The 72089-nt window shown below is 41.0% G+C and overlaps 1 pseudogene; it reads right to left on the bottom strand.

Annotated features, from left to right (window-relative positions):
* Window positions 1-56965: 56965 nt before the first annotated feature.
* LOC116097686 lies at window positions 56966-57720 on the bottom strand (annotated as a pseudogene).
* Between the last annotated feature and the right edge of the window lie 14369 nt (window positions 57721-72089).

Below are 72089 nucleotides of genomic sequence, written 5' to 3'. Positions count from 1 at the left end.
CATGCAATCTGAGTTTTTCTATTGTTAGCATTCTGCTTAAAATGGAATTGCAGAATGTGTAATTTAATGATCATGTGGGTAGTTGACAACAACAACAAAATGAGTGTAGTAGGTCAGCCACAAAATACCAACAGGAAAAAGAACTCCAGCTGTCAACTGACTGGAAGCCTTTGCTCTGTGATCACTTTAGAATATCATTTGGAAACTACCTCGGAGTCCTGGAAGTCCAGTTTGCTCATCTTGGCATATGGTGTTTAGGGATCTGGGGTGGGTATGGAGACAGCTACTCATGGGATGTGGCTGTGTTACTAAACTTCTCTTACATTATCTCTCCATTGAATTTTGTTTCCATCACCCCATTGCAGTCCAAAATTATTGTGTCCAAGGCACTGTGGTAGTTCCTGCAATGCATGAGCTCAGAGATTGCATTCAGTCTGAAAAGTAGGTTCTTTGTTTTCCAGTTTTCCATGTGGGAATCAGGCCCCATGGAGCCAGGAGCTGACCACACATGTGCAGATTCAAAGGGCAATGGGATTCATGCTTCTTCAATCCACGTTCCATGCTGGTGGCTGAAGTCTGTGTTGTTCACTTTGTGTGCAACATTTACCCTTATGAAAGGCCTTTTGAAATTCTCTCAGCTCCTGTTTGCGATGATGAAAATCTACAGATTCTTATGCAACAACAGTAGCAATAATCACAGGCCTTAAAATAATGTACATATGGTTCATTTTACCCTCACAAAATCTTATAACATGGAACAGTTCAACTTTCAAAGCAATACACAAGACTTGGGCAACTAGCCCAAAATCCCCTGGATTACAGCTAATAAAGGGAAGCGTCTACATTTTAACCCAGCTGTACTGGTTACCTTTCTACCACTGTGATAAAAAACAAGACCAAAAGCAATTTGGAGATGGAAGGATCTATTTAGCTTACACATCCATGTCACACTCCACCACTGAGGGAAGTCAAAGCTAGAACTCAAGACAGGAATCTAGAGGCAGAAATTGAAGGAGAGACCATGCAAGAATATCACTCACTGACTTGTTTAGTTGACTTTCTTATAAAAGTATACCCAAGGCCATTTGCCCAGTGATGGCAGTGCCCTCAGTGAGCTGGGCCCTTCCACATCAATCGCCAATTAAGAAAATGCCCCATGGGCTTGCTTACAGGTCAATATAATGGGGGCATTTTCTCAGTTGAAGTTTCCTCTTCTCAAGTAACTTCAGCTTGTGTTAAGCTTATTAAAAACATTAATCAGAATACTAATTCTTCCAACATTGAAGCTGTTGGGTCCAAAGTGTGAGCTGGGCCAGCAGCATCTAAGAATTTGCCTATCATACAAATTCTCAGGGCTTAGCCCTGACCTACTACATCAAAGAGATTGGGGTAGGCTCAGCAAACTGCACCTATCCTCCTATAAATTATTATGCATGCCTAAGCTTGTCTAGGATAGAGCATGCAACTCTTCCCAATGCTGTGCACAGTTCATCTCCTCTCTATCCTTGCCGCCATGAGTCCAAAGAGCAAAAGAGGAACTGGTCTAACAGATTGTTCTGTAAATGATGTGAAATTTCTCTTGTAAGTTCTTAAGATTGTGTTTGAGATTCTTGGTATTGAGTGGGCAAAAACAGGTCTCAGTATGAAGGAAGTGAGGTTAGCCAATTGAACTTCATTTCTCTTGGACAGCAGTGTGAAAACAATGCCTGAAAGAACTCAAGGGTAAAATTCACACAAAGCTGAGATTGTATTTTCTCTACTTGTGATAAATTTTACATTATCTCCAGAGTAACATGTTTATGAAGTACACTACCATCACAATTATAGTTTTGTGGATTTTTTGTTTATATGATTTTTGTCAATAATTGTTAAATAAGAAAAATATTTTCCCAATGAACTGTTTGTTACAAATGAACAATGTCATCTAAATATTGAATCTTAACCCTTAAGTGCTCAGTGAAGACAATAGAACAGAAAATAGCAGACAAAAACTTGAAAACCAATGCAACTATGACTGAGTTAATTTCCACCAAAATCTGTAGGTTAAAAACATTCTTTACCAAAAAACAAAACAGAACAAAAACAAAAACAAAAAAACAACAAAAACATTCTTTACCATGCAGAAAGCATTGAAGAGAGCTTGTTGATTTGATTCAAATACTGTTTCAGTTTCTTTTATAGTAGTAGTAGTAAGTTTTTAAATAATTTCTATTTCATTCTCACATTTAAAGAAAATTGAATAGGTCAGTAACTGACATTCAGTTACCAAGAAACTACCACTTAATATATTTGAAAAATGGAGCTCAGGCCAGACATGGTGTCCACCAGACTAATCAGGAGGCTGAAACAAGTTAGCTTAGGCTGCATGGAGAGTGTTCTAGGCTATCCTGGATGATATTGAAGTACTACACTTCAAAACAACTGAACCCCATTCCAAAGTTATGCTAAGAGTTTAGTAGGTGAAATCTTAAATGAAAATAATTTCAAATACAATAATTAATACAGCCAGGGAGTAAAAAGCTTTAGAATTGTTTAATTGACTAATAAGTGCCCAAGATGTAGTAGATCAGATTCCAGTGGTATATTAATGAGTATAAACATGCTTTATCCTATTTCTATAACCAACCAAAGTCTTTCTGTTATGGTGTCTGGCTGGCTAGCTGTTTGTTTGAAATAAAATCTTACTACTGTTGGCCTCAAAATCACAATGCTCTAGCTTTCCAAATGCTGGAACTATAGAATTGTACCATTGCCGCTTGCTGTCGTATGTTTGGAATGGGTACTGAGAACACATTCAGAGTTTATGATGTAGCCTGGGCTAGTCACCAGTAGAACTTCTTCATTCTTATTTATCACATTAACAAATTTATAATGGTGTCAATTGTAAAATAAGATGTAGAAAAACCTGTGTGTTTTAGAATTAATGCAATACAGTATTTGCACTTCCATTACTGTTTAGAAATCAGAAAATGATATGTATGTGTTTGTGTATGAATATATGTGATGCATATGTATATGTGCATGAATGTGTGTGCATATATGTGCCAACCTATTTATTTATGTATATCTGCATGCGTATGCACATATAGATATATGTATGTGTGTGTACAGCTGTGTGTCTTAAGTGTATAGGGCAAGAACTGGCTCAAAAGGACATTTGAGAATAGATGAAGTCACAGGTCCTACATTTAGAGGACAGAACACTTCCAGAGCTGCTTGTAAGCCAAATCAAAATGACTACAGCCAGTCAGTTAAGCATCTATCTGTCTGTTTCTCATTTCTTGACATTAGGTAGAAGATGTGTGGCTAGTGGTAACATGGCATCAATTCTCTGCAGAGGCTTACATGCCAGTAAGAGCTGTACCCATGAATAAATACAGATTGATGTTTTATGCAGATCACGATATGATATGCTTAGTTTATAAGCAGTGTAAAGGAAATTATCTGTGGGGGTTGAGAGTGAGCAGCAAACATATAGTAGGAGTCTCATTCTGTTTACTCTAGACAACTTTGTCCTCTCACACAGCTGGGTGTGTAGAGTTCCCCCCTCAGCTGTCAAAAGAGAGAATTTGAAGAAATAAATTTGCAAGTATCCTCTTCACTATAACCTCATGCAAACAGAACACAATAGAAAACAGTTAAAGCCTGGCCCAGACTGAGTGCTTTTGACATTCATAGAGTTGGTAAACTCTTGCCTTCTACACAAAAACAATATTTAAAGAAAAGCTGAGATAGGACACTAGTTCCAATAAATAAACAAACAAATAAATAAATAAATAAATAAACAATTCACCAAAGCAAAAGGGGACACACGCCAATTTATCATGAAATCAGAAGACTAGTAAGATCAGTCTGAGAGAGAAGAGAGAGCAATCTTTGTCAAAGGAGAGGTTTTTGCCAAGGATGGCCTTTGGTACCTGACAAAGAATATATAAAATCCATTCTACTCTGTTCTCTCATTCAACCCTATCTCCTTTTTATCTCTAGTGCATGCTGATGGGGCAATAAAGCTTTTATTATGTAGAGGGACTATAAGCAACCTTGACTTTTCCAAGTTGGTATTTGTTTGTTTGTTTGTTTGCCTCCTGGCTTGTCATTGCCAAGATAAGGACATTTTTCACAAGGCACAGGTAGTTTGGGCCAGATTAGTACTGTCCCTTCTTTGTTTTATTTGCCATTCATCAAATCGTCTTCTTCCTACATCTGCTACCTATTACACACCCACAATAATAATATGAGCATCACACCAGACAGCAGCAGCTAACTCACAGGTTATGCACTAAGGCCACCAGATGCTGGATGATTTATGCTTGAACTTTCTGGAATTTCAGGGAGAAATTTGATGTAAATTCAGTTTCCTTGCGATATCAAATCCTGGATCAATTGCACAATTCCTTGGACAGTAGGACACAGACAAAGATGAGCATAGTGTCAATCAAAGAGATGTCACCCCACATATACATCATTGTCTGGCCATTGTGAACTGTCATTATTTATTTATCCATCCATCCATTAATTTACTTAAAGACAGGGTCTTATGTAGCCAAGGCTGAACTCTAACTTACTATGTAACCATGACCTTGAACCTCTGATCCTTCTTCCCTGTTCTGTTGAAGATTATAGTCATGTACCACCATGCCTCATCTGCATGGTGCTAGGTATTAAACCCAGAGCTTCCTGGGTTCTAGACAAACCCTCTACTCACTGTGCTAAATCTCGGCTCCATCCCAATTTCTTGAATGCTAAGCACATAGCACAATGCTTGTCCCCTGCCAAGTGAGCGGTTCAAGTCCCACACCAACTGAAAATGATTTGTATTCCTTGTTGTGGTGCTCCAGATCTGACTACCACACCCTCTATACTTTTCTTTGAGGAAAGAATCTCTCAGTCACTTTCTCTGATATCCCAAGCCAGTTCTTTCAGAGCAAGTCTGTTCTTCTCCGGCATGTCATTGCTGTTTGTATGTCTGGAACATGATCTCTGTAAAGTGGTACTTCTCTAACTAACAGCTTTTCCTTCTTTTCAAGCACTTCACTGTTATTCTTATCATGTATATACATTGAATTGTGATAAAACTGTCATTTAAAACTAATATAAATAATTACACATGGGTTTCTATTTGTTTACTTGAATAAACTTGTTCTGTTTGCTATGTAGTCCAGGCCAGTCTCAGATTACAGGCAAAATTCCTGCCTCAACCTCCCAAGTGCTTGGATTACATTGATACAACACTAATCAAAACAAGTTTTTATGAAGCCAGAAATCTTGGAAGATGGGCATTAACTCTCCTGTGATATGCTACTCAGGAATAAGTCTAGAACCAAGTAGAAGAGTTTTTCTGTAGGTATCTACAGGTGGAAGGAGTCTTGCTAGAGTGTACATGTACTTTACCATGTCAGGCCTAAACTGTTTTAGGAAACTTTTGACTAGTTTTCAGAAAATCCTGATAAGTTGAGGGATAAAGTCAGTCTTGACTTTTGCTGTAGGGTAGACAAAAAGACTAGGATAATTGGTAAGGCTAGGGAGGGGCCAGATGATTCATATAACTTGGGTCACCAAATTATAAACTAGGAAGCAAGTCCATCCCAGAAAAATACCTGGAAGGTATAACCCCAGTTATGAGGTCTATCAGGAACAAATGGAGTTATATTCTTACTTGCAGAGCCAAGGACAACCTAAGTGTGTTCTCTGGCTTGATGAAACTGTTCCTCTAATTTCTTTTAATCTACTTTCATAAAGTTGTTGCTTTTGTATAGTTGTGCCATTTTGTCTAATAGTCTTGTGTTTACCTTGTATCTATGACTTGATATTCTTGTTCTTTATATGTAATTATATGAGAAACCTTAAGACTGCAATGTAAAGAATTTTTCCCATCAGTCTAACTATTTTGGTTTCTGCCCTTCCTCCCTTTTATATTGTTGCTTCTAAGAAAACAGTCATTAAACATTGTTATCTCAAACCATTCCTAGCCATAGCATGTAAGAGTTGACTGTCTGTGTGGGCTGGATCTGAGGGATTGGTTCTCAATCTTCTTAATGCTGCAACCCTTTAATATTGTTTCCCATGTTGTTGTGGCCACCCCTTCATAAAGTTATATTTGTTGCTACTTCATACCTGTAATTTTGCCACTTTTATGAATCATAATGTACATCTCTGTGTTTTCCTGATGGTCTCAGGTGACCCCAAAGAAAGGGCCATTCAATCCCCAAAGGGGTCATGACCCACAGGTTGAGAAACATTGGTCTAAGGAAAACTGAATGTAAAAGAACATTCTAAAATCTTAGCAGCAGCAACACTTACATATATGCACACCAACCAGGAGTAGTGGTGTGTGCCTGTAATCCCAGATCTCATTAGGCTAGAACAGAAGAACTATTGTAAGTTCAAGGCCAGCCAAGTCTACATGCAGAATTCTGGGCACCCCAGGACTACATAGTGAGATACTGTTTCTAAATGTAGAAACAACCTGATAAACCAACCAAACACAATGACAACAAAGCTCAGAGAAATAATGAACTTAATGATTTTAACTGGATTTCAATTCTACTTTATCTTTTGTTGTTCAGCACTGGGGATTGAACCATGTACTTGCACACACTAGGGAAATTCACCAATGAAAAAAATAGAGTCCTATCACTCTGATAATTGACTCACCTCTGACTAGAGAGGCTGTGTAGACAGGGTTTGGACTGGTGTACATTCAATGTCCATTCAGCAATGTGAGGGATCTTTAAAGAGGGAAATATTCCTGGTGCTTTCAAGGGAAACCACATGATCCATGAGACTCTGATCTGTCCTAGCAGGTAGGACAACTGATACAAAACACAGGGAAGGAACCAGGAGTTTCCTGCTGAATTCTTAAAATTGGCTGGGCCCTAAGGAGATTTGAGTAACCATATCAGTAAAAAGGAGGAAAGCAGTCTTGGCTTAACTTAGTTTTATATACCCCACAGGAAGGTATGAATGAAGAGTAATTAACAATAGCAAAAAATGCAAAAGGAGACAAACTGGTACTAATAGGGAACTCTAAGTATTATGTCAGCTGTTCTATGATTAAAAAAAGAAGAAAGAAAAAAGCTCAGATTACCAGTCCCTTAGCTCTTTTATAATCCTTCTAAATCCCTAGCCCTTCCTCAAAGTACAATTATGCAATTTTAATGTATGGTCAATTCTTACAAAGCAGAGAGGGGTGTGTATTCTCCAATTTCTATATGGGCCAGTCTCTCAATATTAGGAAGAAGCAGAGTAGCTACACATATTTAACAAAAAAAGAATCTGTGCCAAATGCTGCCTAGTCTTGCTTGGCTTCTACAACATTGTAGGGGTCACTAATTACTATTATCTAATCTTAAGTTTTGGTCTATGCTTATTTAACATACTTATGAAATTTGTGCTTTCTAGATTCTTCAGGTATTGGCCTGGTGTCTGCCTATGGTTTTTAATTCACTTTAATATAGAGAAAACTTTACTCACTTAAAACATCTCAAGTCATCTGTGAAACAGTGTGGTGTTCTCTTAAGAGTAAGAGGGAAGAACTCTTTAAAAGGAGAATAAAACAATAGGGACATTCAAAGAGACAAAAGACATACACTCTCATAGCCCTAATCCATAGATGCTGTTACCCACCCAGCTTCTGTCCTCCTCTGCTAACAATGTATAGAATGTACCTACCCCTTACCTTACACAAGAAGCCGCCAAGAACAGGACAGCACTAAGATGTCTCCTGAAACAAATTACCTGGCTATGGATCTGAATCTTATGTGGAAAAATTCCCTTAGACATATGAGGAAAGCCCTTGCCATCCTACTGGTAAACATCTCAGACCCTCCAAATCTCCGACAAAACACCTGCTCTTTCAGTGTGCAACTGTGTTTCCTGAAAACAATACTTGTCTTAATTTAAATGTTTTTTTTTTAATCTGAGGAAACAGCACATACATAAATAAGCAGTATTTAGTTTTCAGAATCTTAAGAGTGTACCACCTTAATTCCACAAAATCTATATTCTAGAAAGGTCCAAAGCTCTGTAAGAAGAAGAATCTCATTTGTGGTCATTGGCTAATTCTCTTTCCTTCTTTTAAAACAAAATTTGCTAACATCTGTTGTGCTTCCATAAATTTAACAGTCGAGTTAGACCATAATAATGTTTTTGTGCATAGTTTATATGCTTTGTTAAGCAAAGGATATTGAATTTTTATTGTGAGCTCCTTGGAAGGCAATGCAAAGCTAGTAATTCCTTTAGCGAATGAAGGTCAACTTATTGTGATTGCTGAGGACGCAAAAGATAGGGAAGTAAGATTTCCATTTATGGCATATCCACAACTCATCTGTCTTCTCCAGGTGGAAGAGTAGACCAGAATGGCCTCAAAAGCACCCAACAGAGGAGGGTGGTCTTGAATTCCTGACCCTGCAGCCTTCACTTCTCAAGTACTGGGATAACAAGCATGCTATAGCACACCCAGCCTGAGCTTTTAGAAGTTAAAAATACTCCACATAACTGTGTGCTTTCCTCAACAACTCAAAGATTTGAAATAAATTATTTCTTAGAGATTAAAACTACCTTAAATATCACTTGGACTATTCTACTTGTTTCCTATAACAAAGATTAAGTCAAGGTCACTGTTTTAGTTCATTAAAAAACAAATAAACAAGTGGTGAGTTGAGGTGCACAGAGGAAGCTTCCAGTATCGCAGCAGTCTGCAGTCAACCCGTGGATCACTATGTTGAGTCAGAAATGTTTTACAGGAATTGTAGAATATCGGAGCCTAAGACGCTTATTCATTATAAATAGTTTGCCCATATTTTGCTTAGCTTTGAAAGCAGCAACCTCCTACATAAGGATTGTTTCTTCATTTTGTACTTTTGTGACTGCATAGTGTACAGTATTACTAACTCCGATATTGCCCTCATTTTAATAACAAGACCTACATTTGACTCATGCTGATGTCTCTTCCTTGGATTCAGACTCACATTGCCTCTGGCCATGCCTCTGTTGGACAGTGAATTCCCACTGCAGTTCTCTGGCTCACAAAAGGGTATCCTGACACCATTAATACTTTCCTGCTTCAAAAGAAACAAATACTTCTTTGAATTCCCCTTGATAGCTGTAAACTCAGTTATTCACCCATTCCTCCTGTGAAGAACTCTCTCTAAAGTCCAGACACTAAATGTTAGGAAAATATGAGAGGTTGGGACTACTATCACTAGACTTGGAGAACCCATATTAGTGAGGGAAAGGTTTATAAACCAAATATTGTGGACACAAACAGAAGTCATAAGGAAACATTCTGGAGAACAGAGAGTAAGGGGTGGTGCATGAGCATAAGAGAATCCAAGTCTAAATGTGTAAATCAGATAAGTTAAGATGCTAGGTCATGGAACTCTTCTGAGAACAGTATTGAAATGGGATAAATACAGTCTTGTGAGAACCAAATCTGGGCTACATGAACATATAGAGTCATGTCTAAGTTAGGGTTTTACTACTGTGAACAGACACTATAACGAAGGCAACTCTTATAAGGACAACATTTAATTGGGGCTGGTTTACAGGTTCAGAGGTTCAGTCCATTATCATCAAGGTGTGAACATGGCAGCATCCAGGCAAGCATGGTACATGATCAGCTGAGAATTCTACATCTTCATCTGAAGGCTGCTAGCAGAATACTGGTGTCTAGGCAGCTAGGATGAGGGTCTTAAAGCCCACAGTGACACACCTATTTCAACAGGGCCACACCTTTTAATAGTGCCACTCCCTGGGCCAAGCATATACAAACCATCACAAGTCATTTTCATATTACCAAACAAAACAGGAGAGTGGGTTCTGAGACCCCAAGATTAGTTAGGACAGAACTTGAGAGAGTGGGCAAGAGTATACCTATTGGAAGGCCTAGCTGGGCATCTGCAAACCTCTAGAGAAAAGATCTTAAGGGACAACTCTAAGCCAGGCAATGGTGGCATACACTTTAATGCCAGCTTTTAGGAGGCAGAGGCAGAGGCACATCTCTGAGTTCCAGGCTAGCCTAGTCTACAGAGTGAGGTCCAGGACAGCCTCAGTTACACTGAGAAACCCTAGGCACCTAGGGTAAAAGTTTAAGAACCATCAAATCAATGGGCCATTCTCCACTGCCAATGAGACTAAGTTCACCCGTAGACCTGCCTCTTTTCTCAGCATTTTAAGAAAACATTTTCTTAACCTCCAGGGAGGTAGCAGCAATTCTGTGACAGATTGTACTTGCTAATGCAAAGAAAAGAAACATGGGATTGTGAGACATGAACTCAATTTCCAGAGCTCCAGAAATGAAAATCTTTTATTAAAAATTTACCACAGTAAGATGGTGGTCATGGGATACAAAATTCCAGTGAGATAGAATAAGCTCTCTAGAACTGTTGAATGGCATTATGGCCACAGCTAATGACAGCATTTCATATTATAGAAAATCACCAGTCACCAATTCATTATTAATATGCACAAAAATTAAAAGTGTACAAAGAGAACATACACCAACTGGATTTAGACAATGACACACAATGCTCACACATTTCTAAATATGTTGAACCCAATAGATCTCAATACAGGTATGCAAATTTGATCAATTATAAATAAATTAATAAGTATGGTAGTTGAGTCCCAAAGACAATTGTACTTCAAGCACCCCTGCTCAATCTCAAATTATAAGCAGAATTTTTTTGGTTTCTTTTCCAGTTAGTGCTTCTTTTAAAAAGTACCTTTCATACCTCCCTAGTTGAAAATGCAATTCTTGACACCTGACTTTTCTCTTCATTGAAAATAGATTAAAAATACAGGCTCATAGGAACAAGTGTCATATGTGAGTATTTTCTAAAGTCTCCTGTGGCTTAAGACTTACTTGTAATACAGGAGTCCTGCTAGGGACTGCCAGCTCACATATCTAACCCCTATTTTATGATTCGTACATATCCATTACAATCAATGCCCCCTGGCTAGCTTTTCAGGGTGAAACTTTCAATTGGCAGTCATTTGTGTAAACAGAGCAATAACCACAAAATATTCAACAAATTAATCATAGGGTTCAACACTACATAATCCAGAGAGAATGCAAAGACAGTAGTCTCATAAGACATCTTATTTCTTTTTTGAGTGTCTAGTATGCTACAACATCATTGGTTTTATTTTTCCAAAAATAAGGATCAGAAATTTTGTGCCTGTGTTTTTCCTCTCATTAAGTACTCTCTCACTTGGCATCTTTACATCTTTACTCATATTTAAAAAGTTTTTTTAAGAAAGAGGTACAAAATTAGGGGACTCCTCTGGGCCTTAGGTTAGATCACAACACATTTAAGACCCAGGTAGATAGATAGGTAGGTAGGTAGAGAGATAGATAGATAGATAGATAGATAGATAGATAGATAGATAGATAGATAGAAAGAAAGATAAATAAATAGGTAGACAGACAGACAGATAGACAGGCAGACAGAGTTTAAAGGTAGGACAGGCATTTCCTTTACATGGTACCATTATTCTAAAAATATTATATAGTTACTTCCCAAAGGATAGGAAGAGAACTACACCAGTTCTAATTCTCTGGCCATAGGCTCCTGAATGCCAGAGGTGGATTGCTTCCCAGGAAAAACTCAGTTAACCCTTCCATTAACACATAGTGAGTCAGGCCATCTCAGAGGTTAACAGAGGCGTGAACAGCCCTATGAGAAGTCCCCTTGTACCAGGCTTCAAAACAGAGGTCATTTGGTCAGTGAGCTTGGACGTAGCTCACTGAATTCAGGAGTTCAATAAAAAGCCTCCAAGGACCCAGAAACCCAGGCCTTTCCCACAGTGATTCATCTCTGTCAGCACTCAGTGTTGCTTAAAGTCGGAGTGTCAATTGCTTCACTGACAGTAATTTTGATTTAAAACTATCGAAGTGTGAAGCCAGCTGGAGAACACGTTAGTTTGCTACTTGTTCATGTCTTGCTTGAGGATATCTGGTTAATAATGAAAAATGAGAGAGATTATAAAATATATAATTTCCAGCTGTAAGAAAAGCACTCTCATGTTTAAAGGAGTTTCTAATAACTAAAGGAATTTTTAGACTACTGAGACAGTTACAGACATGTCTCTTTAGTTTATTAATAATAACTATTAATATCTATATCTAAATAAAAGTGAGTAACTAACTCAAGCAGTAGTTGAAAACAGATAGCTTTTATAAATATTTCTGGAAACCTTGCAAAATCTTTCTCCTGTAAAAGCAGTTTGGCATTTTAATTCCTTTTAGCAGATGAGAAGCTGGGCCATGGAGGAGTCGAGGACAGTGGCTCCTGGGCAGATCACTTAGTAGCAGAGGTGGTATTGAAGCTGGAGATGCTCTCAATTCGAGTCTACACTCCTGTTAGTATGCTAGGCTGTCTAGTGCAGATGATGACCCCGTATGTTAAGACCATCACACTCAGCAGCATCACCTGCAGTAGACAAGAATATAAATGGCACCATGGTCTTCCTGTAAGGCAATAGGGTAGACCCAGCTGAGAAGCATGTTTCCACTTGAAATGATGGCTGTGTGAATATGGCCAACACTGGGGAATTCATTTGTCAGGGTGGGAAGGAGCAAAAGGTCATGTGGGAACAAGTACAGTTGTCTTGAAATTTCTGATTATTTCCATTTCTACTCTCTGTTCTTCCCACCTGCTCTGTGGCCAGCGGTAGATATGTAGTTACACTAGGTTAACCCTTCCTTGCTCTCTGGGGTTTTGGCTGCATATCTCTGTTCCATATGTATGCTGTCCTGAAGGTTGACAGTGACTTCCTCCAAAGAAGACAATAGCCTCTCTTCTCTAACCTGTTCTTTCTCTCTATACCTACCTATTCCTGTCTACCCCCACCTCTTCCTGTCTCTTGCTACTCCTTTCAGTAACCCAAAGCTCTTGCACCAAAAGCAACTCCTCCACACACCAGGCTTATTTCTGAAACTATGTCATAGAACAGGAATGAGAGCCAGAAGCATGAATAAGGTTTGAAGCAAAACAAGGATGAATTATTGAGTTGGCCACTGCTTTTGCCAACTGGGGAATCTTATGAAACCCATGGCAGAAGACTCTTTGGGCTGGAAATAGGGTGTGCGCATCAACTGGCTTCCATTGCTTATTCTTCAGGGGTGGCGTACCCCCTCTAACTCTGGATTGTACATACCTGAATGCCAAGCAAGATCAAAAAGGTGGCCAATATCTCTGTAGCATGGAAGGCTGAGCTGCGTCTGGAAAAGTTGCAAGGGACAGGCCAATTGCAGAGGCCGGTAGGTTTGTTTCAGAGGAAAAAGTGCAGGATTTTAAAGATGGGGTCCTGCCATTGTTAGTCTGGGGTGCTTGTCCACCCACTTGTTTCTTCCTTTATTCTTACTTAAAACAGTTCCCTCTTTAAATTTTACTCAGTGCCCTCACTGGATTGAATATTTGTTCCCTGTTACAGTTATGTCTTCAATATTCTTTTGGCTGTTGCCTTCAGATTCTGTCTCACAATTCTCTACTCTAAACAATGACACACAAAGGATTCATGCTACCCTCATGTACTGTGTGGATAGTATCTTCCTACAGATTCATACCTTTTCTGGAATTTGGAGATTTCACAGTATTCCAGGAATAAGTCTATTATAGTTACAAGTAGTTAAAAAAGCCAAGTTGGAATACAGTTAGCCTTTAATGGGATAAAAAACTAGCATCTTTATAAAAAGAGGAGAGAGAGAGACAGAGTCAGAGAGAGAGAGAGAGAAAGAGAGAGAGAGAGAGAGAGAGAGAGAGAGAGAGAGAGAGAGAGAGAGAGAGAGAGAGAGAGAGAGAGAGAGAATGAGAGAGAGAGACTTTGAAGACAGGAACAGAGACTGGAGTAGCACATCTATGAGCCAAGGAAAACCAGACATTAGCCGCAGCCATCAAAAGCTCGCAGAAGTGTGGAATGTAGTTTCCCTCTTAAAGCTTAGAAACAACTAACTCTGCAAACACCCACATCTCAGGCTTCGGTCTCTACAACTATGAGGACATAAACTGTAGTTGTTTTAAAGGGCCCAGTTAGAGTGCCCCAGTTAGAGTTAAGACAGTGCTAGGAAGCTGGTAGCCTTCCCATTTGGGCCTTCTTTCAAAGACCCACTAAGGTTTTAGGGAGACTTATGCTTTCTCATGTTTTAACCAATTAAAGCTAATTTGCCCTGAGCTTCTACCTCAGTGCAATAGCTATTCTCTACTAGTCAACAGTATGTAAAAAGAATGAGTCTCTTTGTTAATGTGTTTATTAGCTAATGTGATACCTAGCAACACAATAAATCTCTTCCAGATAAACTCCATGAGGACAGCGATTTGGTCCATCCTTCATGCTACACCTACCCAGCAGCAGCTGTCCTTGCATGTTAGACAGGGGCTCAGCTGGAGATGTTCTAGAAATCCAGATGCCTGCTCATCTGCTTGTTCTCTCAACTGAACAAGAGAGTCAGCAGTGGGGAGGTAAATCACAGCAAACTATATGCCCTTCTCACAAACAATTGTTCTTTAGTAAGTATTATTTAGTAATCCCCTGCCTTGGCTTCCTCCTTAGCTCTCCTTAAATTCCTTTCCACACATACCTAACCCTGAAGGTATGACATCAAGAGTAAAAATATACAGTGGGACCTTTCAGGTGTGTTGCTTAACGGAAATTCTTTATATTGCACAAGTGTCAATGTGCAATATAAAGTGTGGAGGGAGGCTTTACATGGTCAAGATTTTGCAGCTGATTCATTGTGTCACATATCTCCTTTCTTTCTGCTCTCTGTCTCTAAGCATGGCCCCAGGAGACAAAATTGTCTTAGCTGCCTCCAGACATTTTACTAGCTGGTGATCTTCAGCTAAATAATGAGCCGCCACCCCGGAAAATCAGTCCGCTCATCTGAAAACTGGTGGGAGGAAAGCATGCTTGAGGTTGGCTATCAGAATTAGGCAAGTGTCTCTCCACATGGCAACATGCAGGGCTCGGGTGTGTATGAAAAGTGCACAGAGACCATTTCCATTATTTGCCTTTGGTTAACTCTAAGTCTTTATCTGCCTGGTCACCCTGACTCCAGACTATCTCAGCCTCCTTCACCACTGGCTGTCCATTTATTTACTGAATTCATTTCTATCTTACCTTCTCAGCTTCAACCCAAATTCAGAACTGAATTTTATTGTAAGATATTGTGTTACAAAATGTCATGAAATACTAATTTCAACATTTGGTTGATTAAACAGCTGATGTTTCATGAAGTACTGTGCTAAGAGGATCTCTCAGCCAACCCTGACAATCATCCTCAGAATTAGGACAATCCATTTTAGAAATCTGAACAGCGAGCCAGGCATTTAAAAAAACTGTATCTATCCTCTCTTCTGTCTGCTACACCCTCTCCAATATGTCTGATTATTGCTACCCTACCAGCATATACTCGAGATACTCACAATGATGCACTCATTGGCTAATTCTCAGGGAGTTGCCTGCTTTCTGATCCATTAGAGACTTCTGGTATATGGCTGCTTAGGCCTCTCTTGACATGCTTCCTTTACTTGGCTTGAGATTCCTCCTGTGACACCAGACAACTCCTTGGCTTTCTCTTCTTGTCCTCTACCTACTAATGTAGGCTTTCTCTGGGTTCAACCCTCGGCCTCTTGTGTGTCGACATTCACTCACTCAATGACCTCATCCACTGCCACAGCTGTGAGATAATGTGACTACAGTTCTGTTCTCATATGATATAGTGGTCCTGAAAATTGCAGTACTGTGCAAAATACACAGAATAACAACCATACTATTCAGTGACAACTCAGGGCTTACAGGAAAAAAATGTAACTGGGATGCCAAGCACAGAGGTTTTATACCTGTAGACTCAGAAACTGGGAGGCTAGCCTGGTCAATCAAGTAAGATCTTGGATCTAAAATAGACAAATAGCTATGGTTGAGCATGGGTCTATGTCATATATATATATATGTGTGTGCAGTTCCACACAGCATTAGATTTGACCCGGGAACCCACTGAAGGCCAAAGAGTAGAGGAGAAACCACTGAGGAATGCCAAGTAGTAGCTCACTAAGAAGACCAAGCTTAGTTGCTCTTTACATAGCTAAAGATCACCTATTTAGGGTTGGTACCACCTACCTACCTTCCTATCTTACATCAATTAACAACTAAGACAATCTCTCACAGGCATGCCCACAGGCCAACCTGAGAAAGATTTTTTAAATGAAGAGTTTCTTTTCATGTGACTCTAGACTGTGATGAGTTGACAGTTGAAAGTTAACTAACACACACACACACACACACACACACACACACACCGAGAGAGAGAGAGAGAGAGAGAGAGAGAGAGAGAGAGAGAGAGAGAGAGAGACAGAGACAGAGACAGAGACAGAGACAGAGAGACAGAGAGACAGAGAGAGACAGAGACAGAAACAGAGAGAGAGAGAGACAGAGCGAAGACTAGAGATTTAAAATTGATGATTTTTTTAAAAAAAATATAGTATTTTATCATGAATTAGTATAGTGGTTAGGAGCTAATGTTAAGAATTCAGAGATTCTGAAACCAGAAAAAAAGCTCTCATAACAGACATGAGCAAGTGTGGCTTGTAAAATGCAGAAAACTGAGCTCACAGGCAAACGTCTGAGGTATAGTCCATGAGTATTTTGTTTTCCTACATGATTTGCTTCAGATGAGTACATGTCTATGTATTTTTATAGTGTTTCTTTCAGAACAAATCACACACAAGTAAATTTGAAGTGTGTGTTATGTTTAAATTGTTGCCTAGTGGATTCATTCATACCTGATCTTTCAGACTCAATTTCTGAACAAAATCAATTCACCAACACTATGGGTCAGAAAACATTTATGGCAATATATTCAAGCTATAACACAATGTATTTCTCATATGTTTCAAAGATCTACCTAATATTTTCTTTATCCTTTTAGTAACAACTCACAAAAAGGAAGATCGTGTTTAATCACATCTTAGCATGCCCACTTACTTCACCATGCAAAACAGGTATACACACAAAAGGCAGAAAAGTTTCAGGAAACTGAATGAAATGCTGCTTGCTTTCACCATTTGACTTCATTTCCTAAAGAGGCTAATCCTGGGGCTGGAGGGATGGCTTTGTCCTTAAGAGTGCTCGCTGCTCTTCCAGAGGACCCACGTTCATTTTCCAGCACCACATTTGGTGGGTCAGCCCTAGGAGATCTACCTGACCTTCTAGCCTTTGGCACACATATGCATGTGGCAGACACACACACAGACACATATATACAAACAAAAATAAAAATAAATCCCAATAAAAATAAGAGATGAGCTAGTAACAGATTTGTAGAATAAGGACAGAAGTCCCGGATAAGCTTGCTGAATTGCAGCACTCTTTCAAAAAATTAATGATAGGTTCAATCTCCCATGGTAGAGTTGAGCAGACAGGGCACAAAGCTAGATTCTTTGGAATCATCAGCGTACTAGATTCTGAAAAAATTGTATCTGAGTTCACTTATTTGTAAGAAAAAAACCTATGCATTTTCTTTGTTTTGGTGTGATTTGTTTTGCTCTGTGTGTGCTTGCAAGAAAACCAAGTGTCTGGCGCACTGGAGACAAGCATCTGCTATTGCATTGTATGGAGTTGTATTGAGCTGTTGAGGAGTTGCACTGAGTTGTACTGGGACTTGTATACTACTAGTCCCATGACTGTTGAGAGTGCTACTCCAGGCTTTGACTGATTGGCTATATGATAAATTTTCATTTTTCAGAATGCTTCACTATTTTAAGATTTTCTTTATTTTCATTTACAGCAAGTATTTGCCTGTTTCCTCTTCTGGTTTGACATTTAACTTCCCATTTTAGTCACTGTGTAATCTGAGACCTCTTCTTCTCCACTGCACCATCATTTCACTGGACTCCATCAGGTTGATAATACTTATCTTTGCCTTAGAATACACCAGGACCAAGGAAATAGACACCGCCTAATGATTGAGGCTAGATGCCGACTTGCCTGTTATCATTTGTGAGATTAACTTTTCTCATTGCTTTGACAGAAATCAAGTTAAGAAAGAATAATTTGGTTTGTCTTATGGCTGGCACAGTTCATCAGCCGAGATGGCCTAGAAGAGTTCATGAAGGAGGAGCATGCAGCTGTAACTCCCTATGCAAAGACCAGCAGCTGTAACTCCCTATCCAAAGACCAGAGAGGGGAATGCTAGTGATCGGGTGGGCTTTCTTGAGAGCTTTTACTGCTCTTATTCATGGGACAGTATCATCCACATTCAGGGTGGGCCTTCTATCCACAGCTAACCATCTCTGGAAAGAAAAATATTGCTAGGACTGTGTCTTCTAGGTAATTATGAGTCCAGCCAAGTTGACCATGAAGATTTACCATCACAACACGTGTCATTGTCCTGTAGCTATAAATATGGAAGTACTTCAGTATTTTGACTAATTGGGAGATCTTTGTGGTCTCTGGTGGTTTTGATTCTCATTCCTTGTTAAGGGTTGAACATAAAGTCTGTCTGAAAAGGCTCCTGTGTTTAAGGCTGTTGCCAGATAAGAGGCTTTCGAGACATGGGATCATAAGAGATCTTATTTCATCAAAGGACTGTAGGAGACATCTAGAAGGGGAAGCAGTCACTGGAGGCATGTCTTTGAAGGATTACTTCTCCCTGGACTCTTCCTTCCCGTCTGTCATCTGCCTCTACCTGACATGATGTGAGCGTCTTTCTTCTACAATAATGTTTCGGCCTCACCTTAGGCCGAAAACCAATGGCATCAGAAGTCTATGAACTGAAACATTAGAAGCAGGAGAGTCAAAAGAAATCACTTCTCCTTTTAAGTTATTTTGTCACTTGCCTTTTTGTCAAAACTATTCTGTCACTTTGTTCACAACACTTGAGTCAGAGAGGAGGTTGATCAGGAATTCTACATGGCAAGTTCAAGAACAATCTGGGTTGCATAAGATCATATCTCAAAGACTGAAACCCAAGCAAATACAACTATGACAATAATAAAATCATCGCTATCCTCAAAGCCTAAAACACTTTCCACACCAGAATCTTTCAGAAATTACTTTGTGTAAAGACTGATACATCCATTTAGTTCAGCTTGCTCTCTCCATCCCCTAAAAAGCCATTTTTAAATTGCTGGTGTTTTGCAAAATTTTTAGTACCATAAAATTAAAAGAAAAAAATTAAATATCTTTGACATTTCTATACTAAGTGAGGTTGAAGTAATGAGATTATAAGATGTTTTTGTGATTGTTCCAGTTTTACAAAAATCACACTGGGAACAATTCTTGAAACTTAATAAACATAGTTTAGGTAGACTTACTTCTTTCTCTGATGATCACAGCTTCTACTGAAACTACCTAAAAGGGAATGTTTTTCTCATCACCCTCTTTTTCTCTTGTCTGCCTGCTCATGTGAGCATTCTGCATCCCACACCACCTTCCATGGATGCCACTAAACCTTCAGCCTCTGGCTTGATGTATCTTCAGAGGACAGAGGTGAACTATAGCCTTCCACTGGGTCTGTAGTCAATGCTTCCTGGAAATTGGCTGCTATTTGGAGAATAAAAGTTCAGGGGGTTCCCTATAGTTTGTACCCCTATGTGTACCGTGCAAGTCATCTGGAAAGCCCCTCTCAGAGAAGCACTTTAGATTTTTAAAACAAGTAATTTTACTTCAGCCCTGACAGAACCTGGACATTTCAGAGCTGAAAGGAACAAACTTCAGTGACCCAAGGAAAACCAACAGGGGTGGAGGTGCAAATACATTAACCCAGTGTAAACAGAGCCCAAAAGTGCCTTTTATTATAGAAATAAGATTGATAAGGGCAGAGTATGAGTTAAATATAAAAGTAGATGTTTTTTAAAAAAAGAAAACACTTAGCAAACTTCCCTTGGCCACCTAACAATTTATTTCTGGTCCTTCAAATTCATTGTTTTGACTCAGGTGGAGTTTTCCTATCAATAAGTCTAAGATGTACCAAATAATTGAATAAAGTCATTTGAAAAATATCATCAGTGTTTATTATTTCTATCATTGCCAAACCTGAATGTAGTCTCTGTGGGATGAGGCATTTAAAGTAAGGTAAGTTTTAAAAATTATTGTAATTATACTGTTGTAAGTAACAGAAATACAAAATATAGTGTCAAAGTTATTGCTGCCTGCTGTATTTAGGGCCTGGGAACCCAAGAGTTGGTGTGGGATGCGACACTCCCATAGGGGCCTCTCTTAGCTCTTTCATGAACAAAGGGGAGAGCAGGACTGTCTTAGTTAGGGTTTTACTGCTGTGAACAGACACCATGACCAAGGCAAGTCTTATAAAGGACATTTAATTAGGGTTGGCTTACAGGTTCAGAGGTTCAGTCCATTATCATCAGTGTGGGAGTATGGCAGCATCCAGGTAGACATGGTGCAGGCAGAACTGATAAGTTCTAGATCTTCATCTAGCACTAGAACTGTTAGTGGAAGACTGACTTCCAGGCAACTAGAATGAGAAATGTATAATCCACTCCCACAGTGACACCCCTACTCCAACAGGGCCAGACCCACTCCCTGGCCTAAGCATATACAAATCATCACAAGGACCCTGAGCTAGAACAATGGCAAGAATCCCAAGTGGATGTGTGAACTATACTGAGATCTTTGTGCCCATGTTGTGCTCCAGGCAACCAAGGTTAACAGAAGGAATATGTATCTGGTTTTTTAAAAAAAAAAGCCATAAAATTGCCTTCTTGATCATGATAGAGAACAATTTCAGTGTTATTGGAAGACCAAGACTTTTTAAAATATCCTAAAGGTGAAAATTGAACTCTGTGTTCTTTTAAAAAGAGGAAGAAAGAGACAGAGACACACAGAGAGAGAGAGAGAGAGAGAGAGAGAGAGAGAGAGAGAGAGAAAGAGAGAGAGAGAGAGAGAAGAGAAAAAGAAAAAAATTAAATGCAAAGAGTAAAGCCCTAGTACACATTCTGCAGTTACAAATGAGTTTAGCTAACATAACTCTGCACCAAGCAAGAGTTGTACATATTAAGTTCTCAAAGGAGTAAAAATAGGGAGAAATCAGGAAACCACTCCACAGTGATTCAGATAATGGATGAAGGTGTGCATATCATATCTGTTGTTGTTGTAATATAAAATACACCTACACCTACACATGTCCTCTCAGATCATGTCTTAACCTCTTGTTTCCTAGTTGATGGCATTATTTTGGAAGACTATCAAATGTAGGATGTGGAGCTCAACTGGCGAAAGTAAGTCAGTAGGGCATTTGGAGGTTAGATAGTTTGACTTAACAAACTCAGGCTGTCAAAGCTGGAGGTCAGTGCCTTTACCTGCAGCGTCATCTCATTGCCCCAACAATTTCATTTATAAAGAAAACTTCAAAATCTCTAACTTGCTATCAACTTATTGCCTACTTTATTTTAGCAAAAATGAACAAACAAAAATGAAACAAAAGAAAAAGGCAGGCGTGGAAAAAATCATTATAATTACTGATAAGAACAGCTGACGCACACCAGCAATGTGCCAATGGCAGCAGGTGGATTCACTCTGTCCATCAGTGGTGTCTGCCACACAAGTCCCTCCCTTTGTCATGTTGCTACAGGCTTAGGACAAGTCCATAAATTATGTCCCAAAGAGGCCTTGAAACAACTACATTGGGTCCCAGTATGGATTCTAATGTCATCAAGCTGCTGGGATTCTGGCTGAAGGAAGAGAAAGGGTGTCTAACCCAGGGGGAACAACAGGAGCAGAGAAAACTACTCCAGAAGATGGTGAAGGCCATGCTAATCAGACAGGCACATCATACAGGCCATGGGCAAGAGTGAGAAGGACTTGGAGGCATTTATTTCTCATATCTTGTTACATCAGTGCTCTTTGTCCTGAAAGATGACAGTGCTCACCATTCCTTCCTGTGGACGTAAGGGGAGCAGAAAAGAATGAGGCATAACCGGCTGCCTCGCCCTTTCCTCTGGTTGCTATGACATACTGTCTCCTCTGATCCCAGGATGTGCTGCTGCTGGGGCTGCTTCAGCCACATCCTGAGATGTTTGGAGTTAGATGGCAGTTTCTCCATTTCCCTTACTTGTCATTTACAACTTTTTTCACCTGCAAGGCATGGCTTCTAATTATGCTGGGGTGTGTGGAAAACACCTCCTTGCTGCTCATGTCCAGAGCCCTGCAGGCTAAGTGTTTTGATCTTATTGTGCTCACATATGAACTACAACTACAAGCTCACATTTGAAAAGACTAATACGTTCATAATCTAAGCACACACGAATGCCATCACAGAATGACACACACTACATGGTCTCTGTCTTCCCCGCTTTCAGGCCTTCAGCACAGTTCTCAGTATAGTTCACACTTCCACTTGGGATTCTAGCCATTGTTCTAGCTCAGGGTCCTTGTGATGATTTGTATATGCTTAGGCCAGGGAGTAGGTCTGGCCCTGTTGGAGTAGGGGTGTCACTGTGGGAGTGGATTATACATTTCTCATTCTAGTTGCCTGGAAGTCAGTCTTCCACTAACAGTTCTAGTGCTAGATGAAGATCTAGAACTTATCAGTTCTGCCTGCACCATGCCTACCTGGATGCTGCCATACTCCCACACTGATGATAATGGACTGAACATCTGAGCCTGTAAGCCAACCCTAATTAAGATTGACTGCACACCACACTACTCATCTCCTCTTGTGCAAACACAAGGCAAAGTTTTGTGTATTTTTAATTAATTTGATTATACCATTTTATCTTTCTAGATGGCTCTTGCCTTTATAGACGTTTAAGTTCCTTCACCAGTCAATCACTTTCCAATGCCCTTGGTTCAGTGTGGAAAATTAACAGACATTGTAAAAACAAGTTGTTTTGGCAACCAATACATTTAGAAAATTTAATTGCAGTATAGAGGCCCACAGAGGAAGGATTCTTAGCCCAACATGTTGCTGTGATCCATCTCTTCAAAGTTCCCCAAACAGAATTTCCTCATGCATTAGTGGTCTCCTGTCATCTTCCATTCACCCAAACGTGAGACTAAGGTGATGGATCACAAAAGAAGCTCTTCAGGCATATGCATGGTCAACGTTTTAGAGGGGTGATGTGCAGTTTTGGGTGGAAATAACTCCCTTCTAGTCCTTTGCTTCATGCAGGTAAAAGAAGCAAGCCATCTCTGGCAGGAAGGCTGCAATAGCCAGATGATGTTTTCAAATAAGATTTCTTGCACAGACCTGAGATTTGCAGTAGTATATTAGTTGTTTTTTCTTTTTCTTTTTGTTTTTGTTTGTTGAGACAGGGTTTCTCTGTGTAGCCCTGGCTGTCCTCGAACTCACTCTGTAGACCAGGCTTGCCTTGAACTCAGAAATCTGCCTGCTTTTGCCTTCCAAGTGCTGGTATTAAAGGCGTGTGCCACCACCGCCCAGCTAGTTGTTTTTTCTTATTGCTGCAAGATCATGCGTGACAAAAAACTTATGGTCTAAGGAAATGCAGTCTGTCCTGGTTTGGAAGAGATGGAGTGTAAGTATCTGGTCCTGTGGCATCTGTGGTCAGGAAGTGGAGAAAGACTGATGCAGGCACTCAGCTTGCTTTTTTAACTATCTTTTCCTTATTACTCACTCTCTAACTCCAACCCATATGGTGGTCTTACCCAAATTCAGAATGAATCTTCTCTCCTTAGTCAAATCCCTTGGAAATACCCTCATTGACATACCTAGAGTTATATCTCCCAGGTGATTCTAAGTTTAGTCAGGCTGGCAATGAATATAAAAGAAAACAAATGGGTTGCTATGGCAACATGTAGCAAAGGCTACAAGTGAAGGCAGTGGATACATCTGGGTAAGATGCTAAATGCTTCCCTGCCTGCCTGCCTGCCTGCCTGCCTGCTTGCTTGCCTGCCTGCATCTGTCATTTTTTGTAGTAGAAGTCAAAGGCGAAATCAGTATAAACTGACCAGTGACACTACCAGGCTTTAGAGAGGTAACTATAACATGTTAAACTCTCGTGTGTCAGACAATGATCTGAGCTCTCCATGTGGGCTCATTGATTTTCTCCACACTGATCTAAGAAAGGTTACTGGCATATCCATGTTAAAGTACAGAAGAAAGAAGGAAGGAAGGAAGGAAGGAAGGAAGGAAGGAAGGAAGGAAGGAAGGAAGGGAGGAAGGGAAGAAGGAAGGAAGAAAGGGAGGAAGAAAGAAAGGCATGAAGAGGCAGGTCAGATGTCAACCATGTAAGACAATGCTGGGAGCAGGAGGGAATGTGAAGAGGGCTTCTCTGATCATTAATGCCTGGGAAATGTGTTAGAGAGCAGAAGCAGATACAGACCCTAGATGAAGGAGACTGCCTAGACATTGTAGCATAGCTAATAGGTGGTAGTGGCCTGAAAGATGATAGTATAAAGTAGCAAGCCTCCAGGGCTACACAGGTAGGCAAACACAGGGCGGGTATGGGAGAACTCAAGTTCCAGCTTCAGGGTCAAGGTCAGGTTTTGAGAATGGAGACATAGCCTATAGGGACTTAAGTATTTATTCAGATCTAGGTTGTCTGTGCAGCTGCTAGGAGAAGAGTTTGAAAACTATAACCAAAATAAACCAAGACATCAGATGAAGGCTGTTCTAAGGGGAAGCAAGAAGCCAGCTATCCAAGGGGAACAAGAGGCCAAGAGCTGGGGAGCAGCCACACAGACACACCAACCCTGCCTCCAGCTTGATACTTGGCACTGGGAGATCAGCAATGTTGTTTCCAGCTTTCTGGGCCCATCTAGGTTCAGGTGATCCTGCTGTAGGCCAGGACAGGAAGACCAGATGGCTATAGTTGGCAGGAACCTTTGTGGAAAGCCGCTTGAGCTACGCCCCTAGACGGCACTGGCTTCCGCCATCCCGAGAGCGAGCGGTCTCATAAACAAAGCCCTTATTTGGCTAAGTTTGCTGCCCTTGGTTGCTTCCGCATTTGGTGACCTATCCGCTTTTGCCACGTGGCCCATTGGGATTGGCTAAGCTTGGGAAGTGCTTAAGGGCCGAGGGCGTTGCCCTTGGTGCTGAATATTGTTCGAGGTTCCTGAATAAACTGCATAAAGAAGAGCTCGTGGTTTGCATCTATCTTGTTGGTCCAGGCAGATGTGATAAACCTTAAAACCCAGAAATCCCCCAGGCTATCTACCTGACAAGTCTTGATAGAACTCAAATACACAACACTAACATTTAAAATAATTCAGGACTTATTCTTGCTTTTTCTAGCCAGAGGAAAATAATTTTTAAGCTAAAATGTAAATCTTAAGTTGGGCGTGGTGGCTTGTAAGTATAATTCAAACAGACAGAAGGCTGAGGCCAAAGGATTAGTTCATTAAGTCATTTTTGGTTACATAGAAAGTTGGGGGTTGTTTGGGCTTCATGAAACCCTTTTCAAACCCCCCAGATTCATTAAAAAGATAAACTCAAGAAATCTTAATGCCTAACTTTTTAAATATAAAAATAAAACAACTCAATAATTTGTCATGAACCAGAATTTATTAGATAAATAATGTACAATTACCACAAATCATGCATGTGAGAAATAGTTCCTATGTCTGTCTTTTGCAACATTGCAGATGTAACCGGGGCTTTGTGCTATGCTAGGCATCATCTTCCACTTGGCTAGATCCATCCCCCAAGGGATGTTTATAATTTCACAGAGATGTTCACAGTATAATAGAGTAACAAAAACCAGAAGAACATATCAGAATTTTGTCTGAATTTGTGAGGAAAATTATATTTTTTATACAGAGATAAATCAAACTAAACTATAGCTTATTTAACATGGTAAACTAATTTGACTCTACTTATACAATATTAATCTACTGTTAAACTATAAATGATCAAGATTTATGAAATTTACTATTTTCATAGTAGTTTCACATAATGTATTTGAAAAAACTCTTACTATGTCTAGAATTCTTGAAAATACCTTAGTCGTGGTAACCTTTTCAATATTATTTAATTTGACACAAGCTAGGAAAAATGCTTTCATAAGTTTGGCTTGTAAGCAAGCCTATAGGGCATTTCCTAATTAGTTATTGATGTGGGAGGAACCTGCACATTCTTGGTGGAGCCACCTCTGGGCTGGTGGGTCTGGATTCTATAAGGAAGCAGGTCAAGCAAGCCATGAGGAGCAATGCAGTAAGCTGCACACCTCTATGGCCTCTGCATCAGCTCCTGCCTCTATGTTCCTGCCCTGCTTGAACTCCTGCTCTTTCTTTGGTGATGAAGTGTGATGTGAAACAGTAAGCACATAAACTCTTTCCTCTCAAGCTGCTTTTGGATGTGGTACTTCTTAACAGCAATGGTAAGCCTAACTGTGACAGGTAGCTTAGTTTATTTTTTTCTCCTTTTAGAGCTAAGTAAAAATTGAAAATTTTAAATCACCATATAGAAACACAAATTATTCATGTAGAGTTTTCATAGCAGGTAATACATACCAACTTTTACTTTGAATAAGTGTGAACAAAAGTACTTACATTTTTTTGGGGGGGGGTGGGGGTTCTAATGTAAATACCTGTGAGAAAAAAGGCCTGAGTTCTGAATGGGCATTTTCCCTGAGTATAGGTAAAATTTCAGTGATCAAGATTTCCTTGGATCTATGAAGTGAGGAACTTATTTATCCCCAAGGTGTCTTTCTAATTTCTATGTTCACTTATGCATCCACCCCCTACATGGCATTGAATTGTGTTGGCTACAAGCACTAAAAGTCACATCACCAATTTTCAAGTATTGGGATGTGGGTTTCAATGACATGTGAATAGTAGATTAGAAGTATCTTTTGATGGAGTAGGTAAGAGTCATGTATCATAAACAGAATGTGTCATAAGTGTACAGTGCAGATGGGCATCTATATTAGTTGCTTTTATCTTTGTTGATACAAAATACCTGATAAAAACAAATTAAGAAGGGATTTGTTTTTGGCTCATGGTTTGAGAGTGGCAGGAGCCTGAGTTAGGTGAACCCATTGCCTCAGTGGTCAAGAAACCATGAAGGATGCTTCTGCTCACGTCACTTCCTCCATTTATTCACATTCAACATCAGGCCATAGAGCGATGCTGTCCACATCCATTAGGATTGATTCCCTCCTCAATTATCCTATCTAGAATCTCCCACAAAGACATGCTCAGAATCCTATGTGATTCTAAATCTCTTCAAATTAACCATAGGTATCACGACACCTGATCCTCCCTCACCCATTGAAGAGGAAGAACTTGGTTAATGATGGCACAGATGGACTCCAGAAGTCCATCAAGGGAGCACACACACCATGAAGACAAGGCTACCACAGAAGAGGAAAGGAGGGGCTGGGTCAATTCTCATGCAAGGAAATTGGAGTGGGGGGTTCTTGTGACTCCATACCATGACCTCATAGTCTTACGCCATACTTGGTAGAATAAATATTGAGACTTCTCTGTTTCTTCCCTTCTGTATTCTCTGGTTACTCTGCCTGGTAAGATATAAAAGCAAACTCAAACAGTGTCAGACAGCTGAGGACTCAGAGTCCCAGTTATCACCCACAGTTTGAAGTAGGATGGGTTGCTGAGAAGGTGCCCACGAGTTTGTACACAGAGTGGAAAGGCCAGAAGTCCCTTGGTGGGAGGGGTGGTCTGCACTATTTCTCACTCCTCAGGGATAATTCTCAGCACTGTTCAGATTTGCCTCACTGATGTGACGTAAAATAGAGCTGGTGTGCACAGTCTAGTCCACCCCATAATCTTGTCTTCTCCTGATCCATTAAGTATTCATTTCACTCAAGAATCATCTTTTAAATGTTCAGAATGGTAGCACAATAACTGGAACCATTGTAAAAACATTGACACATTTACTGCTATACTTCCAGATATCCCATGGCACAAACCCATTTTCGAGAAGGATCTCAGGGTTTTAAAATTAAAAAGGAAATAAAAAATTTTATAGAGGGCATAACACAGTGGGACACAAGGAAATTGATGGAGAAAGTTAAAACTTTTGTCAGTGTCTTCTGTATTGTCACCATCTCTATTAACTGGCACATTGAACCTATGAAAACCTCAAAGATTATTGTGTGTTAATATCAACCTCAGCAATAAAAATACTGGATATGAATATCTGTGTAAAGCTAATCATTTGGCAGAAACTAAATATGGGAGGTAAACATTTGGATGTTTGGTCACAAATGTGGAGCCTGAAAATCAAGAGTAGGAAAGTGGTGTTGAATACAAAAATAAAACAAAACAAACACGAATTTTGAAATCAAGTATCCTGGACTCTACTTAGTTTTCCAGTAGTCATCTGTTCAAATAATCTTCCAATGCTTCAAGATTTTAATATCTAAATCTCTCAAAGTTTGCTATGAGTAATAGTTATGGGTATTGGACACATGGCTGGGCAATGTCCAATACTCAGAAAATATTCAATAAACAATCATTAATCACTCAGCATCTATAATCATCCAAGCACAACTCTACTAGCAAGAATTAGGTCCATCTCTTGGTGATCCTGTACTCCGTTAGGCTGACAACATAAGCTTCGTGTGCGATTTCCAAGCTCCATCACTGTATCTTAAGTACGGAAGCTACTGGATCTGGATCTGGTTCAGCAGGTTGTTGCTTAGGCATCTACATTTTAACTATCCCAAACTAGACCACGGACACAATTTTTAAGACAGAACTGTGGACTGGGAGTTTTCTTGAATTCAGCTGGACACTATTTGTCTTATAAACGGTTAAGCAGGAGGCCTGAACAAAGAAGCAAAGGGTAGATACACAAAAGTGTGACAACTAGCTACTCAACTACCCTTTCCCAACTTTCCCTTGCAAACCTCACTTGAGCAGAGATGAGAAACACTGGGTACCTCAGATGGTGTCCCTCGAAGCCAAGCGCTAACAACACATTATGCTCCAAAGAGACAACAGAAGGCATATATGTAGTGGTCTGCTTTGTTAGGGAGAACATTTGGGGAGACTTCTTATCTTGCTAAAGGAAGTAGGACAGATGACAGAATGTTCTATTTAATTGACAAAAAATGATGGACTGGGTATTAGGTCTATCTTGTACTTTGTAAATTTCAAAATGGCAATAGTTGTGCTCAATTTATATTTGAGAGAAAGTTTTGTTTTATTTGAACAGAAGAGTGAAGTGTAGCAGAATTTTTCTCCAATTAACTTAAATATTAATACAACAAGAAGCCTATGATTGGACAGGGGGAAAAAGGAGGCAGAGCTAAGAGTTTTCAGAGACAGGGAGAAAGGACAGAGGAGAAAAAAGAAGGAAGATGGAGGAAAAATAGGATGATCCAGTTTCCATGTGTCTTTAAATAGCCAAAGGTAGCTATGAATATCTTATAAGGGATAGATAATTACAGAACAATTTGTCTTATCTAGGTGTGCAATTTATATTCTTATCAATTGGACCTGAAATTATTGTGTGGGCATCTTATGAATTGAGAGTTTACTGATACATAAATCTGACTGATTAATTATAAGCTTCTAGAGTTTTGATTTACTAGGTTAAGGGGATTTGTGACAACTAAGGGGATAGATGGCTGAGAAGGAACTGAGAAGGAACTGGCTCTGAGGCAAGAGTACCAGAGCTGGGAAGACCATGATTGGTCACTACTGGGGCTAGCCTAGAGGCAGAGGCGGTGAGACCACCAGGACAGTAAATAGCTACGTATAGTGCGGGTTGGTGCCACTTTCATTAATATTTCCCACAACATGAATTACTTCTAAAACTCAAAGTTTAAAGGAATCCATAAGATAGCAAGTTAGACTTTTCTAGATTATCCAGGCTACAACCTATTGTGTGTTTGAGGATGGTCATCAATGCTGACAACACAAAATCACAAGCTTATTTAATACATTATGAGACTTTCTTTTTACATTTTTTAACTTGATTGCCCAGTTCCTCAGCTTGAACTTTGTAGAAGACAATGACAAAGTCATTGTGTCACAATGTTAATAAAGCCAGGTGACCAGGTGACAAGTACCCTGAATTAAATCTGCCAAAGCTTACACATCTGCAGAATTTGTATATTTCTTCATTCCCTCTGTGTATGCACACATGCATGTGTTCATGTGAATGCATATGTGTATACACACATCCTTCTGCATGCATGTGTACCCATACATGTGCTTGCACATGTGTGTGCATATATGTACATGTACATGTGTAAGCATGTATAGTTTGTATGTGTTCATATGTGTATGTGTGTACATGAATATATAGGTACATATAAATATGTATTCATGTGTGTGAATATATGCCTGTGTGCATATACATGTATGTGAATGTGTATTTATGTATATATGTGTGTATGTGAACTTGTGCATATGTATGTAAATATATGTTTATACATATGGTTGTATATGTGTGTATATGAATGTGTCTGAATCTGTGTGTATCTATTTGCCTGTGTGTATGTATGTGAGTTTCAGTGATACTTAGAACAATTTTTGTTCTAATTCTCAAAAGTGAGCAAGGAATTGGACCCCAGAACAATAAAATTTTGTGACTGTCCTCCATATCCCAACATAGAGAAGAACTATGAAGATTGTCTCCCACATGGGGCATGTGCACTACACATGTATCTGTGGGACTTTCAGAGCTCAGGACCAGATTGTCTGCCTCTCAAGGACTCTGATGTCTTGTGCTTGTGCCTCTCTGCTTCTTCTCACCATGGGTCATGGAACTGCTGCAGTATGCCCTGTTGTGTTTGCTTCCCTGGATTGCTAATGTGCCCTGGCTTCTCAAGCTACTTTTGGAGAAGGACTTTGGCAGGGAAGTGACCTCACAACCACTCCATTCTGTCAGGTTCAAGGCTGAGTACAGACAGGGGTTTCCCTTCATTATCTTGCTCACCACAGAGACATAAAAGTTGGGAAAAAAAGTTTTGCTTGAAGCTATTTTCTTTTCTTCTCAGCATTTTCATTTCCTGCCCACTGGTACATCTTTTCCTCCAAAGATCTCCCACTCCTGCCTGCTGTAGGATTCCTTCCTCCTTCCTCCTTCCTCCTTCCTCCTTCCTCCTTCCTTTCCTTTCCTTTCCTTTCCTGTCCTGTCCTGTCCTGTCCTGTCCTTTCCTTCCTTTTTTTTTTCTTTTACAACTTAGAAAACCAGAAAGAGATAGCTCAAATAACTGGTATTGGGTTACAAAGAGACCTTGTGTGTCAGAAAAATATAATCTTAGATCATTACTAGATAAAGTATGCATCACTGCAGATTACAAATGTGAATAACCTGAATTAGTCTTAGTTTTGAGTCACTGAAAGAGCACTTCCTGACCACTCTGGGAGTTTCCTTGGATGCTATCCACTGCAATGCAAACATGCCTGACACCAATTAAGCCCTTGAGAATAAATTAACTTAGGATGGACTTTTATGGTCCCAGGAATTTTTCATTTCTTCTGTGATAGGTCAATGAGCATGAGAAAAAAATGTAAGTAGGGATATTCCATAATAGTCAGGATGAGAGAGAAGAGGCAGGCGAAGGACTCAGATGATTCTAAGCCTGAAGTGGTGAAGTGTGCTTTTCTGTTCCTAGGAAGACTTCTGCTTTCTAAGGTTGAGTCTTCTAGCTCCTATGGAAATGACTGTAGAAATTTAGAAGGGAAATAAAGAGCAGAAGATTGGGAAGCTCACAGGAAACGCTGGATCCTTTCCATTAGTTCCCACTTAAACACTCCTCGAAGGGCTTAGTCATTGGGTCTCAGCACTTGCGTCTTTTGTTTGCATGGGACTGTGGGCATTCCCTGCAGGAATTTCTTTTCGTGCCATTGAGAATAGCATGAGACATTTCCAAAACTCAAGCAAAGGATGATGACTAATATAGAACTCCTCACTAGGGAAATTTTACAAGGGTTCTGGCAGAAGCAGAAAATAATGAGCCTTATGGTCCGGGGAACTGATCACAGAAGCATACCCAAATAAACAAACAGAGTAGGAAAACTCATTACTCAAAGAGTCTTGGTAGCAATAATGTCAAGTTCCCAAATCTGTGTCAACAAATTCCCAGACTAGCCAATTTTAACTCAGAAAATATGCTAAAGCGTGACAGAAACTCACATGCCTGGCAAAATAAATTTCCAATTAATATCTTTTCAATCAAGTTATTTATTCATTTATTATTTACTTTATGTGTGTCAATATTCTGTCTGCATGTATGCTTGTAAGTCATCTGTGTACCTTAGTGCCCTTGGAGGCCAGAACAGGGCATTGGAACCCCAGGAACTAGAGTTATAGACAATTGTGAGCCACTAATGTGTGGGTGCTGGGAATCAAAGCTGAGTCGTCTGTAAGAACAGGCAGCGCCCTTAATCACCAAGACATCTGTGCAGTCCCTGAAAGTAAAACTTAAAGTTCTGAAAACGGATGTGTGCATCTCTACAGAAACCTGCATCCAAAGAGGCAAAGCATATGGCCCTAAGTGTGGGGCGTTTAGGTTGACAACTTCTACGTCTTTTCCTTTGAGTACTTTCTGAGCTTCAACTTCTTATTTTTAAGATGGGAAAATACTTTTTTCTTTACCTAAGCTATTAGGAAATTCAAATGAGAAAACTAGTTTGAACAAACTTTATAAATTATAAAACATATTCATATATAACTTGTACCCATCATTCATAAGTCTATATTAATTGCCCAGCCTACATTCCTGATACTCTGGTTGATACTTTTAAAATACATGCAAACCTTGTTCATATCTGGAGTTAAAGGTAAGAGGCAGGAATCTAGAAACACAGCTATAGTTGCCTCCTTATTCTCTTTTCCTTTCAAGATAACAGAGAAGGCAAGATTCCTAGCAGACTATCCACCTCCCCAACTTACTTTACAAGAGATGCCTTAGGATTAACAATGACCTTATGGGATAAAATATAGTTCTATATAGCTGAAGTCATTAAACTGTAGATGCTGAAGCCAGGCTATCAGTCTGGGTCCAGATGCTGGGTGGGTACTCACTGGCAGACACTTCCTAGGAAGACTGCTCAGCATCCTGGTGTCCCATTTCCCTGCTGTGAGACAGAGATGGTAGTTACTCACACAGAGCATGGTCTCTATATGTTACTAACTATAGTTAGAAAAGCCTCAATTTGATAAAGTCTTTGTCCCTCCCCTTCATCTCTTTGAATGGGACATTACCTTTCTTTCCCAATCCTTGGTTCTTTCTCTATTTTTCATTATCTTTCCATCTTTCATCATTTTTCAGTATCCTTTCCTCACTGGCACTTCTCTAGATGAGGCTGGGATATCATGGAATATTCTTTCTCTACCCTTCCCCTCAGATTATTATAAAGAAACCGCTGCTTCTGTGTCCAACCCATTAAGTCCCAACAAACTTGGTTGGTTTTGCATTTGAACTACTGAAGTGGCTACTAGGTTAGCCCCACTGAAGTGGCTACTAGGTTAGCCTGGGCTACTAGGTTAGCCCACTGGAGTGGCTACTAGGTTAGCCTGGGCTACTAGGTTAGCCCCTCTGGAGTGGCTACTAGGTTAGCCCCACTGGAATGGTTACTAGGTTAGCCCCTCTGGAGTGGCTACTAGGTTAGCTCCTCTGGAGTGGATACTAGGTTAGCCCTACTGGAATGGTTACTAGGTTAGCTCCTCTGGAGTGGCTACTAGGTTAGCCCCACTGGAGTAGCTACTAGGTTAGCCCCTCTGGAGTGGCTACTAGGTTAGCCTGGGCTACTAGGTTAGCCCCACTGGAGTGGCTACTAGGTTAGCACCTCTGGGAGTGACTTCAGCAAGAAAAGGAACCAAGATGGTTTTTTTCTCACGGATTTGGAAATTTGACCTCCTTCTCAGAACTGAGAGATAAAGGGATGTGGTTTTTGCTTACTGGCCTTGAAATACATTATACATTCATTTTTACAGATGCTGAAAAAGTGGAAGCCAGGGGCAGACAGACAATTTCGTAAGGAGAGTCTTCTAGCATGTCTTAAACACCAGACAAGCAAACTCTACCAGAGTATGAGGCCATCCAGGAATCCCTGAGACATGCCAAAGAAGTCCATAGACATAAAGCATCCAGGAGATCAAGTGTGAAGGAAGGTGCTACCTTAGGCAAGCTGAGCATTTCAGTTCACCACAGTGCGTTCATCTTTACAATCTCTTTTGAGCTTCATAGACCTATGAGGGAGTCAAGTCACATACTATTCTTGCAGACAAAATGAACGCTTGAGAGAAACTAAGCGACTTCTAAAATCACAAGGCTAGTGAGTGAGTAAAAGTGGCGAACAGGCTAGATTAACTTTCTTGACTTCATATTCTATGAAGCTGCCCACAGCTCTGTCTGGTGAGCTGCTTCTGCAGTTACCTTGGGAATCTGGAGTAGCTACCAGCCTGTCTGCATAGGCACATTAGCTTTAGGCTTCTATGATGTGGCTTGCAGAATACTCTTCTCCATGATTGTTCTCTGAAGTCGGACAGAATGTAATTTTGCCCTGAAGTCTCACCTCAGCCTTTCTCTCATACCTTTATTACCACTGATTCAGAGTTATGTGGAAGGGTAATGAACGGCCCCTGGGAAACTATTGTGTGCCTCTGCGCATGCTCTGTGCCGAGTGCTGTTCCTTGCCTGGAACAAGACGGCTTCTAAGGCAAGAGCTAAATGGAAAACAGCAAAGTCTGTGGCAAACAGCATAGAAGGTGATCTCACACATGTTTGCGAGTAATTTCTAAAGCAGAAGGTGAGGAGAAGGCAAACAGGTCCTCCGGTCTGGCTGGCTGAGCTGTATTTAACCTGTTGCTGGGCAAAGTACCTCATAGTGAGGCTCGGCACATTTGCTCTCCATGTCCGCGTTTCCTGTAGTGTGAAAGTGGGTTTCATAGTCACTGAAGCAACTCTCTTGGCAAACAAGGAAGATACTCCAAAGAGCTGCTGGTGCTCCGCCCTTTGCCTCAGAGATCAGGCAAACAATGGACCCCAGGAAACTGGAATTTCCCAAGGAATCTCATGCTAGGAAAGGAAAAAGCTGGAGGCCCACAGAGGGGGAGCTTGTCTCCTGGAAAGAAACCTCATACAGTTCTGACAACTTGTCAGATAATCTTGCAGCAAAAAGCGAGACCTAGGCAGAGATGATGGGCAGAGCCGTGCCTTGATGGCGATCTTTTCGTTATATATATTTCTTGACCTCTGTCAGGATCCCAGATGCGGGGAGGTGCAAGCTTCAGCTTCAGCTATTCCGGCATATTGGGTAAACAAAAGTCAGATGTGTAAAGTCATCCACCATCAACAGTGGTGGTCCTGTTGGTTTTATTTTATCATTTCTGAATCACAATGCTATACCATCTTTTGCCTTTCTAAAGTCCACATGCTTGCTGTGTAACCACTTAATCTTGACAGTATAGAGGAAAACTTAGGGGCTCTTTACATTTAGTTAGGTATTTGCCAGGGACAGCATGCCAAGACCTGTGTGGTTTAGGATGAAGTTCTCATCGTCAAATTTCCTGACACCAGTGCCATTATGGAATTACAGCTTAGCAATGAGCCCAGGAATAATTCTGGAAAGTGAGAATTTATGGTCAAATCATTTCCTTCAGCTCAGATAAGGATACGAGGAACAGCAACATCTACAAAGGATCTGGTTGGTTTTCTCGGAAGGTCACTCATTCCATTCAGGAGGGCTCTATCTCACTTTCTATCTTTCTCCCAAAGGCTCCAGATACCTGCAAGTAACATCTCAACAATTAGAGATTCGATGCCTGAATTTGGAGAGGAGGGGAGAGGTCCTGGACCTCTTAGTCCACAACTCAGATTGACCAGCAGGCAGAGATGGATGAGTGGGTATAGTCAGCACCATATCCCTGTGATGTAAATCACGTGGTTCTACGAAGTTGTCATGACAACTTTTAATAAGCTTAGTGCCACTGAAAAGAGAGATGGTACATTTTGGAGTCTCTAGGGGGTCTAAATAAGTTTTCCTTAACATTTTAAGTTCCAAACAAATCATTTTTCAAGGAGCTAACAGCTACAGGCATTTATCTCTACCACACAATGTAGTAAGTTATACAGGTGAGAGTTCAACACAATTCGGTATGTTTCTCATAAGAGAAGCAGTTTGTGGCCTCTATGAAACAATAGTAATCATAACACAGCATCCACTGGGCTGGATCTGGGATTCATCTGACAGAGCAGAGCTGAGCTTTGAGGTCCAGGAACTGCCAAAGGCAATGACGCAAATTCAAAGAGAGGAAGCTATTGTCTAACCAGAGCACATCCTCCTTGCATGCAGAGACACTCTCCTCCCACTTTTACATTCTTACTGCTAGGCTCACAAGAGAGCCTTAGAAATGGCTTCAATGATGACAGCTGTTCTGTAGCTTCAGATAAAAGTAGCATTTCAGAATCAGAGTTCTGATACAGCGGCAGACGCTCATAGACAACTCCAGGCCTGGTGAAGAAAGACAGAAGTTAGGTTTATTTTACAGAATGAGAACCGGTACAGCAGAAGCTTCTGAGGAGCTTCTGGATCGTTCTTTACCATTCATGGTCAGAGTCATCAGCTCCTGATGACTTCCTATGAGAGTGAGTCCAGCACATATATTCCACATGAAGAACAAGCCAGCTACCTAATTCCTAGGTGACTAAGTGTGTGTGTGTGTGTGTGTGTGTGTTTATTTTATATTGTCATGTACTTGATAGGAAAGCATGACTAGGTCAACAGCAATTAAGCTGCATTTTAAAGATAATTTGTTGTTTGACTTATACAATGCTCATCACTTTTCACTATGAACTTCCGTAAGAATCTGTGTGAGCTATCCCTGTTGTTGATCAGGTAGTGAAATATCATCGGACTCAGCCTTTTCAAAAACTCTTATGAGGGAGGCACACTGCTGGTCTCCTAAAGAGAAAGGGGAACATTTCCAGTTCAGACTGCTTAGTGCCTTCCCAGTGAGAGTATATTTAAATCTGTACTTATCCCAGTCGTCCAAACCTGATGGAAGTTCAGACTGTTTGAGAACATTATTTGTTCTCTGAAAGTGTACGTTTCAGAATCAACCTCTCTCTCTCTCTCTCTCTTTCTCTCTCTTTCTCTCTCTCTTGCTCCCTCTTTCTCTCTCACTCAGTCTCTTGCTCTCTCGCTCTCTCTCATCTCATTTTTAGTATTAGAAGGTAATAAAAAAGTTTGAAAAAATTAAAACAATAAAAATGTTTTTCTTTTTCTTTTTATTTCTTTTTGCTTGCTTGCTTGTTTTAATAAAACAAAATAGAAACCAAGTTCTACAGAAGTGAGCTAATGATTATTCATGGCAAACTTTCTAAACTTATTATTAAGCAAATATCTTGGGAATAAATTTTAAATGCAATTGCCCCTGTAGCACAATATGTGGTTTTACAAACAAACAAAATCCCCAAATAAAGTAACAGACATTCTCCTGCTAGTTTGAAATGATCACCTAATTCAGAAGAGAAACATACTAAAAATATTGTACTATTCAAACCCACAAGGCAACAAACCTCTGTGCTAGAGGTTGTCTCAGCAGTAAGCAAGCTACCATCTTAACTATTGTCCCTGTCTTCCAGGGGGCTCTGTCTCTGTGATGATTCCTACTTACAGAGCCTTCCACAGCTAAAAAGTGAAGTGTCCATGGTAGAGGAGGGGCTATCGTAAAGGAAAGGAAGTAGAGCTCCTGCACGTGTGTTCTTGGTGGATGACTGGTTCACATAAACAAGTCATAGTTGTCTACCTCTCCACTGCACTTAATCTGCAAGATTCATTTCCTTACTCTTGGTGCTTTACAAGTTACAGAGTTTTAACATAGCTTAACAAAGGCAAACAAAAATGCAGAAACAACCAACCCACAAGGATGTTCCACAGTAATTGTCTTTGCCCATTTCAAAGTCTTTGTAATTTTTCCTGATACTTAGCTGACTGCAGATGAGAACTCAGTAGGAGGTATTGTTCGTATGAAAGCATAATGTATACCTTTGTACCTTTGTATGTCTTCACATATGCATCCCTTCCAGGGGTACGTGCAGCATAATTACCAACATCAGTCTGAGCTACCTGTCACCAGTGTTCTATAGAACTGATTGTGTCTGAGTCAAGAATGCAGAGAACTTGAAGCATTTGTACGCATACCTTCAAGACCAGTACTGCGGAGGTGGTGGACTCAGATGCAGGAATGAGAATGTCTCTCTCTATCCTAAGTGACAGTGATTTTCTACATGGAGAAAACCACTGGATCCATTTTAGGGAATGTTCTGTAGTTCTGTATATTCTATTTAGAGCACTTCTCTCTGTGTCTCTGACTTAGGTTCTTACGGATCATGTCAAACATCACCTGAACATAGGAAATGAACTAAGCTCTTCCTGTTTGTGATCTTCCTCTATCAGTCTACCTAGCCAGCCACCAGCCATCCAAATAGACACGCCAGGCCAGATATTGGGCCAGGCTTACTGGAAATGAGTAGAAAGTTCCTAAATCCTGTTAAATGATGTGTTTCCAGGGAGTTCCTGCCTCCCAGTCTGCTCCATGAACTTTTCCTAAGAGATATATCAAATGCCTGCTCACTTGTGCTAGGGCACCAACAAAGGACAGAAGTAAGGATTTCATTAAAGCCTAACTTCATGAATAAATGCCTTACTGGACTTACTTATTATATGTGAGGGATTATTTAAAATATTGTCAGTGATGGCCCAAAAGACAGATCACTAAAAGTCATAACTCTAGCATACATGACTGCTTTCCATAGCAGCACCAATGGGGTCCCCATTCTTCAATACTTCGTATACCCTATCAAGTTCCCAGACTAACACATGCAGCTTGGGTAGAGTCATATACAAAGAAGTGTCTAGAATCTGGGGTGAGGGTACAATGATCCTTGTTACCTCCTTCTGCCACATGGGAATGTCAGGAGGTCCAATCTCAAGTGTACCTTGTAAGTAGTCAGGGCTGCCCTGATGAAGATGGTAATGCCTGCTATTCTTGAAGAACAATGTTCTGTAGCCCAAAGAAATAGAGTTGTATTACGGGGAAGCAGAAGGGTACTAGAGTCAAAAAATTCACACTTAATAGCTCATCCACTCCCTTCAAACAAATGATTACCAACCTGCCACGCACACTTTGCGTGAAGGCGGTATCTGAGGTGTAAACTTCAAGGAAAGTCAGTCTCCTGCCTCCGCATTGTCGCCTGGCACCCCAAACTCAGAGGTGGCCCAGATATGTCCTCGTACTAGTGTGCTAGGAACTCACCAAGATATCATTTTCTTACAGTTAGCAAGAGAAAATTCGGACATTGCTTTCTGACCTTCACCAATGTTTCCAACTATCTTAGTTTAATGTTTTAAGTACTAGAGAGTAATTGAAAGGTTTCTCTCACTCTAAGACATTAGCTGAAAGTGTTAGGTCGAGATTCTCCTCTGCCTGCCTCCAGCAAGAACCAGAGAATTAGCATAAGAATACCTCAACAGAGAGGGCTCCACCCCTCTTCTTCCTGTTTCACACCTAGCTACCAGACCCTGTTGACCTGGGTGTGTGGGGGTCGCTTGTCTACGTGACTTCAGTCTAGCACTAGGACTGGAAGAAGAAAGACTTGGACTCGCATGCAAGACTAGTACTAGAACTTAGATGGGCTAGGACTAGTCCCCCGGGCCCAGAGCACTTGGGCCCGGGGGATACAGCACCAGTTCAGAAGAGATAGCTGCTACTTTAGACCTAGTATGTTTCAGATAGCCTCTGAGGTACCTCAACTGTTGAGCTGCCAGATTTTTTATTTCTCTTTTGCAATGATTGTAAAAGCCTCATGTCATTTTTAAAAGAAATACACTCAGATTTTACACCACTCGTGTGTAGTCTGTTTGTCAAAGCCGAATCCCGTGCCCACCTGGCCAGAACCCATCATCCCGCTGAACAAGAGACCCCGTGAGAAATCCTGGTCCGTGACACCAACTGTGAACCATGGGGATGTTAATTCCCAACACCTTATCAATACATAGGAATGCGTTGGGCAAATAAGGATCAATACTGGCTGTGAATTCTCTTAGTCTGCCACACCCACAGTGTGGCTAGGTCTCAGGTTTAAGATAATTGCTGGTAATATTCTCTCCTTCCCATCATATTTCCTCATCAGTCATACATGCAAATTTTACATCCCAATTCCTTCTGATGGGTTTACTAGCTTAATATCACCACCTGCCTTCCTATACCTACCCTTAGAGTCATAATCCTGTCAACCTACTTGTAACTCACTAATGTGATAACTGCTTTGGACTATAATTATCTCATTTTGCCCTTTTTTCATTACATTTTATCATGAATGGTTTCATTTTTTTCTTAGTTTTACCACTTCCTTCTGGGCTTCTCAGATTACCCATTGGGTTTTTCTTAATTTTTTTTTATAACTACGGTTATGTCTGTGTTCAAACTTGACCTCATCAGCTTCCTCCAGAGTCTGCTACCTTTGCTAAGCATTATCCGTATGACTAGTACAGTAACCTGACTTTCCTGGTTGCTCATAACCTGGGCCCTTTCCAGCTTCCCATTGTTTCACAAACCTTCTTCCTTATCTGGCCAATGGGAAGGGCTGAGGATATGAATAAAGGGGACAAAAATGTCACCTGTGAGTTCAAATCCAGTGCTTAAGAATTTGAAAAAAAAAAATAGACATGTTGTTAAAGATAAAGAATACCTTTTTAAAAGAGTACCTGGCTCCCCACCCCCTAAAAAGTTAAATAGGCTATTCCAGGAAATGGTCAGTCTCTTTTACTGTGCTGTTCAAGCTGTGTTGGACAGACCTAACTCGCTGAGGAGGAGAGAATAAATATATTACCTACCTAATAAAAATATAGTACATATTCACAATAGAATACTATTTGGATGTAAGCAAAAATGAAATTGGGACATTTGCAAGAATATGGATGGATCTGCAAAGTTTAATATTAAGAAAAGTGACCTAGATTCAAGAAGACATAAAAGAAAAGGAAAGGAAAAGAAAGAAAAGAAGTGCTATCTCTCTTATATAGATCTTTTTTGTAATGTATGACACAGACAAATAAAACTGAGTATAAACATGGGTAAAGCAAAGAGCAGAACAAAACAAAAAACATCAAAGAAGATCAAGAGAGTCAAAAAGAGAAAGTGAGGTGGAGATGTTAGGAAAAGCCACAAGTGACATGAAAGCCAACAGGCGACTAGATGGCGAGGTTCTAACAGATAAAGGGTCCAAAAGGTAGGACAGATGAGTGAGATGGGAGTCTGCTAAAACTCTTTGTTCACAAGTAGCATGATGAGATTAATACTTGAAAAATATAATTGAAAAAAATAAAATCAAAAACTGAAAAAGTTAAAAAGAATCTATCCTAATCAGCACATGAAGCCCTGCAGCATCTCTCGATGCCCTGTATCCAAAGAGAGGGGTCCTGTGTGTGAGGAGTGAAATAGAGGATCCTGAGAAACGAGGGATTAAGAAGAGATCTCTTTTCACCTTACCTTTAAATTATAATTCCAGCGGGAATAAAAGATGCCTTCTCAACCATTTTCACAGCATTTAAAGAACACAGATGAAATGTCTGTTTGGAAACACAGGATTTCCATTTACAGTTCTTATCACTAAACAAATATTTACCCAATGCTTGCAATGAGAAATGTTTAATAAGGATGAAATGAGCAGCTGTTTGCAAGGACCTGGCTTAGACACACATGAGCAACGGATGGGAGTTCCCTTTGTCACTCGGTCAGGTTGGTATGCAACTCTGGAAAAAGCCTGTTGTTTAATTTGAGGATTAGCAATAGCCTTGTCTCTATTCAGCTGTTTTAAATTAAAATGAAAAGCCTTGTGATGGTTACTGTGTCATGCTTGAAGCATGGTAAATTCTCGCCCCACCACTAGCAAGCATTGTACATCTGCAGATTACTGCCTTCCACTCAGCACTGAGGAAATATGTGTGTGTTCTCCATCGTGTTCTAGATATTATACTACTTGCCTAAGGACAAGGATTATCATTGGATTTGCTTGAAGTCTATCATAGAGCTAAAACTATGAAACACTTATAGAGATGTTGACAAAAATGACAAGAGGGGAACTTCCCTTCATGCTGTGCTTGTCACGTTTTCAGCCTCTGATAGGGACGGGGAGCAAAGAGTTCAGACATTACTCAGTTCATTTTGTGTGAAGGAAAAAAAACACAATACACCAAGTCAAAGCACAGATATTCGCCTAGTTATAAAAGGACTCTTATCTGGAGAGGAAGACGACATTGCTAATGATGAATGTATAGAGGAAATGCATTAGGTGAATCAGATTCTCACCTTTTGTTTCAAACCATGCAAAAGGGATGGGGGCCATGCCCAGAGTGTGTCAACCAAGATGGTAACTCTGTCTGGGTAGTAACTCTTTGATAGGCTACTCATGGCTGGGGCTGCTTCCCAGTAAACATATTTTTTTTATTATTGTTTTTTTACCTAAACTTTTCAACTTTATAAATGTCATGAATAATTTTTTGCCTCTGTGTAACATCTTCATGTTTCTTTGTCTTCTTAGTGTGTAGTGCAGCTCTGATTATCTCTACCTTCTGGTTATTTCCTGAGGTATTACTAAGGCCAAAGACATGACACACCAGTGAATAACAGCCAACTCATGGTCACCAGCTTCAGAGAAAGGAGACATGAACATCAGTACTACAACCCATGTGGTTGTGCTGATATGACACAAAAGGAAAAGAGGCTGTACTTGTTGATGAGGGGTCCAGAGACATTGCCTCCCATTGGCCCAGAGGCCAGCCTGTAATTATTACCCATGAAAAATCACTGCACATTCTGATGTTCTCTGCTGGCTGCCCTCCAGCATGTTACCTGGCTTGACCACTGAGCCTTTTGCAAAGCCAGGGATGAAGACTGACTCTTCCTAGGCCATTTTGCTTCTGTTGTCATGTCGATCAACCAGATGAGCTAAACCTTGTGATGCCTAAGCCAAAATGAAAATGGAAAGTTCTGGGACGAGCAACTATGAAAAATTTCAAGACAACAGCAGACCGTTAAAGCGAGCAAGGCCTTTACATGTAAACATTCTTGTGAATGCATTGGTCAGAGGCTACCCTCCCTCACCAACAGGCTCCGTTTACTCACATAACCTTAGAATTCTGCAAAAACCCTCCTCCTACTGACGTGCCTAGGGGAGGAGCCTTCCCCAGAGAGCTCAGTCTGGGCCTGTTCCCCTCGGTGCTCCTTTCCCAGAGCTTTGTTCTCTGCCTCTACTCAGCTGAGTTTCTTCTGGTGCTGATGGGTAACAACAGAATAATCAAAAGTGAAGCAATTCGCGCTTACTTGGGGCAGAGGCTGTAAGGCGAGACTTGTCACCCTGTGACAAGCGACAAACTTCAGTGGGAGGATGCTTGAGCTTTTCGGGTCACGCTTCTGGTCTTTGCCCCTTGTGGTTTGACCATGAGTACTGGAGTGTTCTTAGCCATGCATCCACCTGACATTCAGCGAGTGCCTACTATTTACCAGGCACTGCACTGATTTCTGGGAACACAAATACGGATGCCTCTGTCCCCAGCCTTTGAAGTGCTCTCTTCTAAGGCTGTGATCCTCAACCTTCCTAATGCTGTGACCCCTTCCTTATGTTGGGATGACCCCCCGACCATAAAATCAGCTCACTGCTGCTTTATAACTGTAATTTTACTCCTGTTATGAATCATATGTAACTATCTGATATGCAGGATACCTAACATGTGACCCTTGTGAAGGGGTCCTCTGAACCCCCTCGAGGAGCATGACCCATGGGTCGAGAACCATGGTTCTAGAGAGACCCAGCAGACACAAAGAAGCAGCACAAAGGAGTGAGACTGCACGGAGACACAGAGTAGCTTGTGACACTGGAAGAAGTATGGCTGGGGGAGTGACAGAGTATAGGGAGGGACTGCTGGCTTTGCTTGTTGTTAACCACTCTAGTCAATGCAAATCAGGCAGTTATGAGCAAAGCCACGACTGGTGACTGGCTCCAATTCTTAAAGCAACTCAGGCTTTGTTTCAGATTCCTGACCGAAGCAGAGGTTTTCTTCCATACCCAGCCTAAATGAAAATGTACTACCTAAATGAAAGTGCATACCTAAGCCAAAAAGAAAATGGAAAGTTCTGGGACGAGCAATTATGAAAAATTTCAAGACAGCAGCAGACCGTTAAAGCGAGCAAGGCCTTTAAATGTAAAAATTCTTGTGAATGCATTGGTCAGAGGCTACTACTGCTCCACCCTCCCTTACCAACAGGCTCCGTTTACTCATATAGCCTTAGAATTCTGCAAAAACCCTCCTACTGACGTGCCTAGGGGAGGAGCCTTCCCCAGAGAGCACTTCTTCCTATACAATGATCTCTCAGTTAAATTCACATACTAATCTTCATCACTGTCCAGGTCAAATATCTGGTTATTTGGAACTTGCCTGGTTATTTTACATTTCTGCTCCAAATTCCTCTGACATTGTCCTCTGGCCACATACACACACGGGTCAGGTCTCCTGCTCCTCTTCCGTATGTCCTCTGACCTACGCTTGCCTCCTCACCTTTGTAGAATCTAGTTTGAACCAGAATCTTGTTCAGTCAACTTATCAAGAATCCCCAAACGTTGGCATCAGTCTTGACCTCTCCCCATTCTTTTATCTCCCTTGTCTGCCTTTAGCAAAGATTGTTTTGTTCATCTAAGCAAAAATTCTCTTACCCTCTGGTATTTTATCCTATTGATTTCCCAGGCGTGAATTCCCACCCCCGTTCTTCAGCTACTAACTCTTACTTCTTGTTGTTAGAGTCAGAGGTGACCTAAGTCCATAGCAAGGTCCCACTGCTGTCTGCTGTGGTCCCCTGCACCCCACTCTATGGTTCCTCCTTGAATAAAATCTCCATTGCCATCTTTTGTAAGTGTCACAAATGTTTCTTTAACATTTTTTCACCTGCTCCCCTCCAAATATCTGGGCTGAGAATCTACCACATGTAGTCTTGCGCTGGGGGAGGCAACTACCTCTCCATTGTCCCTGTACTACGAAACTATCTGTGTCCTCTCGAGGAATGACCTAGCAGTCTCTTGGTGGCCTCAGTTGTGGTGCAGCATGATCTGCCTGAATCTACAAAGATAGCTCTCAGAGCCTGGCCTTCTGGGCATCATCTAACTCCCGCTACTAATCTTGTAATAGGAACTCATATTTCCCTAATTTGTGGCCTGAATATAACTCAAGGGCTTCAGAAAGACAGAACTTGAAGGTGCTACTGTGGGAACCACTCTCCTCATCCACTTGACCCTTTGTCAAAAGTCATGGGTGTAGAAGACTAGATTTGATGTTTAATCCTCTCACAGTTATTTCCCTTAAATTCAGGGCTTCAGAACATACTCCAGAAAATACTCATGCTTCTTAAGAGCTATGTGCATCTTCCTAAGTCCAAGTTCTAAGCTTGGTGCGGGAGTCAGGGGTTCTCCTCTCCTGCTTCCTTTTTGGCCTTCCCACCCACACCCTTGGGCTTTTCTTCCACTGTGAGCAGGCAACACCTTCATATCCCAGATTCTTCCCAAATCCCTGATATACCCTGACTCATGACCTTGAAGCTTTGGTTTCTTCTGATAAAACATCTTCCTGTCTATTAAGTTCTCTAATCCTTGGCTTCTTAAAATCCCTAATCTAATTGATGCAAACAGCTTCTTTATTTCAGCGATTTCTTACCAGGTCTTCACAATGTAGAGGTTACTAAGGAAAAAGTTCAGACTTTAATAAGATAAATAGATGACACATTATGTAAAAGAATAGAAACTTATTCAGTAGTTAATAGATGCCCCTGAAGACCTTTCAAAAGAGCAGTAACACTGCACTGGCCAGAACTCAAACACAGTTGTTTGTTTGGTTCAAGTAGTTGGTAACACTTAAAAATTAAGAGTTTGCATATAGAAGTGTAACATCTCAGTTTTCTTAAGTAACTAAGAATTTGGAAAAATGGACTCACTTTCCGCTGAAACAAGTGGCTGGGTTTAGGGTATTCCCTGGTGTGGGATGAATAATCTATATTGTCACAGACTCAACCAGCTATTTCATGAATTTTTCATTTCTGCTCAGGCTTCACAAAGCACTCCACTCACTGACAAAGTAAAAGATAAACCTAAGGGCTCTTAGAGGAAGCCATCCTGGGTGCTGTTGTAGAAGTAGTTCGGCCAGAGCTTAGGAGGCTTCGTATAAGTAAGAGTGGAGAAAAGAGGAGGAGGAAAGAAGAAGGAAGGGGGAGAGGAGAAGAAACTGCAGAAGGAGAAGGAATAGGAGGAGGTGAAATAGTAGGAGAGAAGGAAAAGGAAGATGAAGAGGAGGAAGAGGAACAACAGGGGGAGGTGACACGGTTTCCTGCTCAAGTAAGGAGGTAAACTCTTACCTAGAGAGGAAGACCACTGCTAAACATTGACTTTAAATAAATAATGAGAGACTGTTGGGAGCCATTTTGCCTGCTTCTGTAAAAGCCTGCCTGTCAGATAGAGTCAAGTCCTGGCTTGCTGATTCATATAATGATAAGAGGGTGAAGCTCTAGTCGAAGGGCTGAATGTTCTGTTAATCTTGGAGGAAGGAACAGGAAGGAATAGAGACATCCACATGTGTACAGATATTGAATGTAATTCTGCCATTGTCTTTGCTGGCTTGTGACTTTGTTTCCCATGATGCTGTAAATATATAAAGCTTAAGAGAATTAAAGTTGAGGTTGATGCAGTACTTACTGGACAGCGCTCCTGATTTCTAACCTTTGGCTCTGAGTCTTCTTTTCTGTCTTTCCTATAATCCTCATTCCCCTCTCAGAGGACTGCTCAACTTCATTCCAGCAAGACTCATGGAAAAGAAAACTTAGAGAAGATGTTCACCACTTAGAAGCAAACTGGCAGCACCTAATAGAGATACAGGCACAGCATGCTTCAATTAGAACTGAGAGAGCTTTGTTAGGGATAAATAGAAATGCTCTAAGTTCTCCCAAGTATTGTAAAAGGGAACCCTTCATTGTAAAAGACAGATTAACAAGGAAAAGAAAAAAGGCTAAGTGACAGCACAGTGCACATCATCCAGGAGAAGCCTTGGTGAGGATCAGCTCAGCTCAGGGCTTGAGATCTCCACTGTACGCTTGATGAAAGACAGTTGTCTCCAGCAAAGAGAGTATATCCCCACGGTTAGTAATAAAGGCAAGAGACAGCTTCCTTTACTTGCTGGGTTTTGTTTGGTTGGTTTTGTTTTTGTTTTTAATTGCTTTTAATTAAAAACTTTTTTTTCATCTAGATTGCCAATATTACAGGCAAACAATTCCCAGGGCTATAGGAAATCTCTTTGTTCTTTTCACCTATAAAAAAGTATGTGAAGCTAGAATGTGTTGCATAATATACAGCACTGAGAGCTCTCATGCCTTATCTCTTTCTCGACCAATCCCCTTCCCTTTAAATACCTCATGTCACAAAGGCCTCTACACTGTATCAAACTTGAAATGGCTACCTAGCTCTCTGAGTTCACTGTTTCAAAACTTACCATTAAGTTATAGTTGAGCATTTGCATGAGTCTCTGGTTGGTGGTTACTGTCCAACTAGACTATAAGACTAGGGACTGCTGCAGACTTTGCTTCCCACTGATATCTGCAGGAAGGGGCATCTAAGTGAAGATGTAAAAGAAAGGTGGACAACAATAAGGAAAGAATGAGGTTATGTAACTGAATTATGCAAATGAAGTTCTACCTTCATATGCCTTTTGTAGTAGGTCAAGTTTAAGTAGGAATTCAAGACTACTTATTAAGTTAATGATTAATATTCAGGTCAGGCTTTTATTATTTTTTTTAATTCTCTTTAAAATAAAATAAAATAAAATGGTTCTTCCTTTGCCCAAAAAGGTGGGACTAGAACAAGACAGCTCTCCTCTCATAAAAACCAGAGCCACACATGAAACTCTTTCAACAACTTTCCATATATTGATCAGTAAGCCCGAATAGTTTTGGTCCTGGTCTAAGAGCAAGAAATCAACCTGACCCTCTGATTGTCCCGGTTTTCTGCAGGGTGGCAATTTTCAGGCCACAGGAAAGGAAAACCAAGGCAGACAAATACAAAACACTAGTAAGTATGAGGCATCTCTTGCTTATTGGGCAAAGCATCAAAGAGTAGGAAGCTGCACCAAGCTCATTCAAGAATCGTCTTGGACCAGAATACTAATGCCCTTTGTTTGAATACTCGCATGCATTAGTATTAATTCAGGCTGGACTTCTATGAGGGTGGAGAGGAATAGCACACTGAGTACAAGCTGAACAACTTCAAAAGCTAAAGAAAAGCTGGGGCTGTCTTGGATTTTCACTCCCACCCAGAAAACAATTGAGCAACCAGTCTTAGCCAGATAACATATGAGTGTCCTATCCGGCTAATAAGATCAAGCTAGCCCTAGATTTGACCATTCTATACCCAATGCCATAGATGTATCATGAGAAGAAATTGGGATAGAGGATAATAAAGTCACATTGCTAAAGTGACAAAATAAAATTCTTTTGGACCTAGGATGATGTGTCCAAGAAAATATATTTAAAATATGCATTTAAACAAAAGTTTAATCTACAAAAAGAAATGCTGGGAATGAGAACCATGTAAACATATGACTTTTCACCATACAAAAAGTTGTTCTGGTTTGGCAAGGTTGTTTAGTGGGTGAGGATGCTTGCCAAAGAAATTAGACAATGTGAGTTCAATCCCAGGGATCCCTATGCTGGAAGGAGATAATCAATTCCCAAACATTGTTCTCTGGTGGCTACAAATGCACTATCACACACACACACACACACACACACTATACACATACACACTTTATTTAAATCAAAAATAATGACTATCTAATTTGTAAAGTTTAGAACCTATGAGCATGTAAAGAGGGATGAAGATGGGAAAGAAGAAGTGAAAGTGTACTGCTATGGGGTTAGGGAGCAATGGAAGTGTACTGCTATGGGGTTAGGGAGCAATGGAAGTGTACTGCTAGGGGGTTAGGAAGCAATGGAAGCATAGGTACTTTTTGTGGGAATATTTAAAAAATGAATCTACCCCACAAACTGTCTTTCCCACTGGATCATGTTCTTGAGCCGGTACCATCCGACAACACCATGTCCTTGTGGGCTCTTTCTATTTTCTCCCAGCTAGCAGCAACATCTCGCTCACATGCAACTCCTTACACACCCCCACAATCATTCATCCAACTCCTAGAACCCAATAAAGCATGATCCCCAAGGCTCAATTATCTAATAAGGTTTATAAAATAATAAGATCACAATTACAAGATGCCAATACAATAATTTCAATGGCAAATGATAAAGACAAATTTTGACCCTATCAATTTAACCTTGTAAAAACCTTAGCCTGGTTATAACCACACAGGGTTTGACTCCTCATCTTCTTCTGACTCCATGATCAAGCCGCTGCCCTTCCCACTCTGACTTTTCTCTTCCTCAACTTCTAGCGCCACCTCTCAATTCCTGTCCAATCACAGGCCTGTCACTGCCCTGATGTGATTGGACAAAGAAAATGCTGCAACAGGTACTGCTATGGGGTCAAGCTGTTTCGTATTCATAACAAAACCCCTGACAAAACAACGAAGTATAGCGAATAAGTCAATTACACAAATTACATGCTGATTGTGAAAGGAGAAAAAGGGAGTCAGACAGGCTGCTCACACTTAGAACCCCATCATTCTGGAGGCTAAGGCAGGAGATTGTCATAAATTCCAGCCCTGCTAGGACTACATAGTAAGCCCTAACCTTGAGAAATAATTGAGGGAGTGTAAAAAATAAGGAATAAATGAGAAAAGTAGAGTTAGGGTGGTAGACATAAATATACTTTTATTAAAAACTCCACTAAAAGTAAAGAATCTGCATATTACCTTTGGCTTCAATGTTCTTATGCTTATTTCCACTGGTGTTAAAAGGCAAAGACTGCTGATTTATAAAAAACAAAAAAAAAAAACATGGCCCATTACCAGCTATTGTAGGAAATGCCTCTTTAACAACTGAGACACACAAAGTTTAAAAGTGAAGGGACTACTAGGGTGAGCATCCTGACATGTATCTTTAATCTCAGCATTCGGGAAGCCAAGGCAGGTGGATTTCTGTTAGTTCAAGGCTAGCCAGGGCTACATAGTGAGACCTGTCTCAAAAAACACAAAAAACAAAAAACAAAACAAAGCAAACAAACAAACCCTAGAAATATGAGAGACTTTGTAGCAGAAATCTCAAGAAAGACAGACTGACTTTGTTAATATCAGAAAACAGACTTTCAGAATTAGAGGTCAATAAAGCCACTTCATACTGATGGTAGCCACTTCAACAAGAACTCATATAAGTATTTGAAAAAAATATTGAAACTCACAGCTACAGGTGAAAAAATGTTGGTAGTGCTTTTCTCTTAGTACTTGACAGGAAAATAAATGGTAAAGATCCAGTGAGCTTTACAGCACCATCAGCCTACCTGGCCTGGAGGCATGCTACATCCAATAAAATCAGAGTACACTTCACAAATACAAATGTGACATCTGCTATGTAGATCACATGCTGGACCACAAAACGTATCTTCATTTTTAAAGCCCTTTTATGGTGTGGAGCATGTCTTGTGTCCTCTGCCAAATATCCAATTAAAATAAAGGCAATAGAAAACAGGATCTGATAGAATCTTCAGATATTCCAAAATTAGTCAACACATTTATAAATATCTCATCAGTTTCAAGAAAACACAGGCTTTCTGTTTGTTTTTTCTTTTGTTTGGCTTTGTTCAGTTTGGTTTTGGTTTGTTTTTGTTTTTGTTTTGTTGAACAAGTTCTAGAATGAATAGACCAGAGTTACCAAATACCATGCCAGTCTCCAAACAGCATGGTTCATACCTAAACTATAATAGCATATTATTCGTCACTAATTCTAGAAGCTGCTCACTCCAGTGTTAGTTTGTTAGTCCCGAAGCATCAGGCAAACCACAGGTATAGATTAGGAGTGGGAATCACCCCTAGTTGTTCCAAAGCCCGGAGGCCACTGGTTGCTAGGTACCTCAGACTCAGTTTGCCTACCATTTTAAAGATGTTTCCTCTTTGTTACTGAGAAACTTACAGAAAACCTTAAAAAAATGGATGAGCCAAAGGAAGAATTGGTCAACAAAGATGAAAATGCAGTTACCAAGCAGAAAATTTAAAATGTAGGAAGTGAAAGATGTGAATTGAAGACAAATGAAAAAAAAATGTCTAACATGGGAATGTTAACCTTGTCACCTTTTGAGGGGAATTTTGTGTAAGTGTCATAAGGTGATTGCTTATGAGGAAAAGGATGAAAGTATTTCAAAAGAGATGGCACTAGCAACACCTTCCCACCAGAAGACACTCTGCTGTTTCACACTGTGGAAGTTCAAAGGGACAAGGAGAAGGAGGTGTGACAATTAAATCATCAGCACGATGGGTGCAGTCATCAGTTCAACAGGATCTAGATTGACTTGGGAGACGGTCCTCTGGGCATATCTCTGGGAGATTATCATGATTTCGTTGACTGACATGGGAAAATGCCTTCACTGTTGGTGGCACCATTCCCTGTGCTGTACAAATGGAGAAAAGGAGCCAGGCAGCCAGGCAGCAGCATGCCCCCCTCCCTCTTTCCCTCCCTCCCTCCCTCCTTAAGTAGTTTTTTCCTGTTTTTTTTTTCAGAGCAAGAGGAAAAACAACTAAGATATTTTATATAAATAAATTTCACCCTAAGAAGTAGAATGCACTGTTCAAAAGACTTTTGGTAAGTTTTTAATTGTGTGAATATATACATATTATATAATACATAATAAAATAAAACCTGGCACTTCCCCGTCTCTAAGTATGGAGTTAACACATTCCCACATGGTAGAACTGTCACTGTCATTTATAACTTATGAACTTTTTTAGTTTCTAAAATGGAAACACTGGAAGTTCACATGCATGACCAGATAAATATTTACAAAGAAGCAAACACTCTAATGTGTATATTATTTTTAATTATAGGAAACTTTAAAGCATTAATTTTATCATTTGAATAATTTCCTACACATGTATAATACGAAGTGAGAAATTTTTTGATAGTGAGGGTTTTTAATGCTATGCCAATTTTTTGTAAAGGTCACAGAAATTTTTTTTCCTGTTATTATTAAGATCACTGCATGTAGTATAAACCTGTATCTTCATTTTCATGATCCTTCAATCAAATGGAAAGCAAGAGCTACCTATATATAAAACTGCATGCAATGCAGCAGAAGTATTCCTTAGTGGGAACATGACAGGTTAACTTATCTATCCTAGAAAAGAAGAAACCTGACAATTCACCTACAGGCAGTGCTGACACTCCTGGTAAGAGACAGAGGCAGAGGCAGAAGGATCAGCAGCTCCATGCCAAGCTTCAGTAGGCACTGAGACTTCTAAGCCAGCCTGGGCTATATGCAATCCTGTCTCAAAGCCCAACAGAAATAAATAAGTTAGAAAACAAAACAATATAAGAAATTACTTTAGGATCTATAGGAAGGGCTGGCAAGAGGCCTTAACAAGTAAAGATGCCAAATGGTTTGAGTTTTATTCCTGGATCTCAGAGATAGCAGGAGAGAACTGACTCCCAGACATTTCTTCTGCCCTCCATATGTAGGCTGTGACAAGTATACACCTGCAAACACATACATACACATTAAGTAATTAAAATGTAGCTTTAAAAGGGTTTTAAAGGCAAAACATTTTTAAATGCAAGAAGGAAGAAGGGAATATGTAAGGAACATAGAAAGATCAATGAAGTCAAATGATGCAACATTTTTATTCCTAAGTATTTCAGAGAAGTGAAGATGCGATCACACAAAGACTGATGCTTCCATGCACAAAACTTTCACTAAAAGTAGCCCTAAATATTCAAAAAATAATTGTCATACCTACAGAGTAACAAGTTGCTCTTTACTAACGTGGAATGACCGTCTAAGTTTTCACCAACACAGGCTTCAACTTTAAATTTTTATTACATTTATGTGTTTGTTTATTTATTGTGTAATGTGGTAAGAAGAAACACAAGTGTGGATTTCAGAGGACATCTTTCAAAAATTGGTTCTCTCCTTCTGCTCTCTGTGTCCCAGGAATCATTAGGTCAGGAATAAGTGCCCTTACCCATTGAGCCATCTCAAAGACTGGGACTTTAACATTTAAATTTACTTATTTTATTTTAGGTATATGAATGTTTGGCTTGCATGTATGGCTGTATACCACATACATGCCTGGTGCCCAGAGAAGTCAGAAGAGGGCTCCAGATCCCTTGGAACTAGAATTATGGATGGTTGTGAGCTGCCATGTAGGTGCTGGCATTAAACCCTAGTCCTCTGTAAGAGCATCAAGTGCTCTTGACTGGAAAGCCATCTCACTGGGCCCTTTAAAACATTCTTCTTTTTTCAGATTTATTTATTTTGTTCTACAGGTTCTAACTTTAAATGGAAATTTTGTATTGTATAAAGGAGGCCAGTCACTAAAAGATGCATAACAAAGCATATACTTCTCCTGGTATCTGCTGTAAGACGAGGTGACAATAAACAGACGTGTAGAAACTTTTTAGAGTGATGTAATTGTTCAATGCTTTACTTGTTATGGTGGTTGCTTGCATTTCTACATTTGCCAAAACTAATGAAATTGTACACTTAACATAAGTGGGCTTTTAAAAATAAATATATAGTAATCAGAAGGACATGGTCTTATGTGCTCTTCTTGTTTGAATTGTTTGGTGTTTGTTTTGAAGTCAATTGTTTAAGATAGGTTTTCACTCTGTGTAGTTAAGACTAATCTGGAAGTTACTATGTAGCCTAGGCTAGCCTTAAACTAGTAGTTACCTCCTTGTCCCGCCTCCTAAGTGCTGGGATTTCAGGCTTGAACCATCATGCCTGGTATTTTCCTCTAACTCTAGACTTTTAAGACCCAAGAGTATTGGCAATGGGGCAGAGGAGGTGGTGTTTGCAACGGTGTGTTCAGAATTCTGTCAGAGAGTGCCCTTGTGTGTGGTGTTGTGGTGAAATTGTCCCCTGTTCTGTACCACACTGGGTCACTGTGCAAGAACTCCTCCTCCTGCTCCTTTTGACTCTCTTTTTACTTCCCAAGAGGCAGAACCTTCTTTGTATTCAACAACACAGAAGCTCAGCAAAAATGAGGGAAATTGCAACCAGCTGTGTTCTTGTCTGCCTCAAGTGCATCTCCAGACATGGTTGCCAAGGGAAAGTGTGTTTTCTTTTTTAGCATAATTTACAACCAAATGCTGTACTCTATAACAGAACCACCTTCTCCAAGTTCCTTAACAACAAGCCACCTACTTCCTCAGGTTTCTCCCCACCCTGGAATTAGGCAATTGATGGGTGATAGTACCTCACCTTGCCCCTAACACGCACGCAGGCACACACACACACACACACACACACACACACACACACACACACACGCACATGCACATGCACACACACACTGAGACTTTACTTCCTGGGGGAATTCAGACCCAGTCTAAACCAGTTGCAGGTATCTGACAGTTCCTCCATATCCCATGGCTGGAGAGGATATGGGGTTGCCACTAGTAACCAGAAGCAGATTGTGAGTCATAAGCCTTTCCTGAAGGCTACCTATGGTTTACTATTTTGAAAGCCGGCAAAGCAGTCTTGCATCTTAGCCCCAAAGGATAGCCGGCCTCATTGTATTTCCTCAATTATGTCTCCAATCGTGGCCCTCTCTCATTGGTTAAGTCCAATGTCAAGTGGAATGCAGGGCAGGGTCTTCCCCAGAGTATCTCTACCAAAAGCAATGTCCTGTGGTGGGCTCTGCTGGGACTGCAGATCATCTGTGCTTCCTGCTGCTGTGGTCTGTGTGAGATGGGGGAACTGCTGTGGGCTCTGCCTTCTTGACATCCTTTGGGTTTTGCTGCTGTGCATTGGTTTCTATAGTACTGCATGCAAACCCAGAAGACACCTGCCTGTTCTTGGAGAAGCTCTCCCTCACAACTCAGTTTTTAAAGTTAAATATTGTACACCAAGGTTGGGCTCACAAGGGTTCTCTTGCTGGGTTGAAGTACCCAGCTTGCTAGGATTCCAAGTTGATTGTTGTACTGAAATATTAGAGAAGGGCAAAAAAACCTGGTCCTTTGATGCTTACAAGATGAACATGATATGGTCTAATATTAATTCTCCAGGTTAAAATAAAAAAGTTCATCCCAAGTTTCAAGTTGTGGATAAAGAAAGAGTTCCTGGGCAAAACACCGGCCTCCCTGGCCTAGGCTGTGCCTAGAGTCCCAGTGTGTCTACTGTACTGTCAAACAGATGAACAGTACAACTGAGCAACAGACATCAACACTGACGGGCTCTGCCCCAATCCAGAATCTGAACTCAACCTCAAAGGCCCCTGAATCCAGCCTCCAACCTGTCAGCTTTACTATTTCCAGCTACCTCCCACAGCCTTTGTGAAACTGTGTACAAGAAGGCAGAAAAAATGGCACCTATGTCAAATGATTCCAAAACGTGAGTTCTCAATCTTAATCTAAACCATAGAAATCTTTTTTTTCCAGGCCAGCAGAATTTATTTTCCTTCCAGAAGTCTAGAGATCTTAATCCATCCCTGAAGTAAAGTAGAAGTCAGGAATAACTGTTTAAACTCTGCCACTGGAACTATGGTGTTTATTCATAGATGCTCTTAGTACTGCCCCAGCCGTACTAAGATTGTGGAATCCTAGATTCAAAATGGTAAAGTTTTCTTATTTTCTAAGCTGAACAAATTCACATAAGGACAAGTTCCTGTTAATGTTGCTGGGGAAAAAAGTCATTTAGGTAACTAAAATAAAAATTAATCAATATCATCTCTCATAGGACAAGAAGGAATTTCCCTTTCTGCATAGCACATTCGGTACTTTAGAGAAGAGTTTCTTTGCCCTGGAAAAATACCAAACTAAACCATGAATTATACTGCAGAAAGTAGCAACTTTGAATGTCACAAACTCTAGTAATGTTAATTTTTTTCTTCTAAACCTAAGATTTGTTTTGATGTCACCAACATTTCCAAATCAAAGATCTCCTGATAATGATTTAGTCCTGGTGAATGTAGTTCTGGGCTAACCATCCACAGAGCCATCTGGGGTGTCACTAACGCCCAGCTTTGAAAGCATAAAGGCAGATAATTTGGAACTTCCCAGAATCTGACAGAGGGTTCCTGACATCTACCTAGCCTAGAACAAGAAGTTGTTCTCCCTGCTAATTCCTCATTTAGGAGGTGAGCAGAGATACTCTGTGAAAGTCTGTCTCAAACAAACAAAGCAACAACCCCTTCCCCTCCCACCCTGCCAAAAACACCTTAGTCATTGTCAATGACCTTCATTAGTTGATGGGCTGTGGTCTTCACCTTGATTATAGACAGAAATTCAGTACAAGGGCGCTGCCTTTCAACAGACAGCAAGAAATAAACCAGTCAAGATCTCTGGGAAGAGCAGACTATTAACCAGCTCCAGTCATCAGAAATTAAGCTGACCTTAGACTGCAGTGTTAATTTCCTTGTGGGATGATTCACAAACACAATACAAGGGTTTCAGCATGGTGGGGGAGGGGAGTATCCCAGGCCTCTGAAACTCAGACCCCAAAGGCTCTGAATTTCTCCATCAGACATCCAGGAGGGCTTGGGAGTGAAGCTAGAGCCAAGGCCATCTAAGCGACAGGCCAAAGTGACACAAAACCTACTTCCTGTGTTCCAACCAAGAGTTTCCATCCCAAGCCAATGGAAGACAATTTCACTTGTTAGGGCCCAAAGGAACAGCCAGTTCTACTCCTTCCACTCCCCAGGTAGCCACCTTTGGCGACATACTTGATTCTAACCATTGTAAGTAGTAAAGGGATGAGCTTGGTTCCAACCATTTTGGGGATGGGTAAAAGGCTCAGGAAGGTACAGTGTGGATTAGGCCACAAGATGGGGCAGATGATGTCATCTGAAGCATGTGACTGGTGGAAGGAGCTACAAAACTTCTGGGCAACCTAGTCCATGCTATGCAGGCAGGTAGAGGGATGGGCAGTGCTCATTGTTTGGCATTGATGATGTCCACAAATTCAAGCTTGAGAGTTGCACTACCCAAGAGGAAGCCATCCACATCAGGCTGGCTTGCCAGCTCTTTACAGGCTGCTCCAGTCACAGAACCTCCATAAATGATCCAGTTGCACTGAGCCATCCCATCAGACATTGGATTTCAGCCTTCCCTGGAGCTTCTCGTGTACTTCCTGAGCCTGTTGAGGGGTTGTAGTCTTGCCAGTCCCAATGGCCCACACAGGTTCACAGGCCAGGACCACTTTGCTTCAGTCCTTCACATTATCTGCAATGACCTTGGTTTGTTTGAAAACAACCTTCTCAGTGATGCCAGCTTCCCTTTCGTCTAGCTTCTCCTTGATGCAGGCAATCACTCCGAGTCCCTTTGCTAGGGCATGGTTCACTTTCTGACCAATCAACTTGCTTGATTCCCAAAGATAGGTCTTCTTTTCGAGTGTCCCAGCATAACCCAGGTGTCTAAGTCTTTGATCATACCAGGGTTGATATCCCCAGTGAAGGCCCCATCGGTCACTTTGTAGCAGTTCTGTGCAGCCACAGCAATTTTGGGATCCAGCTTCCGCCAGTGGAAGTTGATGTAGGCAGTTGGCTATGCACAAACTACCTCCGGGTCTATCCGCACATGGTGCAGCAGAGTTCTCCCAGGCACTTCTTCCTCCTGTTCATCTTCCAGTTGGCCTCCATAAAGAACTTCCTGGAAGGCGCCATTGCACTAAGCTCAAGGCTCTGAAGGTCAGTACCAGGCTAGAGTCACAGTATAAACCATGTCCTTTACAAAGAATTATTTAGTGTGCGTGTGTATGTGCGTGTGCGTGTGCGTGTGCGTGTGCGTGTGCGTGTGTGTGTGTGTGTGTGTGTGTGTGTGTGTGTGTGTGTGTGTGGTGCATGTCTATGTATGTGTACCATATGAGTTCAAGAGTCCAAGATAAGTCAGAACAGGCCTGGATCCTCTGGAACTGAGGTAGTTCCAGAGGAGTGTAAGAGCTGCTATGGATGCTAGGTACTGAATCTGGACTCTCTGCAAGAACAGCAAGTGCTCTTCACTGGAGAACCACCTTTCTAGCCTCCTACCTCAGTCCTTGAGCCATGCATACTTAACATTTTATAGTATTACCCTTGGTTTTTCGGGATGAAAATAGTTAAGTTGACATCTATCCTCTAGCTCTGGGACAAAATACAGGGACGTAACTCTGGGGCTTATCCAGAGATGAAGAGCAGTTTCTAGAAACAGCCTTGGAAATCAATAAACATCTTGAATGTATTTTAAACACACTTGTAGGTTTAATTTGAATGGTAGGCTTCTACCAGCTCAGAGAAGGCAATAACCTAACCCGCTTTCCCCTATCTCTGACATAAGACAGACCAACAAAATTTACAAAAGAAATTCTATATGTCTGGTGAAATATCACTAGAATTAGAAAAGAAAACTGGGTGGGGAAAGTAGGATAAGAAGTAGAAATTCTTCTTCAATTCAAATTCCCCAGAAGTATTTTTCCTAAAATTATAGAAGTATTGGTAATTTTTTATGAATTTACTCTGTCTCTTACAAACATGTTTCTCCTGAAGGCTGTTTCTTCAGAAGCAGAAGTACCCTGTGCTGTGGGATTAGAAGGCCACAGGGTATTTCCATCCAGCAGAGGAAACAGCTTTCTCTTGTACTAATTAAGAATGTTTCAGGCCTAACAGACTCAGCTAGGATGGGGAAGCCTTGCAGGATGGCCCCTGACCAGACCCCAAAACTGGAATTGATCCTGGTGAACTTTTAAAACTCTGGCCTATACTCTTAGAAATACAGAAATAATCTTGTTAAGTATATCACGGTTGACTAGATTTGAGATACAGACTCACTCCAGTGATGTGACTTATAGAGCCAGAATACTAATTTAGAAATTTATAAAAATCCGTGAATCTCCTCATGCTCCTCCTCTCTCTCTCCCTTCTTTTACTCCATCCTCTTTCTTCCTCTTCCACCTCATCCTTCCTCCTCCCCATTTTCTTTCTTCTCTTCCTTTCCTCTGAGTCAGGGGTCCCAGGCTGGCCTTGAACTTGGGACTATCATGCTGCTACAGCACCCCGAATGCTAGGATTATAGGCGTATGCCAGGATGACTGGCTCCGTTCTCTCCTTTAAACAAGCAGCATGAATAGTGCATTGTTTGGTAAGAGTGGAGCCACCAAAGTTGCCATCACAACACACTGACACTGGCTTCTGATGGAGGGGCTGTGACATTTGCCACACTACCCTCACATTATAGGTTTGCCAGGCTGACCCACGACAGCAATGGCAAAGACACATGTGTCCATGCATCTCCTTTCAGATGTGTCTACCCCTAATTAATTCCCTTTCCAATCGGTATTTCTGCTTTCTTTTTCTTGCTACAGTTATTCAGCAGAGCTATGCTGGCAGACCTGCTAGTCAGGCATTTGGACTTCCGAATCTAATGTATGAATGCTGTAGCCTTTTTAGAATTGCTATAGCTACTTCCCACAAATGCCATCTACCATTGAACCAAGTGTGAAGATATTTGATAAAGCCCTGAAAAATCAAGCAGGTCCTTGAGAATTGAGCACTCTTGGAAAGGGCCAGTTCTAGAAAGCAGGAAAGAGGAGGTATCAAGATGATTGTGTACTAAGGGCTTTCCCCTCTTAAAGGGACATTGCAAAATCACAAAGGGAGGGCAGTTGGAGAAGGAAGAAGGAAGGGAAAAGATACAAATTAACACCTGCAGTTTGGAGGTGTGTGGCAACCGTGTCTCAGCTCCTATGAGGGGACAGCCTCTGGTCAGTCCCACTGAGACTACCCCTAGTCGTGTGTGAACGTCGAACTGTGAAGAAACTGAGGCAGAAGCGGATAATTATTCTAAATCATTAACAACTTTTGTTCTTTGAACCTCACTTAGATGTCAACTTTTTTCTTCTTTGCTTTAGTGGTTCCTAACCTTCCTCTTGCTGCGACCCTTTAATACAGTTCTTCACATTGTGGTGATCACCAACCATGGAATCATTTTTGTCGTTACTTCATAACAGTAATTATGCTATTGTTATGAATTGAATGTAGAGGTCTGTGTTTTCCAATGGTCTTAGGCAACCCCTGTGAGAGGGCAACTCCCAAAGGGGTCACAGCCCACAGGCTGAGAAACACTATGCTAGAGTTCTTATGGCCAGAAGGATTGTCAGGGGAGAAAGGAAAAGATTGCCTCAGAAGGAATCTAGAAAATGATAGGGCAATTGTCACTTCTGGTCAAGGAACAAGTGTTATGAAATTTATAGCTGAACTTTGGGTTTGCAGACTTGCCTAATAGCTTGAGAAAAGATCATTCCCATCCTTTTAGCGTCCCAATGAGCTTCCCATCACAGTTTTGCATAAGGGAATTAGAAATCAGGAAGTGGGTTCCCATAGCAAGGAATGGAGGACTGTCTCTCTGACCCCAGAAAAGTGGTGTTCCACTTGGGCCCTGTCCTTTTCTAAGTTGCAACATATTATGAGAAATGGTGTCTTGTCAGGCTGTGCCCTGCCCTGGGTGATTCTGTTTTACAAGCAGCATTTGGATCCATTTGACATGTTAACTGAGAGGCAGGATGACTCTGCACCACGTTATATACACACGTGAGAATAATGCCTGTTCAACACAGACTTACTCCTGAAAGTTAAGGGGAATTGGACTGTATGAATACAATGATTGTTTAAAGCCATTTCAGAAAAGCTAGGCTTGAGGACTTCTCAGACACACCAGAATGAGTAAATGTATAAGACCTCACTTGGACCCCTAAGAGGAGGAAGACCTAGTGCTATGGTTGTGATGGTGAATTACCCCCGCAAGTCTATCATCTGACACCTCTCTCTTCTTTCTCTCCTCTCTCTCTCTCCTTCTCCCTCATGCCCTCCCTCTCTGTTCCCCTCCTCTTCCCCCTCCTCCCCTTCCTCCCTCTTGTAATCTATCTCTCTCTTTCTATTCCCGCCCCCCTCTGTGTGTGTGTGTGTGTGTGTGTGTGTGTGTTTGTGGGGGTGTGTGTGTTCAGTCTCCTATTGCTGATCTAGTCACTTAACTGCTGTCTCCCACCCACACATTCATCTGTCTGGACCTGGCAATGTATTTGATTGTGCAGCTCTGAGGCGTGGCACTGCATGAAGAGGTAGCATCTTTGGAAGCGTGGTAACAAGGCTAATTATCTACTCTTTTGGGAAGACTGCTCACATTTCTGTCACCTTTCTGTCCCTGCTTCCTTGTTAAGGTCTTTCTGAACTCCTTGAATTCTGTTATAACCTTTCCAATCCCTTTGTAGTCATTCTGTAGCCTACAGATAGACAGGGGGGTAGACAGACATGGATAAATAATAAATAGGTTTTACACACACATACACACACATACATATATATGTATATGTATATATATATATGAATGATAGATAATAGGTGACAAGCAAACAAAGGTAGCCATCATTGCTGGGTGGTGAGTAATATAGGATCTGATAGTTAATATTAGTAATTAAGATGAGAACAGAATCAAAGAGCTTGTGTTTGTGTTTGTCAACAGGGGAACTGTACACTACTCAACAAATTATAGTTAATGAAGTAACATAAATTGTGAATTTATTATTATTATTCAACACATTCTGACCTCATTGGTATGTTAATCCAATGATTAATAATTCAGACCATTGGTGGGTCCTAATTTGAAGGACCCACCTAATTGAGCAGTAGGGAAACTCAGCAAGTGAGACCTACTTGAAGGAAGTAAATCCTTGAGGTGTATCCCCAAGGACTATATCCTGCCAGCCTCCCAGCTTGACATGAACTATTTTTTTTCTCAAACTCAGGCCATGCTGTTCTACCTTACCATGGGCTCAGGGACCTGGGGCCGAGCACCCACAGCTTGAACACGCTGGAACAGAGAGCCAAAAGCAGCCCTCCCTCCTTCTTGTTCTTTATTTGAGGGAGCGTGCTACAGGATCAAAAATCGAATTAACCCATCCTATAATTGGCTTCACTCATACCTAGCCATTTTAGATTGGTTTCCTTCGGTGACACTCAATGAAATTCCATATCTTTCATGACATGATATCTTAATTTTTAAGACCAGAAAACATTCTATTATCTGGATGCATCACAGTGTTTTATATTGGTCTGGATCCTCCTCCCCTCCCCATGTCCTTGTATTATTAATGTTACTTTTTTGTTTGTTTGCTTGTTTTGAGACAGGGTTTCTCTGTGTAGCCTTGGCTGTCCTGGAACTCACTCTATAGACCAGGATGGCCTGGAACTCAGAAATCTTCCTGCCTCTGCCTCCCAAGTGCTGGGATTACAGGCGTGCGCCACCACTGCCTGGCTTAATGTTACTTATATTTGACAATAAAGACTATAATGAAACAGATAGAGATAGTTGAAATGATTAAAGTGGAGCTGTAATCCAATGGAAGAGTGGCCTCTGTTTGCCTAAAGAATAGTCACCTGAGGCTACAGCAAGAAAACAGCTATTTAGAACCTAGATAGGCAGCTCACAGACCAGAAATCACATTGATTGTTCTCTTGATTGTCCAGCCTCTGAGACTCTTGTTATAAAGAAAATATTTACTGTTTAAGGCACTAACAGATTAATGCTTGCGAAGTTAAATACTTCTTCCATTCCACTGGAAGGCATCTGGTTTGCTTTCAAGTCTGGCAATGATTAAGAAAGTTGCTATACGCATAAGTTTTTAGCTCATCTGAGTAAATACCAGTAGGTGAGGGTGTTGGATCTCATGACAAGGGTATGTTTACTGCTATAAGAGTCTTCCACACTGGTTGCACTGTTCTTAATCCCCATCAGTGAAAGAGCATTTCTGTGGCCCCAGCAATGTGTCTTGTTGATGTTCACAACTTCAGTCTTCTTATTAGGAATCTACTAGCATTGCTTTTGTCTTAATTTACATTTTTCTAATGATACACAGTGTGGCAAAGCTTTCTCCATTTGCTTGTCTCCTGGGTGTTTGTTGAGGCACAGTGATCACTTTATCATGTTGTTATTAGCATGCACGTTTATGTTACAGTAGCAACAGGACATTATCTGGATGTGGTGTGTTACTGGGCTTACATTGCTGGGAGAAATAGCAGACAGAAACAATGAAGGTTGTATATATCCCGATTGTGATTTCAGAGATTTGGGTTCACCATGGGGAGGGATATGTCAGAGCTAAGTGGGTTAGAATATGATGGGTAGAGATGAAAGACAGAAAGAAAAAGATTGTGTGTGGGGGGGGATGGGGGGAGGATCTGTGTTCAGTTGCATTCTTTCTCCCTGTGTATTCCTTCCCAAGCTATCTGATGGTGCCTTCCACATTAAGTAACTCTTACTTTCTCCTTCAGTTAACCTCTTCTAGAGTTAAACTCATTAGCATTAACCTCATTAGCATACCTAGGCCACCTTCACTAATCCCATAGGTGTTTCTCTGCAGGACCAAGTGGATAATCAAAGTGTGACATCACATGGACCACTGTGCTTTGGATTTTCATTTTAGTTCCATATTGCTTTGAAGTGTTTTCTCATTGTTAGTTTTTAAGAGTTCTTTATATTTTGAATACCAGTTTTTATTAGATGATTCCTTTGTCAAATATTTTATTCTAGACTGTGCTTTTTGTCTTCTAGTTCTCTTGACACTGTCTTTTAGACAGCAGACATTCTATAAAAATGTATGTTATTTTAAAATAATTTTACTAATGCTACTGAGTCAGTAGAATTATATATTTTATTTATATTTTTGTAATATATACTATATATAATATATAAAATAAGTATACATATAATTTATTTATATATATAAAAATATAAAAACATTTTAGCTCAGATGTTAATCAATAGAAGTTATTTTCTCTGTTTTGTCAAGAAAGTTCAGATCAAGCAGCCTATAAGTTTAATTTCTTGTGAGTACTCTTTTCCTGGCTTTCACGTGGATTTTTCTTCTCTATTTGGTTTGTCTGCTTAGAAGAGAATGCATGGATTCCTTTTACAGAAACCCCAATCCTACCCAGCTAAGCCTAACCCTTATAACCTTAACTGACTTCTTAAGGATGTCATTTCCAAATTGAGCCATCCTGTAGCATATGATGGTGTGTGTGATAGCCTTCTTCAGCTTGTGAACACTGGAGAGTTACAACTGGGGACCATTCTTAACATTAAAGCTACAAGCAAGATAAGGCAATGTAGTGCTAGCTAGATGGAGGAAACCAACACTGGATTCCATATGAAGGCTATAAGAAAAAGGCAGAGCATGGCGTTGCCTGGCCTCAGCTGAGCTCATCAACAACAGGCTCGATTTTTTTTAAACTGTCCCCTCTGTTTCCACAAATAATTGCAAAAGTACAGCAAATATAGTCACGTATTGTGATTTCAACATTGTGGGAACATCATGAGGCAAACTTTCACACACACTAAAAGGCTGTGACATCACTAACATTATAACATATGAGACCATTATTGTCTGTAAGGTTCATTAACTAGAAGATCATCTTAAGGTACATAACTATAGTGATTTTCAGGTTACAAATAACTGTTAGCAAGTTCACACATGCAGCCTATAAACTCTGAAAATCAGCCATATGTATTTCTGGTAAATTAAGGGAATCCTCGACGGAAGAACCCCCCCCCCCCCCACTTGCTGATTTGGATCTTAGAAAATGGGTTCTCATGCAGAAGGGCACATGCTAGCAGGTGGATATCCAAATGGCAAAGACAGTAATAGGCCAAAACCACCAAAATGCTCAACTATGTGAACACTTCTTGGTTCTCCTGCCTCACACTAAACTGAGTCAAAAACTAAAAAGTACTTGAATGGAGTATCATGGTGTAAGCTTGTAAATCTAGCACCTAGGACAAAGAGGTGGAGTGATTAGGGATCAAAGCCAGCCTCGACTATATAGTAAGTTCAAGACCACATGAGTTTCAAAGACCACAAAGTTTCAAGAAAAATTTTTTTTAAAGAAGGAAATACAGAACAGAAGGAATTAAGAGAAAGGATAAAAGAAAGAAAGGAAGGAAGGAAAAAAGAGACAGAGGACTTGCCATAGGGTTGCTGTGACCAAGTGACATTGTCCAACAGCAGACTAAGATGGGCAAAGGAGGTAGAAGGAAGACCTAAACAGAGACCTCTGTTTAACTCACATGAGCAGAAGAGAGTCCATGACTGAGAAATGATTCAGTCCTTCTGAAGAAAAGACTGGATCCAGGGGTTACCAGAGACAGATACAGAACCCTGAAAAGGGGCTGCTAAACAGAGGTGTGTGGATCCCATGCAAGGCCAATCCTCAGGCATGCTGGCATACTTCTGTGACCCAGATCTCAGAAGTCGAGTCATGAGAACTGCTACAAATTAAGCCAGCCTGGGCTCATAGCATGAACTGTCTCAGAAACAAACATACAGGGGAAAAAAAAGTCCAGGTGACTGTCCATACCTTATCAGCATGCCTTCCTGTTCACACTGACTGTTACAAGCCATTTTTTCAAGGTTGAAATGCAGTGGCTGAGGCGAAGCCTCCTGAAATATTTTATCCATAGACAACACAGTAGGACAGACTAAGAGATGCTTAAATTACAGGATCTCTAAACTTTAAATAAGATTGAGCATTTAACTTTTCCTGTTTACCAATGGGAAAGAAGGATCAGTTCCATGAATTGGTCCATTTTGTGTTGGTGTTGTGTGTGTTGGGTCTATCTGAGTGGTGAGATGAAATACATAGATGTGTGTTTTGGAAACGGGTTCTTCTACCAATCTAATGAGGGAAATAGATGCTTAGTCATTTGCCATAAGTGACTGGGCACTTTAGTTCACTGGTTTGCTTTATCCAGAGGGCAGCAGTGAGCTTTGGTAATGTTGTTAGCCAAGGAAGAAACTGTACCATTGCAGATAGGAGGAAGTGGCCTCGGAGTGTCTCAGGAAGGCTCTGGCAGACAAGGATGTGCAATTCTCACACATCCATGGTGTGGATGGCAGAAGAGCCCTGGTACCTACTCACCATAGTGCTCAAGCTAAGATACCTAAGTTGGGGTATCACATATACTCATTTCTGTCTATGGGAACTGTATCCTGTCTGCTCACTCCTCGTTTCTCAGAAGTTCTTCATGTTTGTAATTTTGTTTCTGACATTTGGAATGTGCTGGTTACAGGCTGGCAGGTTGGCCAGCCAGTACTTGCTATCAAACCCGCGCACCTGAGTTTCATGCCTAGGATTCAGGTGGGAAAAGGAGAGAATCGGCTTCTGCAAGACGCCTCCTGACCTCATCACACACATCATGGCTTGGAGACACTCATCTACAAATAAATAAATGTTAAAAATAATGTTTTATTCGTGCTGGTTATTTTCTGTCCCCAGAGACGTTTACGGCCCTTGGCTGCCTTGTTTTGCACATGGGGAAGGAAGTTCACCCTTGGAATAATGTAATCAGTGTCTCTGTGGGACAGCCTCCAACTGGGTTCTGATATGGAAAGTGACCTCTTCCTGCTCCATTAAATGTCTCGTGTGTGTGTGTGTGTGTGTGTGTGTGTGTGTGTGTGTGTGTGTGTGTGTGCGTGTGTGTATGTGTACGCTTATGTGTGGGTCCAATTGCACGTGTGTTTACCATACAAGGTCTCTTTAACATGCTGCATCTTGAATACCTTCTTGCCCATATTCCCTGCTCAGGCCTGTCTTCATCAGCCTATGGCTCAGAGGGATTAACTGAGGTTGCTTTCACAATCCTATTGCTCCTGCAGTCACATGCATGTGAGGACTCCCTGGCATTGCTGTTCACTGAGCACGTGAACAACGCTTATTGTCTCCTCTACACTTGCCCACACACTAAAATTTCTTCACTGAAATTACTTTATTCAGTCAAAGGAGTTGGAGTCCCTTTCCTTTGGGGACTCTTCCTGGAATTCTGAGTCGTCACCAGTCTACTCTTATGGTGCTTCCTCCTCCAACCCCAAAGCCTTGGGTTTGTCAGCTTAGGGCACAGACTACCGCTTTCAAACCCATCTCTGCTGCTTGTTAAAAATGCAGATTCCTAGGTTTCACTTCTGAGCACTTTTCCCATCAGAATCTCTGGATATGCTGGGCAATGGTAAGCACATCTCTAACATGCTCCTACTGAATAAAATCCTTGTACGAGGTGGCTCTTCACATTCTTGGACACACCAGTAGTCTTCAAGAATCCTCCAGGAAAGCCTCTCATTATGGACAAATCAAAAATGAATTATTACATGCATTTCAAGCAATTTAAGCTTCTAGAACAAAAGAGGATGTAGATTTGTTGTTGTTGTTGTTGTTAGACTCAGTCAATGTTTGGAGGCTGCTTTGCATGAATTCTTGCATCTCACAAACACACCCTCTCACGAGTACTGAAACACAGTTCAAATGTCTCCTTTTCAAAGCCAGCCATCTTCTTTCTTCCTCACTGTCTAGAATCCTAAAGCGAAGAACTGCAATGAGCAGAGTCCTCTTCCTACTCAGGGGTTCAACTTCCTAACTTATAGAAGACAAAGGAGTGAGAGGAACTTGTCCCAAAGGCTCATGCCCAGGGGATTGTTTAACAGGTTTTTTATGGGCTTTCTTATAGGTAAGCTGGGGAAAGGTTAAATTTCTAGTTTAAATCTTTTCCTCTGAGACACTTGGTTGGTGACATGATCTTGAAATGTGACTGTGACAATGATGGTGATGATGAAGAGGAGGAAGAAAAGAAGAGGAAGGGGAAGAAGAAGCAATAGCTTGCATTAGTTTCTAGTCACTTATTTTGTATTTAATGGCTTTTGATAATAAGCCATTCATTATCTTCATGTTTTCTGAGCTGGAGCCTCTGCTCAAATGTTCATAGGCTAAAGTGAAGGAGTGGCCTATGGTACAGTCTGTTCTGAGCTCATAATCCTTCTCAAATTCATGGTGATACTAGCAGAATTCAGTTCTTAGTGGCTATAAGACTGCAACTCCATTCCTATTGCTGGGCTATCTACTAGACCTACTGGGCCACCCTTAGTTCCTTGAGTCAGCCTGCAGTTTATAGTCATGTGGCCTCTCTAGGCCCTTACTTAAACCACTGAATTATTTCTCTGTTAGTGAACTAAAGGTTAGCCCAGTTAATAGCCTCCTCCCATGAGTCACATCCCTTTGTGCTCATAGATCCAGCTCATACAAATGAAAGGATGAAAAGAAAATTATACAAGGCATGTACAGTGCTAGGCAAGTCAGTACATCTTAAAACGCCATGCATCACAAGACCTAAGAGTAGCATATACCTTGCATGGGCTTTGACTTACTATTCCAACAGCAGTCCTGAGAAATAGGTCTTAGCTGGGCATGTGGCACTTGTTAATAGTCTCAGCACTCCAAAGGCTGAGGCAGAATCTCTCCAAGCTCCAAAGGAACACCTGAGTGCTACTACTCTTGCCTTCTTTTGGTAAGGAGGTAACTTGAAGTGTATATTAGCAAATAAAAGATAAAATTAGGGATTTACTTATTTCTTCTGAAACTTACAGAAGGAGATTCCATTCTGTTGACGATTCACTCAGACTCAAGCAGCAAAGCCTTTCCCGCCATGAATTGCCTTTGCAAACTTTGTAAACTCTCAAGGCAGGGAAGTGGACAGACCCAATCCCCAGACTTCTCTAACAGCCTTAAAGGTCTTTTCCTAACAGCTGTAACCGTCATTCCCAGACCCTGCCCTACAAGAAAAAAAAATCCCATTAATTCCTGAGCAAGAAAACACACCAATCCCTGAGCTCTCCAAAAATCAAGACTTGAAATCCCAGCAGTCTTCCCCCTGGAAAGCTCTGCCCTGGAAAGCTCTGCCCTTTAAGATGCCCTGTATAAGCCCTGACTGCTTTTGAGCTTGCTGTCTTCTTCCAGGACCGGAGGCTGCCAACCCTGGATTCCTCCCACCCAGTAAATCACTTTTGTGAGAATTGCTGCCTGATGCGACTCTCTCATTGGAAGAAGCCAAGAAGTAAAGAAGTGGAGCTGAGGCACTCAGGAGCCTCAGCTCTGCTGGGGATACACTCCCCCAGTAGCTGCAAGAAGGGGAGCATCTAAGTTGAGCTGTTGCACTGCAGCACTCCAGCTCAGCCAAGACATCCTCTCTCAGGGCTACAGTACCTCTACTGAGGAGGGTTCCTCTGAGGCTATGTGGCTCCTAGCATCACATCTCAGGACACCTTTCCATTGGTGTGGGTTAAAATGGGTGGCCTGCATCTGATCCAGGGCTCAGGCTGCTGGGTGAGGTGGGACAAGGGAAGTCTGACTGTGCACACCCCACACTGCTTTAGGTTGTGAGAAGCCACAGGAACCCGCTCAAGAGGTGGGAAGGCACAGTCTAAGGTCCCCCAGGGAACTGCCAGGAGCCGGCTTGTGGGTCCCCAGGCCGCAGGGAGGACAGGGACACCAGGTTCTAGTTCTCGAACAACGCAGATGCTGCTTGACCTTGCAGAAGAGCTGAGAGCAGAGTGTGGGCCCATGGGCAGGCTTGGCTTGGTGGAGACCATGGCTAAGAATGCAGAGGCCACCTGCAGGAGTTTAGATGAGGCCCTTTAGAGGAAGACCTGCTCCATTGTTCCCCACAGCAGGCGCTGTTCATGGTTTTAAGGCATTTATTGTCATCGAGGAGAGTTGTGATGAGTGAAAAGGTACCCCCTTTCTCAGGGCAGGCCTGAGGTTAAATACCTTTTGCAGGGAGGAGGGTCTGGAAAGGAGAGCTTAATTGGCAAAGCCCATTAGGGCTTTAGGTACCTCATTAAAATGGAGATCTGTAGTCACACTTTTTACCTGTGGAGGGGCTTGGGGTGTTGCCTACGTGACTGATGGCCACAGAATTACAGAGAGCTGAGGCTTAGGGTCAGGAGCCTGGTGTCTAGGAGTGTGGTCGGCAAACGCCTTCCGCCCCTTGCAGTTATCTGCTGGGTCTCTGGGGTTTAAACCTAGTTCAACCAGAAAACAAGTTGCCTTTCACAGTCCTACACATTGGGACATTGCCTACCTCAGAGCTGTGTGGTTCCTGTTTCGGAGCCTCATGATATGTTTCAATCCAAGCAGGAACACTAACACATCATCCCCACACTCCCACCCCATGTCTTTCTTTACATCTCCTTTTCAAATATTTGCAATCAAGGACCTGGGACCTCAAAGACCTGGGAGCTCTACCCTTGAGATATAATCATGAAGAAAGATAACGTTCAATCTATTCCATCACAGGAAAAAAAAAAAGATCTACCTGTCACTTGACTCTAAATTGTTAAGGATCTACTTAATGGATTGTGACTCATTAGCTATAGTTGGGAATAAGAGTTCCCTCTGTCTTTGCAGGGTCCTTCCTGAGTGTCCTCAATATCCATCACTGTAGTTTAATACTCATTCGACAACACAATTATTTTCTTTGTTTTCTGCCCTTTAAAGACTCTTCCTGATCTGGGAAGAGATTTTATTTATTTTTTATTGATTAAAGTTTTATTGCATTATGATGAGAAAAGATACATAATTTCAATTTATCTGAATTTGTTAACATTTAAAAACATATTTTAAGTAAATAGAATTACATTACATTCTTCTTTTCCTTTTGTACCCTAACTCCTCCCAGAGGCCCCCCTTCAATACCTTTTTTTTTAGAGATTTTATTTTTAATTATATATTCTCAGTGGGTACATGATAGTTGAGTAACTTGTGAAAAACACCTTGCTACTGAGTGTCATAGTTGCAGTGTGAATTCAAGTCACTGGCTCCATTTCCCATGTGTCTACAGATCTTCCCTCATTTCTTTCTCTTACCAAAACTGAGTTGGAGGATTTGCCTGTGCTCAACCCGAGACAATGCTATACACATTGTTCCTGACCATGAGATTTACTGTTAATCCTTGAGAGCAGGTTTTTCCAACCTCAAGAAAACTGACATTGTGAGCCATGTAATCCATTGTTGTGGAGCTATTTCGTATGGTAGATCTTTAGTGGCATCTTTGGTGTCTGCCTATAAGACAAGTTTGTGTTGAGTGTGTGCAAAAGCAGTCCTACAATGGAAGAAAGAAAGACCCTCCCTCAAAGACATGGCAGGAAGAGAGCAGAGAGCCACAGATAGAAGAGTCCACTTTCCGAGATGGCTGGCTAGTGATCCAGTAGCTGAGAAAATGGCTTATTAAGATTTGCTTATTCTTATTTTGCTTTGGTTTTGATATAGTGTCTTGTGATGTAGCCCAGGTTAGCATGGAACTCTCTATCCTGCTGACTCAGCCTCTGTAGTGTTGGTATTACAAATATGCACTAGCAATCCTGGATTAAATCTTCCCTTTTTCAGAAATAAGAGGAAGCAGAGTTAGCCTCAGATTCATCGTTCTTTCATTCTGTACTTTTCCCCTGGTTGTACTAAAGTGCCTAAAAATGGATAACAGTAAAACCCTTCGTTTGCCTGAAGATTGTATTCTGGTTTCTTGCATTTAATGAGATTTAAAGGCTCATCATGTTCCCTGAAGAATTATTGAGGGAAAACCATCAATGATTTAGATCAAGGTCTGTACTTCAGACTTAATAGTTAGGGACCACAACAAGCAGGCAATTTTACCATGGAAAATTATTAACATAAAGCCTGGGTATAATCCAATAAAAGCTTTTCATAAAGTTTATTTCCTGATATATTCAAGTCATTTATCTTGCCTGTACTAACAACAATCAAAAATGAAAAAGAAAAAGAAAAAAAAAAGAAACATTGATAGATAGTTGTATCATTTGAACCTAGATACTTTCAAATTGAAAACAAGCCCCATGTGCCTCAGCCTTTCCTGAACAGCCTGTACTTTCAGAAAATCCCAGAAGCAGTGCTGTCTCCACTTCCTTCCATGCCGCCCAGAGCACGATTTCTTTCCCACAGTCAGCAAGTAACTACGCACCAAAGATCTGCTATCTCACCAGCACGTTAGGAAAGACGAAGAATCATGAGACCCAGCGTCTCCTTTCCCAAGTTAGGTCACTGCTGGAAGAAACTGGTTCTATGCATGAAATGGGAAAGTGTTTGCAAACCTTCCAAGTGTGGCAGCTCCTATGCTCCCCAACAGACTCAAACCCAGGTTCAGCATTTATGCATCAGTACTTACAAGTACTTACACTTGTAAGTAATGGTGATGAGAG

This window comes from Mastomys coucha, unplaced genomic scaffold (assembly GCF_008632895.1).
Source record: "Mastomys coucha isolate ucsf_1 unplaced genomic scaffold, UCSF_Mcou_1 pScaffold2, whole genome shotgun sequence".
Taxonomy (NCBI): Eukaryota; Metazoa; Chordata; class Mammalia; order Rodentia; family Muridae; genus Mastomys; species Mastomys coucha.
Note: the sequence above shows the minus strand (reverse complement) of the source record. Positions and strands in the feature narration are given on the sequence as shown.